Genomic DNA, 72,089 nt, shown 5'->3' on the forward strand with positions numbered 1-72,089 from the left:
AGGCATCACCCCTGACGAAGCCACCAGTGCGTGGCGATACGCGTTGGGTGCCTGGTGCCCGCACCTTTTCCCTCTCAGGGTCCACATGCCTTTTTGCCCTGCCCTGCCTTTTTGCCCTGCATTAGTGGTGGGTATTGGACTACATGCAGATTCCATACTTTGTTTCTTGTGTGTTGAGTCCACCGCCGGCACGGCCGTGTTTATGTGCTGACTTTACCATCATCATTGCTCATGTGGCCATCATGGCATATTAACCTGGTGGGTCACGTGTCTTTATCCCAGGATATCTTCTTATCCCTTTGTTTTCATCAGCAGGGACTTTTCTGGGCACTTTTGTTATGGTATCACGCTGGTATTCAGGTTATTGCTAGCTTTTAGGCATGTGCATTGTACTCTGTCTGGGTAGGTGTGGGTTTTTGGCCTTATTCTGGGCCTGTGCTAACATGGGGTTTAGTTTTTCCCTGTTTTAAATGTTTTTAATGTGTATTCTGTCTTTTGCATACCTGTTTAATAAAGCTGTGTTGTTTATATTTATATTTTCTCTGTGGTGTACTCCCATTTGTTTGGACCTACTTTTTCTTTTGTTTAGTCCCTTTATATACTTATACATGGTTATTAGATCGCCCCTCAGTTGTCTTTTTTCTAAACTATATAATCCTAATTTTGCTAATCTCTATTGTAGTTCCCCAATTCCCTTTATTAATTTTGTTGTCCTCCTTTGTGCTCGCTCTAGTTCCATTATATCCTTCCTGAGCACTGGTGCCCAAAACTGTACACAGTACTCCATGTGTGGTTTAACCAGGGATTTGTACAGAGGCAGTATAATGCTCTCATCATGTGTAGGCAGACCTCTTTTAATGCACCCCATGTTCCTGTTTGCCTTGGCTGCCACTGCCTGGCACTGGCTGCTCCAGGTAAGTTTATCATTAACTAGAAACCCAAGTCCTTCTCCATGTCAGATTTACCCAGTGGTTTCCCGTTCAGTGTGTAATGGTGATATTGATTCCTTTTTCCCATGTGTATAATCTTACATTTATCATTGTTAAATCACATCTGCCACCTCTCGGCCCAAGTTTCCAACTTATCCAGATCCATCTGTAGCAGAATACTATCTTCTCTTGTATTGACTGCTTTACATAGTTTTGCATCATCTGCAGTTATCGGTATTTTACTGCAGGTTCACTTTTAGAGCCCTTTTTGAATATTGGTACCACTTTTGCTATGCGCCAGTCCTGTGGAATAGACCCTGTTGCTATAAAGTCCCTAAATATAAGAAATAATGGCTTGTCTATTACATTACTTAGTTCTCTTAGTACTCATTGGTGTATGCCATCCGGACCCAGAGATTTATCTATTTTAATCTTATTTAGCCGGTTTCGCACCTCTTCTTGTGCTAGATTGGTGACCCTTAATATAGAAACCACCGGAGACTAGACAGAGGTGGACATGACTTGGGGATGGGTGGACCGAGAATTCCTGCAGCCTTTGTTTGTATTGCAGTGTAGATTTTAAACAAGAGTGTTGTTGCTTTAAGAGGAAGGAGTTTAGATGTTTGTGCCTGGTGTATTACTGTGAGGAGGGTGGGGCTTATATAGGGGAGGCAACTCTGGCTCTCCCTCTTTCTCTCACACGATGGACAGGAGGAAACATTACCCGCCCTCCCGTCCTGTTTATAATCTCTGTCCTTAAACTTTTTAATTATAGCTTGTATAATGATAAATGCTTTATTGTATTTTTGAATTTGTCATTGTATATCTTGTACCAGGTTCAATTGTATATTGGCTATAAAGAGTTATTATTTGCGGTAACCTTCTAAGCCCAAGGGAAGGGCAATCCTTCAGCCATGGTTCCCTGGAGGTTTCCTCCACAGGGGGTTTTTCCTCTCCTGAGCGCTGTAGGATGACTCTTTGTGAGTCGGGGGTTTGCCAAGTTTAGTCCCATTAATGCTTTTGCAGGGACTCCTAGTTTTTAAGTTTGCAAAAATTATTGAATTATAAAAAATAAAAAAAAAGTGTCAAATGAGACTTGGAATTTATAACCCGTCACGGCTTTGCGGTTTAGGAGTCAGGTGGAAGTTGCAAACAAGTTAAGGTGGACTCATTTTAACTAATAGAGGATGTAAAACCTCATGGTGGTGAGCAGGCTCGGCTTTGGTGGCCAGCCTCAAGGACGTTGTAATGGTAACATCAATCAGGGGCGGGCACAGTGGTTAAGCACAGGAGTGAGGATAATAGGGTCATTGGTGCCCTGAAAGTTTACTGGCTCTGCTTGAATGGCAAGCCAGTGCGTGCCACCCCTTTATGGCTGTCTGTCCTGGTGCTGTATGTCAGACAGCTGGGGATATCGCAGTACTTGTGAATCCCAATGTACTAGCACTCCACCTGACTCCTACTGTGATTATTTAATCCTGTGATTTGAATAAAAGCTGTGGCCATTTTGACAACCAAAATAATGTGTTTTGTGTATTTATTTTAGTACCTAGGTTTACAGTAGTTATAGTGGTTTTAAGAAGGAGTGGGGTCCATCCCATATCCAAAAGTCAAGGGTTTACTTTGTCTCTGCATTTCACCTAGCATTTCATTTTCCACCGTGAATACCGTGGAGAAGAAGGTGTTTAATATATTATCTTTTTCCTCGTCATCTACAACCATTCTTTCCTCACAATTTTTTAAGGGGCCTACATTTTCACTTATGATTCTTTTACTATTGATATAGTTTAAGAACAGTTTGTGATTAGGTTTACTCTCCTTAGCAATGTGCTTCTCTGTTTCCTTTTTGGCAGCTTTGATTAGTTTTTTTATCTAAAGTATTTTTCTCCCTATTGTTTTTTAGAGTTTCTACAGTGCCATCCTGCTTTAGTAGTTTAAATGCTTTCTTTTTACTGTTAATTGCCCTTCTTACTTCTTTGCTTAGCCACATTGGATTTTTCCTATTTCTTGTCCATTTACTCCCACAAGGTATAAACCGCTTACAGTGTCTATTTAGGATGTTCTTAAACATTTTCCATTTATTATCTGTATTCTTATTTCTGAGGACATTGTTCCAGTCAACAAGATTAAAGGGAATCTGTTACCCCCAAAATCGTATATGAGATAAGGCCACTGGCATCAGGGGCTTATCTACAGCATTCTGTAATGCTTTAAATAAGCCCCCTATGTAACCTGAAAGATAAGAAAAACAGGTTATATTATACTCACCCAGGGGCGTTCCCACTGCGGTCCGGGTCCAATGGGCGTCGCTGTCCGGGTATGGCGCCTCCTATCTTCATACGATGATGTCCTCTTCTTGTCTTCCTGCCGCGGCTCCGGCGCAGGCATACTTTATCTGCCCTGTTGAGGGCTGGGCCTCTCTGACCTTTCCCTATCTTTCAGGTTACATCGGGGGCTTATCTACAACATTACAGAATGCAGTAGATAAGCCCCTGATGCTGGTGGCCATATCTCATATACGATTTTTGGGGTGACAGATTCCCTTTAAGGGCATCTCTTTAAGCTGGTCAAACTTTGCCTTCCGTGTTTTTGTGACTCCCTGACAAGTCCTTTTTGCGAAAGACAAGTGAAGCTGTACAATATTGTGGTTGCTATTTCCTAGATGCCCGATGACCTGCAGATTTGTTATTCTGTCAGGTCTATTAGAAAGTATTAGGTCTAAAAGTGCTGCTCCTCTGGTTGGATTCTGCACCAATTGTGAAAGATAATTTTTGTTGGTTATTAGCAGAAACCTGTTGCCTTTATGGGTTTCGCAGGTCTCTGTTTACCAGGTTAATATCCGGGTAGTTAAAGTCCCCCATAACAAGGATCTCATTATGGGTTTCAGCTTCATCTATCTGAATTAGTAGTAGACTTTCCATGATTTCTGTTATATTTGGGGGTTTGTAACAGACCCCAATAAGAATTTTGTTACTTTTTTTCCCTCCATGTATTTTGACCCATATGGACTCGACATCCTCATTCCCTTCACTAATATCCTCCCTTAAAGTGGACTTTAGATTTTACATAAAGACAAACCCCTCCTCCTCTCCGATTTTTGCAATCCTTTCTAAACAGACTGTAACCCTGTAGTTTAACTGCATATTCATAGCTTTCATCTAACCATGTCTCGGTTATTCCCACTATGTCATAGTTACCTGTAGATATTTCTGCTTCTAGTTCTTCCATCTTGTTTGTCAGGCTTCTGGTGTTTGCGAGCATGCAGTTTAAAGGATTTTGTTTTGTTCCAATCTCCTCCCTGTGGATTGTTTTAGAAATTTTCTTACCTCCCTTCCGAGTATGTTGTCTTGGATCTTCTTTGCCGCACCTCATATCCTTCATCAGTTTATTTTCTGGCTTCATGTTCATGTCTAAAATTTTTCTTCCCATCCCCTCTTCTTCTAGTTTAATGCCCTTCTGATGATCATAAGGACAGATATTCCAGTTTTTGCTTCGGAACTCTGTAGATCCTCCAGGCTTACCTTTGGTCTCTGTGCTGCCTCTTTGATTAATGCAAAAGCCGAACTGAAGAGGTATGACACCCGCACTGCCGTAATTGGTTAGACCCTTGTGACTCAGGGGTATATGTAATGTACCGTATATGCCTTTGGTCAAGAGAAAACATCAATTGCCATGAGCATTCCACCTGGGTGCCGCTTCAGAAAAAATACAGTTCATATAGAAGTATCCAAAAGGAAAAAAGTGAGAGCGCACTCACCAGTGATGAACTTCAGCGATTTATTTACACATAGTTATGTGATGCAGGGAGGGTGGTGAACACACGCAGGACGACAGCTGTTTCGTGCTATACAGCACTTCGACAGGTCCAATGACGAGGGGGGAGGAAGCCCGGCCTTTTGAACTGAAAGAGTTTCTGGCCCCTCCTCACTCCTTCCCCGTCTTGGTGGATAATTAGCCACCGTCCGGAAAAAAGTGAGTATAACAGTGAAATAGCATTTAAAAGATTAAAAACAATAGCAAATAGGAACAATATAACTACAAGAAGTATGAATCACATTTAAACAGGAACTTTTTTACAAAAAGACAGACATATCTATTTTTTCATTGAACCCTATTGGTCCAGATGCGTCTGCACGCAAAATCCACCTAGCTTCATTACGCAGTAGCATACGATGTAAGTCACCGCCGTCTTGCGGCAAGGAGACTTTTTCTATTCCTGCAAACCATAGTGCCTGATCATTACCATCATGGTGTTCTTTTATATGTTTTATTAAACGAGGGACTTCTTTTCCTGTGCGTATTGAATTTAGATGTTCTCTGAAACGCACAAACAGTGGCCGAATTGTCTTGCCAATGTAAAAAAACCCACATGGGCAATACAAAATGTATACCACATGTGTTGTTCTGCACGAGATGAAGTCCCGTACCGTGTGCATTATTGGGCCAATTTTTAGAGAGGTACCTGTTAGGAGATAATGACAAAAGTTACAATGTCCGCATCTGAAATTGCCTTTGGGGGCCGCAGATTGTAACCAGTTATTTCGAGGAGAGACCACCCGATTACGGACTAAGGAGTCTCCTATATTTCTGCTACGGCGACAGGCAAATAACGGACCCCTTTCTGTCATTTCTTTTAGGGCAGGGTCCTGACAAAGAATCTGCCAGTTTTTTCTAATTGCAGTTCTGATTTGTGTGTCCATTGGTCCGTATTTGAAACAGAAGACGAATTTTTTATCTTTTTTTGTCCTTGGCTTTGTTTCATTAACGTTTTCTTCTTTTGCCTGTTCTAATGCTGTATTTAAAATAGAGTGGGGGTAACCTCTATTTCTGAATCTTTTATAGAGTTCTTGGGACTGTTTTTGAAAGCCTGTGGTACTACTGTTTATTCTTTTAACCCTCAGGAATTGGCTATAGGGTAAAGCTTTCTTTATATACGGTGGATGGGCACTGTTGAATTGTAGCAGGGCATTAGAGGAAGATGGTTTACGGTGAACTTCTGTGTGTATACTTCCCATAATCACTTTTAAGTTCACATCAAGAAACGTCAAATCTGATCCTCCAAATTGGTGAGTGAACTTCATGTTCATGGTGTTGGACTGTTCCAGGTACTCCACAAAATGGGTGAAAGAAACCTGGTCCCCATCCCACACCACGAACATGTCATCCACGAATCTGACGTAGAATTTTATATGTTTCACATATGGATTTTTTGAAGAATATATGTACCTTTCCTCAAATACAGACAGGAAGAGATTAGCCAGGGTACATGAAACGGGAGTACCCATGGCTGTACCTTCCACCTGTCTGTACCAGGTGTTATCAAATTTGAATGTGTTATTCCTCAAAACGAATGCAAGGCCCTTGCAGATAAAGGAAATAGTGTTTTCATCCGTGGGGGTACTTTTCAGAACTTCTTGAATAGCCTCTATTCCCAGATCTTGTGGAATCCGGGTGTAGAGGCTTTCTACGTCTATTGAGGCTAGGGAGAAGCTATCCTGCCAATCAAAACCATTTAAGGCTTTTAAGAAATCTTTGGTATCTTTTATATATGACGGTGTATCACATAACAGGGGGCGTAGAAGCCAATCAATATATGCAGATAGGGGTTCAGTTATGGATTTTAGGTAAAAAGTACCAATGCGGCTTTCTAGGATATTCTGGTAAAAGTTTCTCAGCTTGTTTTTTAGACAAAGTGCCGCTCTCAACGTAAAACCTCAAAAAGGACCGCAAAGAATTTTGAATTTTAAAGGTGGGATCCCCTTTTAATATTTCGTATGTTTTTCTGTCTGACAGTTGTTTTAATGCTTCTTTTATGTAAACTTCCCTCTGTAGAAGAACGGTGTTCCCACCTTTATCAGCCCTGCGTACTATAATGTCAGAGTGTTCTTGTATCTCCTTTATGGCTTTCAGTTCTCCTGGTTTTAAATTTTTGGCAGGATTGTTATACATTAAGGCTTCTATATCTTTAATTATCTGAGCCTCAAAGATATCTATTGGATTTCCAGGGGATATTGGGGGAACATATGTGGACTTTACTTCTTTATTAAAAGGTGTTGTATTTTTGTTTTGGCCCAGCCGAGACTCAGGGCTTAAAAGCAACTCTGCGTCCTGTTGTATATTATCAGATGGATCATCTGACAATATGAAGCCTAACGGACCCATTTTACAAGGTTGTTCCGCTTGATTAATGCCCTCCTTGCCCGGGCTCAGAGTTTTAGTGTTCGGCCCTCTCTTGGCAGGTTTGTTGTGCTACCATGTTCTTTCCATTTGATGACAATGGATTTGATGGTGTTCCATGGGATCACCAGAGATTGGGATTTTTTTTATAACCCAACCCTGGCTTGTACTTTCTAACAACATTGTCCCTGACTTGTTTGGATATCTCCATGGTCCTCATGGTGTTGTTTGCTTAGTGGTGCCTCTTGCTTAGCCCCTTAGTGACAGTGCCAATTTTGTACTTAATGACCAAGCCAATTTTTACAATTCTGACCACTGTCATTTTATGAGATTATAACTCTGGAATGCTTCAGCTGATCCCCACTGATTATGAGACTGTTTTTTCGTGACATGTTGTACTTTATGTTAGTGTGAAATTTCTTCAATATGACTTGCGTTTACTTATGAAAAAAGCAGAAATTTGGCCAAAATTTTGAAAATTTAGCAATTTTCAAATTTTTTATTTTTGTGTCCTTAAGTCGGTCATATTGCACAAAATAGTTAATAAATAACATTTCCAACATGTCTACTTTACATCAGCACAATTTTGGAAACATATTTTTTTTTGTTAGGATGTTGTAAGGATTAAAATTTGACAAGTGATTTCTCATTTTTCCAACAAAATTTACAAAACCATTTTTTTAGGGACCACCTCACATTTGAAGTGAGTTTGGGGGGTCAATATAACAGAAAGTACCAAAAAGTGAGACCATTCTAAAAACTGCACCCCTCAAGGTGTGCAAAACCACATTCAAAAAGCTTATTAACCCTTCAGGTGCTTCACCAGAACTAAAGCAATGTGGAAGGAAAAAAAAAACATTTTATTTTTTTCACAAAAAAATTACTTTGGAACTAAACTTTTTTTTTTATATTCACAAGGGTATAAGGAGAAAGTGGACCACAAAATTTGTTGTGCAACTTCTCCTGAGGACACTACTACCCCATATGTAGGGGAAAGCCACTGTTTTGGCACATGACAGGGCTCAGTAGGGAGGGAGCACCGTTTGACTTTTCAAACGCAAAATTGGCTGGAATCAATGGTGGGTGCCATGTCGCGCTTGGAGACCCCCTGATGTACCTAAACAGTGGAAACCCCCCAAATATAACTCCAACCCTAACACAGCCCTAATCCCAACCCTAAACCCAGCACACCCTAACCCTAATCCCAACCCTAACCATAACCCTAGCCACAACCTATCCCCAAAACCACCCTAACCCCAACACCTCAACCCTAACCATAGATCTAACCCCAACCTTAACCCTTGCCCCAACCCTAACCCTAATGGAAAAATGGAAAAATTTACAATTTCTTATTTTATTATTTTTACCTAACTAAGGGGGTGATAAAGGGGGGTTAGATTTAGTATTTTTTTATTTTGATCAATGTCATAGTCCGCTCGTGGCCATCAACATATTTTCGTTATAGTGGACTACACCACGCTATACCCAGAGGCAATACATCTCTACCACACCTCGGCAAAATTAATAGCCCGTGAGCTGTTTGCCATGTTTTGTCGCCTTGGGCTACCAAAGGAGAACCTCACAGATTAGGGGACTACTTTTATAAGACAGCCATGGTCATGACCTTTAAAGAAGGGGATTGGGTGTTGGTACTAGTGCCCACCTCGGAAAGTAGACTCATGGCCAGGTGGCAAGGGCCATATGAGATGCAAGAGAAGGTGAGAGAAATAAATTATAGAGTATACCAGCCGGTAAAGAGGAAACCTGAACAACTGTACCATGTAAACCTGCTAAAAGCCTGGAAGAATCGGGAATGTTTGGTCACGGAGGTGACTCCGGTCGTATCAATGGGGAACCCTCTGGCACAGACCACGGACAGGGCTGGGGGTCAGGTTATAATAAATGACCCTTTCACCAAACAGCAGCGACGGAAGGCTTGGGTTCTGCTGCAACAGAGTACGGATGCATTCTCAAAGCTGCCAGGGCAGACCTCAGTGATCCAGCATGACATTGTCATTGAGCCTCGGGTAAGGGTATGGATAAAACCGTAGCGGATGCTAGAAGGCCGGAGGCAAGCCAACGAGGCCGAAGTGAAGCAAATGCTTCAGTTGGAGTCATCGAAGAGTCCCAGAGTGAGTGGGCTAGACCCATTGTGCTAATACCAAAGCCAGATGGGTCATTACGATTCTGTAATGACTTCAGAAAATTAAATTAAGTATCAAAATTTGACCTCTATCCAATGCACCAGGGTGGACGAGCTAATTGAGAGACTGGGGAGGGCCAATACTTCACCATGCTCAATCTCACCAAAGATTACTGGCATGTCCCGGTAACAGAATTGGCGAAAGAAAAGACCGCTTGTATAACAGCAGAGGGTCTCTGTCACCATTTCATCTTACCTTTTCGGTTACATGGGGCTCCGGCCACATTTCAGAGGCTGATGGATATAGTGTTAGAGCCTCATAAGAAATATTTAGACAGCATAGTCATCTTTAGTGCGGAATGGAATGCCCACCTGTCCCAGGTCCATCAGTGCTAGAGTCTCTCAGAATCACTGGGTTAACAGCGAACCCAAAGAAATGCACGATAGGACTCACGGAAGCCCGGTACTTAGGTTATATGATCGGCTGTGGGGTTATCAAACCCCAAGTAAACAAGGTCGATGCCATTCAAAACTGGCCCAAGCCGTTAGGTACTAAACAGGTAAGGGCATTCCTCGGCATCATTGGGTACTACCGCCAGTTTATACCCAATTTTGCTGGAAGATCGGCACCCTTAAGTGACCTGTTAAAAGGTAAGAAGTTGGTTATGGTACAGTGGAATCCTTAGTTGGAGGAAGCATTCAAGTCCCTGAAGTTGGCATTGTGTGGACAGCCGGTCCTCATCAGCCCCAACTTCAAGGAAACCTTTATCGTTCAAATGGATGCTTCAGAGGTAGGCCTAGGAGCAGTGCTGTCGCAGGAGGTGAACAGTGAAGAGCATCCAGTCACCTACTTTAGCAGCAAACTGACCCCGACAGAAAAATTATAGCATAGTAGAGAAGGAGGGCTTGGTGATTAAGTGGGCCTTGGAGTCCCTACCCTACTATTTGCTCGGGCGTCAGTTTCATTTAGTAACGGACCATTCACCCCTCGACGCAAAGGAAACGACTGCTCGGGTCACCAGATGGTTCCTGCCCCTACAAAACTTCAGTTTTTCAGTGTAACATCGGGTGGGGAAGTCACAGAGAAATGTGGATGCCCTGTCACGGGCCTCCTGTATGGTGACAAATGTTAAACATCGCAAGTTTGAACACAGGGGGGAATTATGTGAGGTAGTGACCAGTGTTATATGCGAGTGTCGCTATGTGTCCCCCAGGATGCGCACAGAAGCATATTGATGCCACGGGAGTGCATTGCAGTCACAGGCATAGCTATAATTGCAATGCAAAATAAAAGTAAGTGTTGGTCTTGGGCAAGCTATTTGCCCTAGGCAGATTTAATAAAACCTGCCATGGGCTTTTATTTTTGCAGCAGACTACAGGATGGTAGTGGGGCAGTCCGCTTCCAAGTGGCGTATGGCCACAGGTTCCTTGTAAAAAAAAAAAAACTGCAGCAAAGGGCTTGGTGTGTCAGTCTTGGTTTGCCACCTTGCAGAGCAGGAGGCTCTGCAAAGCTTCAGCCTGTGTGAAGCAACAAAGAGCCAAGTGGAGCCAAAAGACCGGGCAACCCTCAGAGTACACGGCAGTGCAGTCATCCACGGCGACTAGTCATAGATACGGACTGTCTTGTTTCCCAGCTGTGATCCGCAGGATACCGTGTGCTGTTTATGCTGTGAGTTTGGACATTAAACTATGTTTACTTTGAACTTTCCTTGGTCACTGCTGCACTACAACCTGTATAAAGGAAACTCTTTTGGCCTCCCATCAGGTGATTGTGCCTTTTGGTACTTTTGTTATGTTTAGCAGACCCACAATGCAAAATTTACCTTGACTTCCCCCAATGGCAAATGTGGGGTAAAGAAATCCAACATTCTTAATGTTCTAATGTTCTTGTCCTTATGAGAGATGGGCAGACAATTCAGGTGTCTGGCTTAATCCCCATTTAGAAAAACGAGCATGCATGACCGACATTTATATGGCTACCTGAAGTGATACCATGAACCTTTGAGGGGCACTTTTGTAGTCATTGACAAATGTTCTAGAAACATGTGAATTGCAACCTGAACCCCTTGGTCTGATCACTCCTGGTACAACCACATTTACTGTCCATTTTGTTCATATCCACAGTAAATATGCAAGTAATGTCACTGATTTATAATTATGTTCATGCAAAATAGTGAACATATGATTGACCTGTGAGTTACCTATTTTATCGTATAACATGTGGTTTGAGGAACAGGATGCACCTAATATGACATGGTGCAGGTCACCTTGGGAATGTAGGATGCACATAGCCGAAGGTCTCTCTGGGGATCGCTGTGTCTCTCCAGGATATGCATAGCCCTTATCTATTACCAGAGCTTTTCCTGCATGACCTGGAGTATACACATTACATACAGTTCTTCCTGCTTTTTGTTGTGTGAAAATCTATTGACCATGAGTGGCAGGAACAATATGGATAATTAATAAATTTATTTTATCTTTAATGGATCAATCTAGGCTTATGAGTGCTTATTTTAGGTCAGAAGTTTGTATAGTTTGTATACCAGATTATGCTTCTCTGTCTTACAGCACAAACCTACACCATCTGCTTTGTCTTTACATGGACATACCCTAATGGCCATTCAGGCGTCAGCTTTTTGCATACGACTGCTATCTGTATTTTTCACATCTATGATAGTGTATGGGGATTCTCACATGTCCGTGTTTTTTTGCGGCCCGAGTGGTTCTCGTAATATCAGTAATGTAAGTTAAAAGATTAATGAAAAAATCAGACAGCACTCGAATGGTCCAATTTTCATTCACTTATACTAGAAAGTAGAAAACATTTTTTTCACATATGAAAAAAGCTGATGAAACTCTGACCAAACTTTGATGAGTCTGACGACACTTGGATGACAGTCTGATGAAACTGATGGAACTGATGGAAATCACTGACGAAACTCGGTCCGTTTTTTTATACATGAAAAAAATGACATGTGAAAAAGGTCTAACATAAGACAATGTTAGTATATTGTTTATTTGGTTTTATACTTAATAGAACTCTAGTTTGGCAATGCCTTAACTTCTTTCTGACATTTGCAGTAATAATACGTCCACGTGCCCTCTGCCTTATTGACGCGGGACGTATTATTACTGCATTGCAATCGTGCGCGCACACAGACTGTGCATGCATGATACCCGCCAAGTGTCAGCTGATTCTGACAGCTGACACCTGGCACTAGGTTCCAGGAACAGTCCCGCACTGCTCCCAGCACTTTAAACTCCGAAATGCTGCGATCGAACTCGATTGCAGCATTCCGGGAGCCGGCAGAGGGCTAACAGCTCCTCTGCCCTTGGATTTGAGACCCCATGGTGTGATGCGGGATCCCGATCTTTGCGATGGTGACCCGATGTTGTCATGACGACAACCAGGTCATCAGAGCTAGGAAAGTCGCTTGATCATGCGCAGTGCATGATCAGCACTTACTCTGTCAGTGCAGAGCTGACAGTTTACATAGCACAAGGATATGCTGCTGCATCTTCATGCTGTACAAGCGATCAGCCTGCAAAAAATGATAGTCCCATAGCGGAACAAAGTATGAGGCCGGCGTCACACTAGGCGTAAATAAATACGGTTCGTTTTTTACGGCCGTAATACGCAGTAATTGTCCCAAAACACTGTTCCGTATTCAATGCGAGGATGCGATTTTTACGCACAAATTTATCCGTGTGTCATCCGTATGGCATCCGTATGGCTTCCGTACGGCAATTTTTTTTTCTCAGGCTTGCAAAGTGGACATATCATGGATCCATCGGCTCAAATATTCTTAAAAACATATATACAGTCTATATATATATATATGTCAGTGAGACACATATATATTTATATTTAATTCAGCGCTAGATAGCAGAAAAGCCGGTAATTCAATTGCCGGCTTTTCCTATCTCCTTCACAAACCCGACAGGATATGAGACATGGTTTACATACAGTAAACCATCTCATATCCCTTCTTTTATTACATATTCCTCTTTAGTAATGTAAGAAGTGTCTTTGTGTCAAATTTGTGGTCTCTAGCTATTAAATTAAAGGGTTAAATTCCGGAAAAAAATGGTGTGGGCTCCTGCACAATTTTCTCCGCCAGAGTGGGAAAGCCAGTGACTGAGGGCAGATATTAATAGCCTAGAGAGGGACCATGGTTATTGCCCCCCCCCCCCGGCTAAAAACATCTGCCCCCAGCCACCCCAGAAAAGGCACATCTGTAAGATGCACCAATTCTGGCACTTAGCCTCTCTCTTCCCACTCCCGTGTAGCAGTTGGATATGGGGTAATGAAGGGTTAATGTCATCTTGGTATTGTAAGGTGACATTAAGCCAGATTAATAATGGAGAGGCGTCGATTATGACACCTATCCATTATTAATCCCGGCAATCAGATACACGCTGATATTTAAACCCCGGTCCCGGAGTTAGCTGACACGCCCCCTGACGAAGGAGCTCCAGCTCCGAAACGCGCGTCGGGCGCACGTGTAGGACCGGACCTGGCTATCTCTTACTCCCCCCTGTGACAGGTAACTCTTAGACGCATTTGCGGCGGCTAGCCCTGGTATTTACCGGGCAGTCTTATTGGGGGATTTACGGTCGCATATGACCAAGGGGGAGGGACAGATATATGTGCGAGCCCTTATGTACATTTAGAGTGAGGCTGTTGGCCACATACTGCTGTACTACCATCGATGTTGCTGTATGATTTTACGCTAGTACCCCACTGTGGCATATATATTTTCTTGTGAATATGGACTTTGACATCTTATTATGTATGTAGCGATCTGATATATCAGTGTATGTAAGCATATGTCACATTTTTATTTATGTCCTTTGTGGTAGCCTGAGGTTTTCCGGTCCGCACGTCATTTTTGTGTGGTGGTGACTGGTTGGGGCTATCACCGCCATTGTTTCACCTTGTACCCTTATTGTCCTAAGTCTACTATGGCTTTTTTATGATTGTAATATATATTTTTTGTGAATAAAGTTTTCTATATGTATATTACCCATATTGGTCATTTTTCTGTGGTTTCCACGCTCCCCCTCTATTTAGTTGCATACGACTGGGTTACGAATTTATCCATCATACGGCAACATATATATTTATATTTATTGCAAATGTTGCTATTTAATACCTTTATTTCTCTATTATATCTTTCTGTGTTTTGCACAGGTACGCTTTTGGGTATTATGGATTTTAGAGCCAGGGAACAGTCCTGGCTGGGACAAATCGAACAGGTTTTTGGACAAGAGGGGGCAGGTGTCATGCCGGCCAAAGATCACAGTAGTGAGATATTATTTGAATCCATGAAAAAAATGTTATTAAAACGCACGCGGCTCTGGTGGAACAGGTTGTTCCTGGAGAAGTATCTCTCGAAAAATATGATTCCCAGGGGCCTTCGTGTTCGAGTTGTGCCAACGTTTCCCGTAGAAGATGGTGAATTTGTGGCTAGATGGGAGGAGGCCTGTGGAGTTTGCTCAGGAGTTTTGATGAAACTGTTGATTGGACTTAATATTAAAACTATCGAGGGACTTGACAAAGAGATTGATCCGGTGCTATCGGAGTTACGTGGCAAATGCTCGGATGAGCAATTCAAAAACTATGATGCACAAATTGACAAAGTGGTGGAGTCAACAGTTAAAAGAATTAGTGATACACAGATCTCCAAATTCAATCGAGATCTGAAGGATTATCAGTCACAGAATGTTTATATGTGGAGGAGAACATCGATGCAACAACATCAGATACCGAGGAGTGGATCCAATACATCTCTTTCATCATATGGTTCCCAATCTGACAGTTCAGTGTCATCTGCGGTCACACGTTCAGGAACGAGTTATAATCGTACGAGGAGACAAAATTTCCATCCCTATAGGAGGCAGAAAGCACGTGACTTCGAAACCCCAAGGGTGGACAACAAGGTAATAAACTTGAGTAAATATCCTTTATCTCGGGCCGATTGTTCGCTTTTACAAAAGGGATTGTCCTTTTCACCTACGGCGGGTTTGGACCGATTTACGGTGATTAAGGATTTACATCTATTTGCCCGGTCTTTACTATTCAAACGGCACTTTTTTGATAACAACCTTCATGAATTGTTTCCCACAGAAAGCGAACAATCGGCCCTGAGAATCCTGGAGGAGCTGTCCAGAGAACATCAGACAGAAGAAGGAGGTAGGATTCCACTAGCCATTCAGGTGCGATCTAAGAAATTTCCCCCGCTGGCGAGTTGCAGTGCCATTGAAACATTTGTGAAAGTGGCTAGTGAGGAATTAGTCAAGATTCCTCAAACCATTAAAAATGATAATCTGACGAGACATGAGAGAGGACGGCTAAAACAGCTTTGAGATCTCCCTGATGTTGTGATCAAGCCGGCGGACAAGGGGGGTAATATTGTGCTATGGCCAAAGGCTATGTATGAAAAAGAGGCCATGCGTCAGCTATTAAATTCTACCTGTTACAAAAAGCTGACTTACAACCCCTTGTCCGCCTACTGCTCACAACTCAGGGAGATCCTCCAAAAAGGCATGGAAGGTGGAGTCATTTCTAGGGAACTATACACGGCGCTCGTGGTGGTTGAACCAACAGTGCCAACATTCTACTTACTTCCCAAGACACATAAAAACATGTCTACACCACCGGGACGCCCTATTGTGTCGGGTAATGTGTTATGACCTGGTGGTCAGGACAATTATGGACCTGGTGGTTAAGAGCACACAGAATGACCTGATAGTTACTGAAAATAAGGACGAGCTCTGGGACGTGGGAACTCTGCTGACCGCAATCCCTAATCCTATCAAACACACTAGAAATAGCCGTGGATTGCGCCTAACGCTCCCTATGCAACTCGGCACAGCCTAAGGAACTAGCTAGCCCTGAAGAAGGAAAATAAAGCCTACCTTGCCTCAGAGAAATTCCCCAAAGGAATAGGCAGCCCCCCACATATAATGATTGTGAGTAAAGATGAAAATACAAACACAGAGATGAAATAGATTTAGCAAAGTGAGGCCCGACTTACTGAACAGACCGAGGATAGGAAAGGTAACTTTGCGGTCAGCACAAAAACCTACAAAAAGACCACGCAGAGGGCGCAAAAAGACCCTCCGCACCGACTCACGGTGCGGAGGCGCTCCCTCTGCGTCCCAGAGCTTCCAGCAAGCAAGACAACAATAAAAATAGCAAGCTGGACAGAAAAATAGCAAACCAAAGAAATACAAGCTGAAACTTAGCTTCTGCTGGGAAGACAGGCCACAAGAACGATCCAGGAGTGAACTAGACCAATACTGGAACATTGACAGGAGGCGTGGAGCAAAGATCTAAGTGGAGTTAAATAGAGCGGCAGCTAACAATTAACCTTGTCACCTGTGGAAGGAAACTCAGAAACACCCACCAGAGGAAGTCCATGGACAGAACCAGCCGAAGTACCATTCATGACCACAGGAGGGAGCCCGACAACAGAATTCACAACAGTAATGGTAGCTACCTTGAACAGATAAATAAATGGATCGACTCGATCTTGCAACCGCTTGTGGAAGAGCTCCCTTCTTTTTTGAAGGACACAAACCAGCTGCTACGTAGGGTTGACGATTTGCATCTGGGGGTGGACACAGTCATGGGGTCTATGGATGTAGAGTCACTGTATACGAGTATTCGCCATTGTGATGGTCTGGCTGCCACTCGATTCTTTTTATCTACATCCACTTTGTCCCCTGACTTTGTCGCCTTCCTTTTGGAAGTTTTGAGTTTTGCCCTTACTCACAATTTTTTTACTTTTAGGGGGTCCTTTTTCCTGCAGCTCCAGGGAACAGCCATGGGGGCGGCCTTTGCGTCCTCCTATGCTAACCTGTTCCTGGGGCTGTGGGAAAGGGACCTCCTTCGGTCAGAGGGTCTGTCATCTATGGAGCGCGTCCTTCTTTGGGCGCGCTACATAGATGACATTCTCATTATCTGGCAGGGCAATAGTGAGTCTTTTGCTGAATTTGTGACCACCTTAAATGAGAACTCTTTAAATATTAGATTGACTGCGGTGTGTAACAGATCCAGCATTGAGTTCCTGGATGTGACATTGAAAAGAGATCGTACTGACACAATTCAAACTACGATATACCGAAAACCAACTGCCACAAATATGCTACTCCACGCGGCCTCCTCTCACCCCATCCATATGGTGCATGCTGTCCCTATTGGGCAGTTTTTGAGTCTACGCCGCCTTTGTTCCACAGACTCCGACTTCGAAACCCAGGCAAGGGACCTTTGGTCCCGTTTTAAAGAAAGGGGATACAGCAATCGGGCTATAAAAAGAGCATACCTAGGAGCTAAGCATAGCAGTAGAAATACGTTGCTCTATGATAGCCGGATTGGTGGTAGTGAGTCTGAGGTGGTTAGGTTTGTGACCAACTATAACTCGAGGGCAGGCGCTATAAGAAATGCATTGGAACGAGCCTGGCCAATCCTTAGAACTGACGTAACGCTGGCAAAGATATTGCCTATTCGGCCGTCCATTACATTCAGGAGGTCGAAGAATATGCGCAACCATTTAGTGCGCAGCCACTATACTGAGAACGTACCTAGGACATTTTTGAACGACCCATATAATAAAGCTAGAGGTGGTTGTCGCACGTGTGGCGGCTGTGTGGCGTGTCGCAATATCTCGAGAGATGACACGTTCACTGACTCGTCAGGACTAAAGAGCTTCAAAATTACCAAATCTATCACATGCACATCCAGGAATGTGGTGTACTGTGCGGTCTGCCCTTGTCCCTTAATCTATGTAGGGCTGACGACTCGACAGCTAAAGATCAGGGTACGTGAACATGTGCTTGGGATTGAAGCGGCGGCTAATGAGATCGATCCAAGTACGTTGAAAATGATACCCAGGCATTTTAAGTCGCATCATGGCTGTGATAGTAAGGCCCTACGAGTCAAGGGGATTGATATGATTGAGCCGGGTATTAGGGGGGGAAACACCTCCCAACGTTTGGCACAGCTCAAGACGCGGTGGATGTGGACCTTAAACACGGTCCACCCCCATGGATTAAACGAAACTATTAGTTTCGCACCTTTTCTGTGATCTTTGGCCTAGGTGGGATTGTGGGTTTATTCCATCCAGTTGCTGATTATACTTGGTTTTAACTTTTTATCATTTTATTTATAGATTTGTCTACATCTGGTTATGTCGTATAGCTTTGCTATGGGGTTCGGGATCCTTGTTTCTCGTCGGATACCAGATGACTACATATGAAGACGGCGATTCGATGGATCTTGCTACTTCACATTATGCCACTATAGTGGTTTTTTGTGCCATGTCTGTTATATGTTTTGTTTATTTGTCATTCTGGCACCCATGTTTTGTGGGGTTTTGTTTTGTGTTATTTTTTTCTTTATAGGTGGGCATGCTTTGTGGGGCCTTAATACTACTAGGCCTTAGGGGTTTTAGCATTATTTAGGGGCATATGGCTGACCTTGTATGTATGGGCATGGTAGCTTGTACCCCATTATTTCTCCTGTATTGTATATTATGACATCTTTTCATGATGCCCTTAGCACGCTATCTCTTTTTCTTCTTTCATTTCTTTTCTTTCTTATTTCTTTTTCCCTTCCCCTTTTTCATGCTTGGTTTCATACTTACCTATTGGTTCCATGGGTGCCGTTAGTATCTGTATTTAAGTCCCTGTTTGCGTTTTGCTGATTGCCTTGTCGTTGCCCGCACGCATGCGCGCTCTGCCCTGGCTACCCTGGGAGACCCGCGGCGTCATTATGCAGTGATGGTTGCCATGGTCTTGGCGGCGCTCCTGCATGACGCCGCCGCCGCCCAGCGTCGCCGGTGTCATGGCGACGCCTGCGTCACTTCCGGGTATCGTCCCGGCAATCAGATACACGCTGATATTTAAACCCCGGTCCTGGAGTTAGCCGACACGCCCCCTGACGAAGGAGCTCCAGCTCCGAAACGCGCGTCGGGCGCACGTGTAGGACTGGACCTGGCTATCTCTTACTCCCCCCTGTGCCAGGTAACTCTTAGACGCATTTGCGGCGGCTAGCCCTGGTATTTACCGGGCAGTCTTATTGGGGGATTTACGGTCGCATATGACCAAGAGGGAGGGACAGATATATGTGAGAGCCCTTATGTACATTTAGAGTGAGGCTGTTGGCCACATACTGCTGTACTACCATCGATGTTGCTGTATGATTTTACGCTAGTACCCCACTGTGGCATATATATTTTTTTGTGAATATGGACTTTGACATCTTATTATGTATGTAGCGATCTGATATATCAGTGTATGTAAGCATATGTCACATTTTTATTTATGTCCTTTGTGGTAGCCTGAGGTTTTCCGGTCCGCACGTCATTTTTGTGTGGTGGTGACAGGTTGGGGCTATCACAGCCATTGTTTCACCTTGTCCTAAGTCTACTATGGCTTTTTTATGATTGTAATATATATTTTTTGTGAATAAAGTTTTCTATACGTATATTACCCATATTGGTCGTTTTTCTGTGGTTTCCACACTCCCCCTCCATTATTAATCCAATAGTACGAAAAGGTTAATAAAACATACACACAAGTAAAAAAAAAAACAAACAACAATATTCCATACCTTCCGTCGTTACAGTCTTGTCCCACACTGTAAATCCATCTGAAGGGGTTAAATCATTTTACACCCAGGAGCTCTGCTAATGCAGCTGTGCTCCTGACTGTAAAACTTGGTGAATGAATGGAATGCAGGGGAATGTGCTATAGTTACCTCGAGTCGCGGTGATACACCCTCTGCTCGATGAACTCATATGAACTCGAGCGTGGGAAAATATTCTGAAAAGTTCCCAGGCTCAGGTTCATATGAGTTCATCCAGCAGAGGGCGCCTCCCTTGAGGAAGGTTTATCTGAAATGCGCGTCGGGAGGGCTGGGGACTCCGGGGCTCATCGTTCAGCGCTCATCTCTACACGGTATGTCATCTAGTCTCATGTTCTGGATACCTTGCTGCTGTTATTTTTCCTTTTGGTCTCCCACTGTTGGGTGATATTATTTATTATATATATATATATATATATGTGCTGGGCAGTCTGGACTGAGCATTATAATATGTCCTGTTGTCCTGTTATTAATTGCTGGACCATGGGTGCCGCTCTGCTCCCCTACCATGCAATCATGGTTGTGCAGCCGATTTTAACCTTTTACCGTCACTTTTGATCTGTCTGTATTTATACCCTAATAAAGTTTATATTTGCATTATCTTTTTGGACTGGTACACCATTCTTTCTGTGGTATTGTAGTAGTCTTGATGTGTTCTGCACATCCTCTTTATTTGGCTTCTACCTACTATGGTATTATGTTCCGGTTTCACTTTTTTAGAAGCCATGTATGTTTTTTATGTTACTATCTATATGTTCATATGTGGTAGAAAAATATTCTGTAAACCTCTGGAACACGTATTACAGAATGAATACACTTTTAATATGTTTCATTTAAAGAGATTAGTAGCTGTGCCACATGTAGAGCAATTGCATTTTAAATACATTTGAGATATTTTAAAATGTAAAGTACAATTGAGGTGCTTGGCTGTTAAAGAGAAGGGATAACATATCTACTCCAGGATAAATTACGGTACTCTTTAACCATGGAAATGTACAAGTACTTCTCACAAAACTAGAATATCATCAAAAAGTTAATTTATTTGAGTTCTTCAATACAAAAAGTGAAACTCATATTATATACAGTCATTACAAATCGATAGACCTATTTCAAGTGGTTATTTATGTTAATGTTGATGATTATGGGTTACAGTCAATGAAAAACCCAAAAGTCATATCTCAGTAAATTAGAATACTTTATAACATCAGCTTGAAAAATGATTTTAAAATCCGAAATGTTGACCTACTGAAATGTATGTTCAGTAAATGCACTCAATACAGTACTTGGTCAGGGCTCCATTTGCATCAATTACTGCATCAATGCGGAGTGGCATGGAGGCGATCAGCCTGAGGCACTGCTGAGGTGTCATGGAAGCCCAGGTTGCAGAATTCAGCTCGTCTACATTGATGGGTGTGGTGTCTCTCATCTTCCTCTTGACAATACCCCATAGATTTCCATAGTTTTCTGGCCAATCAAGCACAGTGATACTGTTGATTTTAAACCAGGTATTGGTACTTTTGGCAGTGTAGACAGGTGCCAAGTCCTGCTGGAGAATGAAATTTCCATCTCCAAAATGTATGTTGGCAGAGGGAAGCTTGAAGTGCTCTAAAATTTCCTGGCAGACGGCTGCGCTGACTTTGGTCTTGAGAAAACACAGTGGACCTTCACCAGCAGATGACATGGCTCCCCAAACCATCACTGATTGAGGAAACTTCACATTAGACGTCAAGCAGCTTGGATTGTGTGCCTCTCCACTCCAGACTCTGGGACCTTGATTTCCATATGAAATGCAAAATTTACTTTAATCTGAAAACAACACCTTGGACCACTGAGCAACAGTCCAGTTCTTTTTTTCCTTGGCCCAGGTAAGACGCTTCTGGCATCGTCTATTGGTCATGAGTGACTTGACACAAGGAATGCGACACTTGTCTGTGTGTGTTGGCTCTTGAAGCAATGACTCCAGCAGTAGTCCACTCCTTGTAAATGTCCCCCATATTTTTGAGTGGCATTTTCTTAACAATCCTTTCAAGGCTGCAGTTATCCTGGTTGCTTGTGCACCTTTTTCTACCACACTTTTTCCTTCCACTCAACTTTCCATTAATATGCTTGGATACAGCACTCTGAACAGCCTGCTTCTTTAGCAATGACCTTCTGTGTCTTACCCTCCTTGTGGAGTGTGTCAGTGACTGCCTTCTGTGAAGTCAGCAGTCTTTCCCATGATTGTGGAGCCTACTGAAACAGACTAACAGACCTTTTTAAATACTTAGGAAGCCTTTGCATGTGTTTTTTATTAATTATTCTAATTTACTGCTATAATGCCTTTGGGTTTTCATTGGCTGTAAGCCATAATCATCAACATTAACAGAAATAAACACTTGAAATAGATCACTCTGTTTGCAATCACTCTATATAATACACGAGTTTCACTTTTTGTATTGAAGAATGGAAATAAATTAACTTTTTGATGATATTCTAATTTAGTGAGAAGCACTTGTAGATATTTTATGATTTATTATGCCAATCAGCTCTGTGCTACATTAATTGATAGCAACACCCGGAAATATACAACTTTGTAATATACTGTACTGTGTACTGTATCTAATCAGAGACATCTGCTTCTTTCTCATCCTGTATTTTTCTTTCATTCTCAAAATTATCAGTCCACAAGTAAAATACGTATTTTTATATTACTAAAGGAGATGGTAGTTACTATAGATGAGATTCTATGTCTGGGGGGGTCCAACCTGCGGCCCGTGGGCCACATGTGGCTCAGGTTGGCTATGAATGTGACCCAACACAAAATCATAAATTTACTTATTATCGTAATAAAAAATATTTTGTCGCAATGTCATATAGAATAAACATACGTATCCACTTGCTATTTGTAAGTATGTGGCGGTGTGCACCTTCCAGTGTGCTGTATTCCAAGTGCAGATAGTAAAATTGACGCCATCTGACATTACATGTTATCATCGTGACTTCGCGAGGCATCCAGTAGCAACATTAGGAGTTTTATGAGATTGACGAGTCAGGTAAGCATTCTTATTTTATTAGTTAGGATACTTCCATACCTCAGTATTAGCAACTGAGAGGGGTATGCACTAGTGTCTTACTAATACCACAATTTGAAATAAAGTTTTTTTTTTAAAGCTATGCTACCCAGGGACTCTGTACAAGCATGCATAAGCTGCTTTACTTATAAAGTTGAGCATGATGTGGCAGCCTGTGTAGCCCAGCTTCCTGCATGACTAGTACTCCTCTTAGTTTGCTGGCCAGAATTTAATTTAAAGATGTCGGGAGACTCGTGATGGATCAGCGAGAGCAGGTTTAAAATGATGAGAGTAGTACTCTCATTAACCGACTTCTTCTGCATGACAGCGTGGGAACCGCAGTGCTCTGTTCAGCGGTAATGATCTTACCACACATCAGAGCCGGTGGTTCCCAAACTGTCACACAGATGACAGCATGGGAAACAATGGATATTAGGGCCCCCAATTCGAATTGGGGTGGGTTCAGGTTCGAGTACCGTTCTGGTACCTGAGCTAAACTTTTTAAAATGTTTGGCCATACCCGAACATCGACGGGTTCACCCATCACTAATAAAGACCATATCTGGTTTGAAAATCTTTAAAGAGAACCTGTGACCAAGGGGAAGATAAGCAGATTGATATAAAATTTGGTGAGAAAACATTCAGTATAATCTGTGTCTTCATGGTTTAAATCTCTGCTCTTTCTGGGATTTTGGTCTAGTGGAAGGTATTATTCATGACTGACAACCATCTCTGCATGCACACTTATACAAAGAAAGCTGTCAATCACTGATAGGACCACCCACTGAACCCAAAATATAAAAATGAGCAGAGGTTTAAATGATGAAAGCACAGGTTATACTGAATCTTTTCTCACAAAATTCTGTATCAATCTGCTCATTCTGAGTTCAAAGAGTTGACTGACATTCAGGAATTACTTCAAATAGTCAGATCAGAGAGCAGCAACAAAGAACATCCCTCACTCTGGAGGGGCTAGTCTGTCCATATTTTGATTTCAGCAGGTGCAATGTAATGTTTCTGTTTTGGGGAGGCATTGCAGAGTAATTCTAATTGCCAGCTAGCCAAGCAGTGCAGTACTTCAATGTGTGCGATGGACCATTGTCCTACATAAAAATCATGGTATTCTTGAAAGAGGCACACTATTTCCTGTACCACTGTTTGAAGAAAGTGTCCTCTAAAAACTTTCAGGAAGTTTGATAGTTGATTCAATAGTCCATCGTCAACACGAAAAGGTGCACCTACTGTAGCTCATCTTTAATAATATCAGCCCATAACAGTACCCCTCTTCCATCTTGCTGACGTCTCAATCAAAGTGGAGGTCTGTGCCTATTACTGATCCAGCATATAACTAACTGTCATCAAATCTGAAATCCAAAGGTGGATCAGCACTCAGTAACTAAGGGTGGCTCCCATGGAAAAATGCAAAAAGTTACCATGGTGTCCCTGCACTCATGTCCTGATGAAATAAGGCTTTTAATTCAATCAACCCAATAGGACACATTCAAGCCCATCTCAGAAGTTTGTCTTCTTTTTTCAACACGTTGTTTTGCGACCCTGTTGACCGTTTGCAAAATAATTTTTGATGGTTCTGTGATCATGCCCCAATGTCTTAGCAATTTCAAGAGTGCTGCTTTCCTCTAAGGCTTGTAGCAATTTTTGACTTTTCAGAGTCGGTTAAATCTCTTGGCTCATTTTGCCTGAGGAAAACAAGCTACCTATTAATTCTGTACACTTTCATAAAAAGTGGCAATATCTATTGGCCGCAACCTCCCCCGTTACATACTGTAAGTATACATCACCTGAAATCTCTCATCCAATAAGCATTCATGTTTATACAGTATGGAGTTAGAAAATATGCATAAAATGTTGATATGGTCAAAATACTGTCTTTCGTGATAACATAGTGTATCAAATATGATATTATAGAAATTGTATGTACTTAACTGATTGCAACAATTGTTCTTTTGAAAAAATGGATGGCTCCAGTTGAACCTTCAAAAAAAAAAAACGTGGATAGGTATACAAATTATTTTTTTATTAAAACAAATAGTATATTGATAATATATTGATGTCGTACTGAATATATAAAGTGCCACTGAATTTGGCAGAAATGGATTATAATCTTTAATGTAATATGAGTTGTATTTGTTTCCATTTTATTTATTTTTTTGTCTCCCTGTCTCTCTTCTCTTTCGAGTTTAGAGAGGAGAATGCTACAGTAGGTGGGAGAAAAAAAGAAGAAAATAATAATATTTTTTATTTCCTTAGCACCAACATGTTCCGAAGCACTTTACATTTCAGAGGGGACTTGTACAGACAATATCAGACAAAAGAGTGAGGGCTTTACTCACAAGCTAACACTCTACGAGGACATAGAGGAGACACAAATGGTAAATGGCAAAAATTGTTTAGAATGTATGGTTTGAGCCATCAATATAATGAATATAATAAATAGGGTTTTTAAATAACGTTACATGAAGCGGTCACCAGCTATTATCTCTGCAACTAAAGATAAAGAGTGCTATTGAGAGCATGGAAGGTGTGTAAGCAGAGCATACAATGGATCATATTTTGAGGAAAATTTTGAATGTCAAAACAGGGAAAGTTAAATAAGTGTGTTGAGGTTATTGGCCAGACTAAAGAAATGGGTTTTAGGGCACATTATTGAGGATGTTAGTCTTAGGTCATTAGCAGAACGCAGGGCATGGGTATGGTGATAGACATAGATGAGGTAGGAAATGTAGGGTGGTGCAGAACTATGGAGAGCTTTTTGGGTGAGAGTGATAACTGTAACGGGGTTACCGCGACAGTGTGGAGACCGCAGCGTATGATTGCTCCAACTCCAGCGCTGAGAAGAAGCTCTTCTCCTTCATTTTAATGGTGCTTATTTCCTTCTGGCAGAACAGGGGTTAATCGGTTATGTTGGAAATCTCTGAGCTTAACTCAGTGTGCCAGTCCTTTCCCCTTTATAATCTGGGCTCTGATGCAAATCCTTGTCCTTTAGGAGGGAGAGGTGTTCATATGAGAAGGAGTGTTGAAGGAGTTATCTGTGACTGTTCCTTGGTTAGTAAATGTGGTAATTCCCTTTCCTTCTCTATTTTTGGTTTATTCCCCTGCCTCCACTCCCCGGTGCATTCCTCTGTTATATGTCAGTGAATATTTTGTATGTCTGGAGTTTTCTGTTAACCCTTGTTTGTGCTGCCTTGTTTGTTGGGTTGGTGTACTACAGTGCACAGTAGCGCCCCTTTTCCCTGGATGGGATAAGAGAACAAAGAACTGACTCAGGAGATAAGGCAAGGGTGGAGGCCCCAGCATCTTCACTTTCAGAAGTATCCCAAGGAATAGGACAAGCTAGGGCGCCCCCTAGTGTTAGGTACAGGGAAGAAGCCCCGGGTCCCGGGTCATCTGACAGCTGTGTTGTGACAATAACTTTATATTTTTCTGTAATAGATGGGAAACCATTGCAATAACTGTCACAGGGTGGAGTCATTGGTGCAACGGTTGGACAGGAATATGATCCTGTCTGCTGCATTCAAGATGGATTAGGCTGTTTTCACACATCAGGTTTTTGCCGTCAGGCACAATCCGTCGAATGTTGAAAAAACTGAATCCATCGCAGATTGTGAAAAACTGATGTGACGGATCCGCTTTTTCGATGGATCCAACCAGTTAATTGTATCTTAAAAAAATCTGAGCATGTGCAGTTAACCCCTTAAGCCCTGAGGGTGGTTTGCACGTTAATGACCGGGCCAATTTATACAATTCTGACCACTGTCCGTTTATGAGATTATAACTCTGGAACGCTTCAACGGATCTTGGCGATTCTGACATTGTTTTCTCATGACGTATTGTACTTCATGTTAGTGGTAAAATTTATTCGATATAACTTGCGTTTATTTGAGAAAAAAACGGAAATTTGGCGAAAATTTTGAAAATTTCACAATTTTCCAAATTTGAATTCTTATACCCTTAAATCACAGAGATATGTCATGCAAAATACTTAATAAGTAACATTTCCCACATGTCTACTTTACATAAGCACAATTTTGGAACCAAAAGTTTTTTTTGTTAGGGAGTTATAAGGGTTAAAATTTGACCAGCAATTTCTCATTTTTACAACACCATTTTTTTTTAGGGGCCACATCTCATTTGAAGTCATTTTGAGGGGTCTATATGATAGAAAATACCCAAGTGTGACACCATTCTAAAAACTGCACCCCTCAAGGTGCTCAAAACCACATTCAATAAGTTTATTAACCCTTCAGGTGTTTTACAGGAATTTTTGGAATGTTTAAATAATAATGAACATTTAACTTTTTTTCACACAAAATTTATTTCAGCTCCAATTTGTTTTATTTTACCAAGGGTAACAGGAGAAAATGGACACCGAAAGTTGTTGTACAATTTATCCTGAGTACGCTGATACCCCATATGTGGGTGTAAACCATTGTTTGGGTGTGTGGGAGAGCTCGGAAGGGAAGGAGTGCCATTTGACTTTTCAATGCAAAATTGACTGGAATTGAGATGGGACGCCATGTTGCGTTTGGAGAGCCCCTGATGTGCCTAAACATTGAAACCCCCCACAAGTGACACCATTTTGGAAAGTAGACCACTTGAGGAACTTATCTAGATGTGTGGTGAGCACTTTGACCCAACAAGTGCTTCATAGAAGTTTATAATGCAGAGCCTTAAAAATAAAAAATCATATTTTTTCACAAAAATGATCTTTTTGCCCCCAATTTTTTATTTTTCCAAGGGTAAGAGAAGAAATTAGACCACACAAGTTGTTGTGCAATTTGTCCTGAGTACGCTGATACCCCATATGTTGGTGTAAACCATTGTTTGGGCGCATGGCAGAGCTCGGAAGGGAAGGAGCGCCATTTGACTTTTCAATACAAAATTGACTGGAATTGAGATGGGACGCCATGTTGCGTTTGGAGAGCCCCTGATGTGCCTAAACATTGAAACCACCCACAAGTGACACCATTTTGGAAAGTAGACCCCCTAAGGAACTTATCTAGATGTGTTTTGAGAGCTTTGAGCCCCCAAGTGTTTCACTACAGTTTATAACGCAGAGCCGTGAAAATAAAAATTCTTTTTTTTTTCACAAAAATGATATTTTAGCCCCCAGTTTTGTATTTTCACAAGGGTAACAGGATAAATTGGACCCCAAAAGTTGTTGTCCAATTTGTCCTGAGTACGCTGATACCCCATATGTGGGGGGAAGCACTGTTTGGGCGCATGGCAGAGCTCGGAAGGGAAGGAGCGCCATTTGGAATACAGACTTAGATGGATTGGTCTGCAGGCGTCACGTTGCATTTGCAGAGCCCCTGATGTACCCAAACAGTAGAAACCCCCCACAAGTGACCCCATATTGGAAACTAGACCTCCCAAGGAACTTATCTAGATGTGTTGTGAGAACTTTGAACCCCCAAGTGCTTCACTGCAGTTTACAACGCAGAGCCGCGAAAATAAAAAAATCTTATTTTTCCCACAAAAATGATTTTTAGCCCCCCACATTTTTATTTTCCCAAGGATAACAAGAGAACTTGAACCCGAAAAGTTGTTTTCCAATTTGTCCTGAGTACGCTGATACCCCATATGTTGGGGTAAACCCCTGTTTGGGCGCACCGGAGAGCTCGGAAGGGAAGGAGCACTGTTTTACTTTTTCAACGCAAAATTGGCTGGAATTGAGATCGGACGCCATGTCGCATTTGGAGAGCCCCTGATGTGCCTGAACAGTGGAAACTCCCCAATTCTACCGGAAAACCTAAACCAACAACACCCCTAACCATAATCCCAACGGTAACCCTAACCACACCCCTAACCCTGACACACCCCTAACTCTAATCCCATCTCTAATCCCAACCGTAAATATAATCCAAACCCTAACCCTAACTTTAGCCACAACCCTAACCCTAACTTTAGCCCCAACCCAAACCCTAACTTTAGCCCCAACCCTAACCCTAACTTTAGCCCCGAACCCTAACCCCAACCCTAACCCTAGCCCTAACCCTAGCCCCAACCCTAAACCTAGCCCTAACCCCAGCCCCAACCCTAGCCCCAACCCTAGCCCTAACCCTAGCCCTAACCCTAGCCCTAACCCTAACCATAGCCCTGATGGGAAAATGGAAATAAATACATTTTTTTAAATTTTATTATTTTTCCTCAACTAAGGGGGTGATGAAGGGGGGTTTGATTTACTTTTTTATATCGGATTTTTATTATTGGCAGCTGTCACACACTAAAAGACGCTTTTTTATAGCAAAAAAGTTTTTGCGTCTCCACATTTTGAGACCTATAATTTTTCCATATTTGAGTCCACAGAGTCATCTGAGGTCTTATTTTTTGCGGGACGAGTTGACGTTTTTATTGGTAACATATTTGGACACGTGACAGTTTTTGATCACTTTTTATTCCGATTTTTGTGGGGCGGAATGACCAAAAACCAGCTATTCATGAATTTCTTTTGGGGGAGGCGTTTATACCGTTCCGCGTTTGGTAAAATTGATAAAGCAGTTTTATTTGTCGGGTCAGTACGATTACAGTGATATCTCATTTATATCATTTTTTTAATGTTTTGGCGCTTTTATACGATAAAAGCTATTTTATAGAAAAAATAATTATTTTGGCATCGCTTTATTCTCAGGACTATAACTTTTTTATTTTTTTGCTTATTATGCTTTGTGGTGGCTCGTTTTTTGCAGGAGAAGATGATGTTTTCAGCGATACCATGGTTATTTACATCCGTCTTTTTGATCGCGTGTTATTCCACTTTTTGTTCGGCGGGATGATAATAAAGCGTTGTTTTTTGGCTCGTTTTTTTTTTTTTTTTTCTTACGGTGTTCACTGAAGGGGTTAACTAGTAGGACAGTTTTATAGTATGGGTCGTTACGGACGCGGCGATACTAAATATGTGTACTTTTATTGTTTTTCTGTTTTTTTTAGATAAAGAAATGTATTTATGGGATTAATTTTTTTTTTTTTTATTTAGTAATTATTTTTTTTTTATTTTTTTTTTTACACATGTGGAAATTTTTTTAAAAACTTTTTTACTTTGTCCCAGGGGGGGACATCACAGATCGCCGATCTCACAGTTTGCACAGCACTCTGTGAGATCGGCGATCTCACTCATCGCTGCAGGCTTACAGAGCTGCAGCTGCAGTCTGCTCCTGACCCGGAAGTACTCCCTGCAGGACCCGGATGCAGCCCTGCGGCCATTTTGGATCCGGGGACTGCAGGGAGAAGACCTCGGTACAAGGTGAGCACATCACCTTGTACCGATTGTCTCAGGGAAGCCCGCAGGGAGCCCCCTCCCTGCGGGAACCTTCCCTGTACCGCCGGCACATCGCGATCATGTTCACGGTGTGCCGGGGGTTAATGTGCCGGGAGCGGTCCGTGACCGCTCCTGGCACATAGTGCCGGATGTCAGCTGCGATAGTCAGCTGACACCCGGCCGCGATCGGCCGCACTCCCCCCGTGAGAGTGGCCGATCGCCTATGACGTACTATCCCGTCGGTGGGAATTAAGGCCCACCCCACCTCGACGGGATAGTACGTCATATGGGATTAAGGGGTTAAAGAAAATAATAATAATAATAACAATAATAATTTTTATTTATATAGCGCCAAAATATTCCGCAGCGCTTAACTAAAATCCGGTGCTGGAATCCGTCATTTGACGGATCCGGCGCCTTCCGGCGCCCATAGGCTTCCATTCTAGCAAAAGAACGGAAGTGCAGGATCCGTTATATGACAGATTCCAGCGGCGTATTTTGGCGCTGTCCGGTTTTTCGCCACAGACAAAAAACTTAACTTTGTCCATTTTTTTCCAGGCGCAGGACGAACACTTTTCACCGGATCCAGCGAAAGACGGATGAAACGTGAGGCAATCCGGCGCTAATACAAGTCTATGGGAAAAATCAATCCGATGGCAGCTTTCGCCGGATCCGTTTTTTTCAAAAATCGCCGGATTGAGCCAGACAGCAAAAACCTGATGTGTGAAAGGGGCCTTAGAGAGGAGAGAGTTTAGAAAGTGGGAGACCAATAAGTAGGAAGTTGCAGTAGGTCAGGCAAAAATGAGTAAGAGTTTTTGCAGGGTCTAGATATGTTTTTGAGGTGAAGGTGGCATGAGCAAGCGAGTAATCGGATGTAGGGAGTGAAGGAAAGATCTGAGTCAAATATAATCCCAGGACAGTGGACATGCTGATTGGGAGTGATGGTAGAATCACACAAGGAAATTACAATATTGGGTTTAGGAAGGTTAATGGAGGGAGGAAACACAAGGATTATGGCTTTTGACATATTTACCATATATACTCGAGTATAAGCCGACCCGAATATAAGGCGACCCCCCTAATTTTGCCACAAAAAACTGGGAAAACTTATTGACTCGAGTATAAGCCTAGGGTGGAAAATGCAGCAGCCGTAGCGTAAATGTTAAAAATAAAAATAGATACCAATAAAAGTAAAATTAATTGAGACATCAGTAGGTTAAGTGTTTTTGAATATCCATATTGAATCAGGAGCCCCATATAATGTACCATACAGTTCATGATGGGCCCCATAAGATGCTCTATATAAAAATGTGCCACATATAATGCTCTATACAGTTCATTATTGCCCCATAGATGCTCCATATAAAGCTGTGCCCCATATACAATGCTCTGCACCGTTCATTATTGCCCCATAGCTGTGCCATATAGTGCTCTGCACCGTTCATTATTGCCCCATAGCTGTGCCGTATAGTGCTCTACACCGTTCATTATTGCCCCATAGCCGTGCCATATAGTGCTCTGCACCGTTCATTATTGCCCCATAGCTGTGCCATATAGTGCTCTGCACCGTTCATTCTTGACCCATAGCTGTGCCATATAGTGCTCTGCACCGTTCATTTTTGTCCCATAGCTGTGCCATATAGTGCTCTACACCGTTCATTATTGCCCCATAGCTGTGCTATATAGATATAGTGCTCTGCACCGTTCATTTTTGCCCCATAGATGCTCCGTATAAAGCTGTGCCATTGCTGCTGCGGCAATAAAAAAAAAATGCCATACTCACCTTTCTTGCTTGCAGCTCCCGCCATCTCGTCCCGGCATCTCTCCGCACTGACTGATCAGGCAGAGGGCGGCGCGCACACTATATGCGTCATCGCACCCTCTGACCTGCAGTCAGTGCGGAGAGACGCCGGGAAGATGGAGCGGCGCCGGGAAGATGGAGCGACGCCCGGCGTGTGGAACGGGGATAGGTAAATATGACATACTTACCTGCTCCCGGCATCCTGCTCCTTCCCCCGGACAGCTGGTCTTCGATGCCGCAGCCTCTTCCTCTATCAGCGGTCACCATTACCTCTGATTAGAGAAATGAATATGCGGCTCCACCCCAATGGGAGTGGAGTCCATATTAATTTTTCTAATGAGCGGTCCCACGTGACCGCTGAACTGGGGAAGAACTGCAGCACCCGAAGACCGTGGGACGGCAGGGGGAGCGCCAGGATCGCCGGGACTAGGTAAGTATGCATCAGCGCCCTCTCCCCCTCAGCCGCCGACCCTGCCACCCACCGTGACTCGAGTATAAGCCGAGAGGGGCACTTTCAGCCCAAAAATTTGGGCTGAAAATCTCGGCTTATACTCGAGTATATATGGTAGTTTTAAATAGAGGAAGGACATAATGTTAGAGACTGCAAAAGACAATCACTGGTATTTTGTAGTAATGCAGGGGTGATGTCAGAAGACAATGTGTTTAATTGGGTGTCATTAGCATAGAGATTGTACTGAAAACCAGATCTACTGATGGTTTGTCCAATAGTGGTGGTGTATAAAGAGAAGAGGAAGGGCTGAATCCTGAGGAACCCAAAAATAATAGTTAATAATGTATTTAAAGTCTTTTTTATTTCATGTTTGTAAATTGAAAACTAAGAAAAAAATGACACTGTTTATAAATCACCCATATGGTGCTGATTTAAATTGTTCTTTATGAATATAGTCAAGCCATTTTTGGCAGCATTTGGTCCTGTGCAAATGGAACATGTTCTGCAGGAACAATGATACAGTATTCTATGTGCACACAACGATCATATTAGTGTTTTGTGTCCATGGAAATGCAGTTGGCTTGTCTTACATTTAGCCAATTCGATTGGAAGTTGTTTAATGGCAGAGGTTGGTCTGTATAAATGAAGCTTTTAGGCCACCATACACATTAGACTAATGTCAGCCAAACCTGAGCAGACAGGTTGGGCCAACTGTTTACTATGTATGGGGGTTCCCAACTCTTCCCTGACAGATGATGTTCAGAAAAATGAAAAATAGATATTGGCATGCACACTGAGGTAGTTCACTAACGGAGGTGCCAATTGAGGGGATTGGTGAGATCCCTCATAGACTATGTAGAATAAATATCAATTGCACACTCCTTATGAATGCAAACAAAATTTATTTTATTACAGTTCAAGACATAAGAGCAGTCTTTGAGTATCAACGCATTTCGGCCAAACAGGCCTTTTTCACGACAGTTGCATTCAGTAGGTATTCTCTTCTAGACAGGGATTTTCTCTTTCCTGGTGGTGCAATTTAAGTCTGTATTTCACATGTCCAGGGCCGAATGCACAGTCTGAATGCAACTGTTGTGAAAAAGGCCTGTTTGGCTGAAACGCGTTGACACTCAAAGGTTGCTCTTATGTCTTGAATTGTAATAAAAGAAATCTTGTTTGCATTCAAAACGAGTGTGCAATTGATATTTATTCTATATAGATGATGTTTGGAGACAGAAGGATCCGGCATGTATAATTTAGGATTGTTGATCTGTTTGTTCTCTTAAGAGATACTCTGCTGCCAGAGGTGTCTGATTGCGGCTCTATCATAGGGCACACAGGAACAATCAGCCCATTCAGCGCTCCTATGTAAGGAGAGCTGGGAAAGATCAATGTCAGCCGAACAGTTGACTAAACAATTGGCAACAGCTATCTAAAGGGTTTGGGGAGTTAAGAGTCACCTTCATTAGAATACAGCATGGACTTTCAATCCACACCCCAATATGGACATTAGCAGTTACAGTAGTACAGATTATGATGTACTCATTTTGTAAAAGATATAAATGTATAAGATAGGAAATCCATTCAACAGAAATACTAAAGACATTTTCTGCATGAGGCTTCCAGAATAGGTTTCGTCAGCTCTCTATACCTTATAGTAAATATAATGGTCGACCTGCTATGACTTGACACGTCACTTCAGTGTAACCGTCAGTTATTGTATTATTACCCTGTCTGCTCATTTGTCCTCATTTGCCCTTGACATGTTCTGTCTATTGTCACCATCCTACATCTGTTTTGATTCTTCGAGGAGCAGCTAGAGCATTAAGTCAAGTGTAATTAGCTTCCCTATTAATTAAATGTATTATATGCATTGTACAAGCGAAGCCAAAAAATGCTGAATATTTCCCACAGTATTATTCACAGACAACCTATAGCCAACTACGTCTGACTGAAGACAAAATTTGTGAATTGTCTTGATAATGAACATATTGCAGCCAAGGCAACATAGGAAAAGAATGTACAGTGCCTTGCGAAAGCATTCGGCTCCCTGGAAATTTTCAACCTTTTCCCACATATCATGCTTCAATCATAAAGATACCAAATGCAAATTTTGGTGAAGAATCAAGAACAAGTGGAACACACTTGTGAAGTTGAGCGAAATTTATTGGTTATTTTAAAGTTTTGTGGAAATTCAAAAACTGGAGTTGCAATTGACAAAATTTTCACATATGTCAATGCACTATAGTAAAATATGTAGTAAGTAATGTGTAAAATTTCCTGGTTTTAAATTTATATAATTAATTAAATCTGCTATGTTACAGGTTGGTACAGGGAAGAAAAGAGAGCCATGAAGTTTGCTATCCTGCGAATTTGGTGGCAACCGAACGACCATTCAAGCAACTGCTACTTCTGCATGGTGGATCCTACCAAACGTCGCACAGACAAGAATGCACCTCAAATCATTTATCCAGATATTCCATCTTCCATTGCCCCAGTGCCACACTGCCCCGAGATGCCTGTTTCAGCTCCCCTGAAGAGGGATCAGCCATCTTAAGGAAAAAGCTGCAAGTCAGACAGTGAGGAAGATATTGGACAACAAGATTATGTTTTCACAGATGCGGTTGAGGAGAGAAGGCCATACTTTCCTAACCAGAAAGACGTCAACGATCTGATCAGAGACCTTTGTCTTACCAAGTCCAATGCTGAGCTTCTGACATCAGTGGCTCACGCAGTGGAACTTGTTGGATGAAAGCGTGCAAGTCACAGATCCGAGAAAGCATCACCAAACATTTTCCACCTTTTTCAGTTGGGAAGATCGGTTGTGCTTCTGCAACAATGTGGTCTTTTTGAGGCTATAAGTATCATCTGTAACCTGAGTGAATGGCACCTATTCATAGACAGTTCATGCCGGAGCCTCAAAGTCATTATGCTTTGCAATGGAAACAACTACCCTTCTCTCTCTATGGCTCACTCTGAGTATCTCAAAGAGGACTACACCATTGTCAAGATGTTGCTGAGTGCCTTGAAGTTTGACAACTATGGATGGGAGGTCATTGGAGACTTCAAAATGGTGTCATTCCTGATGGGTCTTCAAGGCGGTTTCACAAAATTTCTGAAGCACAGTGTCTGCAAATTGAGATTCTGGTTTGGCAATTATCCTAAGTCATGTGACAAGGCTCGTTAAAGGGTCAACATTGACTTGTAGGACTGCTACCTTCCAGTAGGTGGCACTAGAGTTCTAGCTCTCTTCCTCTCTGAAGAGACATTTTGCATAATTAGAATATTACCCAGAGGAGCATTGCGGCTTTCAGTCTCCTCATCTATCAGGTACTGATGGAATTTGAGCCTCCCCTTGAAATGAATTAGGGACTCATCCATGCAGATGTCCTTTTGGGACATGTACACTTCAGCAAACTTTTTGTTGAAGTGTTCGATGACCGGCCAAACTTTGAACAGACGGTCAAAGTTGGGGTCATCTTATCGGTACAATGCAGGAATTTGTGGATGGCCTCAAAATGTGTCCGGGCCTTGACCATTCAGAACACTGGAGTGTTGTATAAAACATCAACACTCCAATATTGCCAAAGTTCTAGCTTCTTCAGGATGCCCATGTGAAGGACCAGGCCCCAAAACTGCATCATTTCAACTGCGTCTACAGTAGACCAGTTAGAAAATTATGGGGTTTTGTGCCAAAAGTTGATAAGCGTACAAATTAGTTTTGCCCACCATGACGTTAACAAAATCCTCAGAGAAAAAGACTTTGAAAAGTCTAGTTCTGTGAGGCCAGTGGTGTCAAATTTAATTCCTGATTGTACCACAATCAGGAGGGGTGAGATCCATATGGGGTCAGGAATCCTGGGATGTGTGCATGGCGGTTCAGCAGCACTCGAGGAGGAAGACGAGGAGGAAGAGGAAGAAGATGAGGACGAATCTGAAAAATATAGAAATGTGGGATCCCCTCCCTCGCTATCAGTGTCGGAGGCAAGGAAAGCATATGCCTCCTCCCCTGAATAACCTTGTTGGGATGAACGGGATGACATTTTTTTAATGTATGTGGTGATTGTGTCAGTACGTTATTTAGTTGTTTGTGTGTGTGAGATAGTGCTTGGTGTCAGCTTGTTTGCTTGAAAAGAAAAAGCTAAAAGAAAAAAGCAGAAACCAGGCAGAAAAAATAGTCAGTGAAAAGTAAATTGCAAAACAGCAGACACAAGCTCTGATGAGTGAACTGCGTCACTAATCATAGTTCGTCAGCTGCTGGATGTGCGCTCGGAGGTGGCGAAAAAGAAAAGTGTGTAAAACAGCAGGCACGAGCTCTAATGAGTGGACTGCATCACTAATCAAAGCTCAGCGGTTGCTGGACGTGTGCACGGGGTGGTGCAAAGTGGGGGTGAAAAAGAAAAGTGGTTAACGGCAGGCATGAGCTTGGTAGCTGTTGGATGTGCTCACAGAGGTGATGCAAAAGGGGGTGACAAAAAATGTGGAAAACAGCAGGCAAGAGCTCTGATGTTTGAACTGCATCACTGATCAAAGCTCGGCGGCGGCTGGATGTGTGCACAGAGGTGGAGCAAAGGGGTGTGAATAAGAAAAGTAGGAAACAGCGAGCATGAGTGCTGATCGGTCAACTGCGTCACCAATCAACCTTCGGCGGCTGCTGGATGTTCGCACGGATCTGGCGCAAAGGAGGGTGAATGGGGTAAAACTAGGGAAAAGGGGGGAGGAGGGGGATTAGAGGATGAGGAGATGTTGGGCAGGGATCAGGGATCAAAACACTTACAGTTGTCTCTTTTCTTTCTTTTGTCTTGTCTTCTTTCTTCTTTCTTCTCTGTTCTTTAGCAGTGAGGGATTGTGGTGTCACAGGCTTCTGTAGCACCATAAGGCCTAGCACAGCGCAGATCCTGTAGCGTAACCACTCTGCAGAAATCCTCAGCTACTGTGAGGACTTGCAGCATGGTCACAGACAGGTCACAGAGCGCTCACACCGTTGCTGGTTCCTGTCATTGATGTGATGGATGATAACATTTATCGCACCAATAAAAGCTGGCCTTGATGATGCTGACATTGCCAAGATACAGCCTAGGATCAGTGCTCTCACAGCTCTGATCCTAGGCAGGTCACAGCCAGGTCACAGCGTGGCCACACTGTGGCTGCACACAGTGGGTACAATCAGCGGGTCCAGGCTATGCCTGGCATTGGCAGGCACCAACTTTGGATCCGTGCTCTTATAGCTCCGATTCTAGGCAGGTCAGAGGTAGGTCACACCGTGACAACAGCCTAGGATCGGTGCTCTCACAGCTCCATTCCTAGGCAGGTCACAGCGCCAATCAGAGTGGGGTCAGCCTGGCAACGGTCACAGTGTCGCATAAAAAAAGACGTAATATTCCATCCATGGTCAAATAGGCCCAGGTCACATGGATGGAATATTACGTCCTATGTCAGAAAGGAGTTAACAAGAAGTTAATCACTGGTCTAATTATTAATTCAACAGGTATCCAGCAGACAGTTGACTATAAAAGGATGTTACTTAACAAATATATTCCCTTCTCATTTCATGTAGTCAGCAATGGCACCACATGGAAGAGAAATGTAACAAGACCTGAGATAGAAAATCATTTATTTAAACAAATAAGGTATAGGCTACAAGCTTTACTTATCAGTCACAATACTGTAACAAAAGTGATGGAACAAAATTAATAAAGATGGAACTACAACCATCTCACAACCATGCCGACCATAGAATTTAACACCTAAACAGGAGATGAGAAGGACTGAAGAAATTTTGACATGCAAGTTCATTGCAGTTAGCTAAAGAATGAGAAAGACAAACTGTGCTGTTTCCCGTGATCCAATACTACATACGTTGCTTAGGAATTACATGCTTGGATGTCGTCCAAGAAGGAGGCCTCTCCTAAAGCCCGTGCACAAGAAATCTCACCTACAATTGCCAGGGTCCATACTGAAAAATATTGGACTCTATCCTCTGGAGTGATGAGACCAAGATAAATGTTTTTGTAAGTTACTGATGGGTTTGAAACTGTATGACATTGCAAAGGCAAGGAGCTGAAAGAAAAATGCATGCCTACAGTGAAACTTGGTGTTGACAGTATCCTTATATGAGGCTGAAATAATTGTTGCTGGAATTGTTTTTTTTTTCATAATTTCACGTCACTTATTATTTTTTTTCCATTTTCTAGTGAAGGCAGTTACCAGATAACGAGCTAGATATGTTCTGCAACTTTGCTTGTAACCTGAATACGTATGTTGGAACAGAAAAAAATATGTAATCTTCACCTCATCACTGACAGCTCCGGCCACACTGCTGCTCGCTGCCCAACATTCGGCCCTCTTCTTTCCACCGTCACGCGTCCCATTTCCAGCCTGTTCACTATAGGCCAGGATTCACAGCTGCATTCAGGCCTTGGAGGTTACTTTGCGTGATAAGGTTGCAACGTCAACATCATGACCTTATGAAGTGCATTGACTCTCTTGACCTGGACACAGCCGGAAGCCTTGGAAATGCAGAGCGCAATGGTGGAAAGTAGAGGAGCAGACTGTTTTTTTTCTTCAACCACTACTCACATCGCTGTCCAGCTCTCTTCACTTAGTCCTTGGGCACTACGCATCTTCGGCCTCCTCACTATGGACCAGAATTTCCAGAGGCATCTTGGCAGGAGCTTACTGTGCATCTTAACCCCTTAACGACCAGAGGCATTTTTGGTTTTGAATTTTAATTTTTTGTTCTCCTTCCCAGAGCCAAAACTTTTTTATTTTTTGGTTAAAATGGCCATCTGAGGGCTTATTTTTTGTGGGACGCGTTATACTTTTGAACGACTCCATTGTTTTACCATGTCCCTTACTAGAAGACAAAAAGAAAATTCCAAGTGCAGTGAAATTGCAAAAAAAGTGCAATCCCACACTTGTTTTTTGTTTGGCTGTTTTTACTAGGTTCACTAAATGCTAAAACTGACCTGCCAGAATGATTCTCCAGGTCATTACGAGTTCATAGACACCAAACATGTCTAGATTCTTTTTTATCTAAGTGGTGAATAAAATTCCAAACTTTGTTAACAAAAAAAAAAAATTGTGCCATTTTCTGATACCCATAGCATCTCCATTTTTCGTCATCTAGGGTTGGGTGAGTGTTAGGTCTCGAGTTCCCGCTTCTGCACAGGGGGAATCTCGAGCCATCTCCGCTGCGGTCGCCCATTCTTTTCCAGCCGCAGTGTAGTCTGCTCAGCAGGGACGTCGGTCCCAACGTCTTGCTCAGCCTCACTCTGTACAGAGAGTTACTGCTGCTTCTTCAGCTTCTGCCATTAAAGCCAGTGCTGGTCAGCAGCGAGCGGACTTCTCTGGGACTAAGTCCTTGTCTGCACACACTGAGCATGCCCAGGGCAGGATCTCCCGTTGGAGATCGAGGGTCATGTGCTCAGGCTCTGCAGCACATTCCATTGGTCCTCTTGGCAGGTCTTGGAAGGGCAAAGTTTCGGTGGCCACTTCCTGTGCTGCAACTATATAAACTGCGCATGACCGCACGGCCATGCGCTAGTGTACATTTGCTTACGTGTGTTTGTTGTGAGTGCAAGTCGTCCTTGGATACCCCTTCCCTATTGAATGTCTGTTCGCGGAAGGTGTATGGTTGCTATCTAGCGCCAGACTTATCCTACAGCACTAATCACACGTTACAGCGTCCAGTTGCTGTGACCGCCAGTACGGCGCCGTGCACTTCCTCTGTGCTTTCCTTACCCAAGCCTGGGTGGTTAGTGGCGTTCGTCAGTGCGGCACCGCATGCACTCTTGTGCCCTAATATTGTTATTCAGCTTCCTTACACACCCAGTTGCGGTGTTGTGCCAGCAAGGGTCTAATCGGACTTCAATCCTAGTTAGGGTTGAGTTCGCTGACTACTTGCTCGCCCTCTATGTGCGGTACCGCGATCCTGTGATGCAACAGGATCGCTTCCTTCACGCTGGGTGAAGTTTAACCCACGTGTGTATACTTATGAGTACCGCCATATAGTCCGTCATTACTTGGCAGCAGGTTCCATCTCTGCACGGTGGACCCCGGGCTGCGAACGCACCATACACTATCTGTCTTATTATTTGGTGCGTTCCGCTAGCCCTAACATTACTAGCGCCAGGGTCTGGCTAGTAATGACGGACAAACAGCAATCCTTGCGGTATATCCAGCAGCTTTAGGGTAGGTTGGCGGCTCTTGAGAGCGCAACCTCAGCTGTGGATGTTACCGCAGTTGCTGTACAGGCTGCTAGCGTGGCTGCAGCAACCCTGTCCATTGCCACCCCTGCTCCGACATTTTCTCGCCTCCCGCTGCCAGAAAAATTTTCTGGTGATAGCAAATTTTGTAGGGGATTTGTGAGTTAGTGCTCTATTCACCTCGAGCTCCTGGCTGCACGTTTTCCCACAGAGCGGGCTAAGGTGGGATTTATAGTGTCTCTCTTGTCGGACAGGGCGTTGGAGTGGGCTACGCCGCTGTGGGAGCGTGGCGATCATGTGGTGCAGAGTGCTCCGCTGTTTCTGAGCACTCTGAAACAGGTCTTTTTAGGACCTCAAGTCACCCATGATACTGCGCTCCAACTGCTGGCATTAACTCAGGGTGAGTCCTTGGTCAGTCATTTTGCCGTCCAATTCCGCACTTTAGCTTCTGAGCTGGATTGGTCGGATAAAGCTCTTATCCCCATATTTTGGAGGGGCCTGGCTGACCACGTTAAGGATGCTCTGGCCACTAGGGAGATTCCTGCCACACTGGAGGAGTTAATAACTGTCTCCACTCGAATTGACCTCCGTTTTAACGAGCGGAGGTTAGAGCGAGCCCAGTGTAGGCAGAGGTTTCGGCTGGCTCCTACCTTCGCCAAACCTCTGGAATCTCCGGTCCTGGTTCCTGAGTCACATGAGGCCAGGGAAGTGTCACAAGCGGGATCTAAGTCCCGGACCGCTTGTGCACTCAAGGTCTGTCATGTTTGCCAGCAGTCAGGACATCTAGCCACCAGATGTTCTCAGCGGTCGAGGAAACGTCAGCATCTAGTGGTAGTAGGTGGAGGTACACTAGACACGGCGACGTTTGCCTCTAAATTGTCCTTTAAGGGGACAATGTTGTGATAGGCAATTCAGTATCACAATGGACATAGCGGTCAGAGCACATACAGTGATCTGACAATAACCCAAAATAATAGAACGAGCTCTGAGACGTGGGAACTCTGCAGACCGCAATCCCTAATCCTCTCCAAACAACACTAGAGGCAGCCGTGGATTGCGCCTAACTCTGCCTATGCAACTCGGCACAGCCTGAGAAACTAACTAGCCTGAAGATAGAAAATAAGCCTACCTTGCCTCAGAGAAATACCCCAAAGGAAAAGGCAGCCCCCCACATATAATGACTGTGAGTCAAGATGAAAAGACAAACGTAGGGATGAAATAGATTCAGCAAAGTGAGGCCCGACTTTCTTAACAGAGCGAGGATAGGAAAGATAACTTTGCGGTCTACACAAAACCCTAAAGAAAACCACGCAAAGGGGGCAAAAAGACCCTCCGTACCGAACTAACGGCACGGAGGTACACCCTTTGCGTCCCAGAGCTTCCAGCAAAACAATTAGACAAGCTGGACAGAAAAAATAGCAAACAAATAGCAAAGAAGAACTTAGCTATGCAGAGCAGCAGGCCACAGGAATGATCCAGGGAAAAACAAGTCCAACACTGGAACATTGACAGGAAGCATGGATCAAAGCATTAGGTGGAGTTAAGTAGAGAAGCACCTAACGACCTCACCAGATCACCTGAGGGAGGAAACTCAGAAGCCGCAGTACCACTTTCCTCCACAAACGGAAGCTCCCAGAGAGAATCAGCCGAAGTACCACTTGTGACCACAGGAGGGAGCTCTGCCACAGAATTCACAACAGTACCCCCCCCTTGAGGAGGGGTCACCGAACCCTCACCAGAGCCCCCAGGCCGACCAGGATGAGCCACATGAAAGGCACGAACAAGATCGGGAGCATGGACATCAGAGGCAAAAACCCAGGAATTATCTTCTTGAGCTTAACCCTTCCATTTAACCAGATACTGGAGTTTCCGTCTTGAAACACGAGAATCCAAAATCTTCTCCACAATATACTCCAATTCCCCCTCCACCAAAACCTGGGCAGGAGGCTCAACAGATGGAACCATAGGTGCCACGTATCTCCGCAACAATGACCTATGGAATACGTTATGTATGGAAAAAGAATCTGGGAGGGTCAGACGAAAAGACACAGGATTAAGAACCTCAGAAATCTTATCCGGACCAATGAAACGAGGTTTAAACTTAGGAGAGGAAACCTTCATAGGAATATGACGAGAAGATAACCAAACCAGATCCCCAACACGAAGTCGGGGACCCACACGGCATCTGCGATTAGCGAAACGTTGAGCCTTCTCCTGGGACAAGGTCAAATTGTCCACTACATGAGTCCAAATCTGCTGCAACCTGTCCACCACAGTATCCACACCAGGACAGTCCGAAGACTCAACCTGTCCTGAAGAGAAACGAGGATGGAACCCAGAATTGCAGAAAAATGGCGAAACCAAGGTAGCCGAGCTGGCCCGATTATTAAGGGCGAACTCAGCCAAAGGCAAAAAGGACACCCAGTCATCCTGATCGGCAGAAACAAAGCATCTCAGATAGGTTTCCAAGGTCTGATTGGTTCGTTCGGTCTGGCCATTAGTCTGAGGATGGAAAGCCGAGGAAAAAGACAAGTCAATGCCCATCCTACCACAAAAGGCTCGCCAAAACCTCGAAACAAACTGGGAACCTCTGTCAGAAACGATATTCTCTGGAATACCATGCAAACGAACCACATGCTGGAAGAACAATGGCACCAAATCAGAGGAGGAAGGCAATTTAGACAAGGGTACCAGATGGACCATCTTAGAAAAGCGATCACAGACCACCCAAATGACTGACATCTTTTGAGAAACGGGAAGATCTGAAATAAAATCCATAGAGATATGTGTCCAAGGCCTCTTCGGGACCGGCAAGGGCAAAAGCAACCCACTGGCACGAGAACAGCAGGGCTTAGCCCGAGCACAAATCCCACAGGACTGCACAAAAGTACGCACATCCCGCGACAGAGATGGCCACCAAAAGGATCTAGCCACTAACTCTCTGGTACCAAAGATTCCAGGATGACCAGCCAACACCGAACAATGAACCTCAGAGATAACTTTATTCGTCCACCTATCAGGGACAAACAGTTTCTCCGCTGGACAACGATCAGGTTTATTAGCCTGAAATTTTTGCAGCACCCGCCGCAAATCAGGGGAGATGGCAGACACAATTACTCCTTCCTTGAGGATACCCGCCGGCTCAGATAAACCCGGAGAGTCGGGCACAAAACTCCTAGACAGAGCATCTGCCTTCACATTTTTAGAGCCCGGAAGGTACGAAATCACAAAGTCAAAACGGGCAAAAAACAGCGACCAACGAGCCTGTCTAGGATTCAAACGCTTAGCAGACTCGAGATAAGTCAAGTTCTTATGATCAGTCAATACCACCACGCGATGCTTAGCTCCTTCAAGCCAATGACGCCACTCCTCGAATGCCCACTTCATGGCCAGCAACTCTCGGTTGCCCACATCATAATTTCGCTCAGCAGGCGAAAACTTCCTGGAAAAAAAAGCGCATGGTTTTATCACTGAGCAATCAGAACCTCTCTGCGACAAAACAGCCCCTGCTCCAATCTCAGAAGCATCAACCTCGACCTGGAACGGAAGAGAAACATCTGGTTGACACAACACAGGGGCAGAAGAAAAACGACGCTTCAACTCTTGAAAAGCTTCCACAGCAGCAGAAGACCAATTGACCAAATCAGCACCCTTCTTGGTCAAATCGGTCAATGGTTTGGCAATACTAGAAAAATTGCAGATGAAGCGACGATAAAAATTAGCAAAGCCCAGGAACTTTTGCAGACTTTTCAGAGATGTCGGCTGAGTCCAATCATGGATGGCTTGGACCTTAACAGGATCCATCTCGATAGTTGAAGGGGAAAAGATGAACCCCAAAAATGAAACCTTCTGCACACCAAAGAGACACTTTGATCCCTTCACAAACAAAGTATTAGCACGCAGGACCTGAAAAACCGTTCTGACCTGCTTCACATGAGACTCCCAATCATCTGAGAAGATCAAAATGTCATCCAAGTACACAATCAGGAATTTATCCAGGTACTCTCGGAAGATGTCATGCATAAAGGACTGAAACACTGATGGAGCATTGGCAAGTCCGAATGGCATCACTAGATACTCAAAATGACCCTCGGGCGTATTAAATGCAGTTTTCCATTCATTGCCTCGCCTGATTCGCACCAGATTATACGCACCACGAAGATCTATCTTGGTGAACCAACTAGCCCCCTTAATCCGAGCAAACAAATCAGATAACAATGGCAAGGGGTACTGAAATTTAACAGTGATCTTATTAAGAAGGCGGTAATCTATACAAGGTCTCAGCGAACCATCCTTCTTGGCTACAAAAAAGAACCCTGCTCCTAATGGCGACGATGACAGGCGAATATGCCCCTTCTCCAGGGATTCCTTCGCATAACTGCGCATAGCGGTGTGCTCAGGCACGGATAAATTAAACAGTCGACCTTTTGGGAATTTACTACCAGGAATCAAATTGATAGCACAATCACAATCCCTATGCGGAGGTAGGACATCGGACTTGGGCTCATCAAATACATCCCGGTAATCAGACAAGAAGTCTGGAACCTCAGAAGGGGTGGATGACGAAATTGACAGAAATGGAACATCACCATGTACCCCCTGACAACCCCAGCTGGACACCGACATGGATTTCCAATCCAATACTGGATTATGGGCTTGTAGCCATGGCAACCCCAACACGACCACATCATGCAGATTATGCAACACCAGAAAGCGAATAACCTCCTGATGTACAGGAGCCATGCACATGGTCAGCTGGGTCCAGTATTGAGGCTTACTCTTGGCCAAAGGCGTAGCATCAATTCCTCTCAATGGAATAGGACACTGCAAGGGCTCCAAGAAAAACCCACAACGCTTAGCATATTCCAAGTCCATCAAATTCAGGGCAGCGCCTGAATCCACAAACGCCATGACAGAATACGATGACAAAGAGCAGATCAAGGTAACGGACAGAAGAAATTTTGACTGTACTGTACCAATGGTGGCAGACCTAGTGAACCGCTTAGTGCACTTAGGACAATCAGAGATAGCATGAGTGGAATCACCACAGTAGAAACACAGCCCATTCAGACGTCTGTGTTCTTGCCGTTCAACTCTGGTCATAGTCCTATCGCACTGCATAGGCTCAGGTTTAATCTCAGGTAATACCGCCAAATGGTGCACAGATTTACGCTCACGCAAGCGTCGACCGATCTGAATGGCCAAAGACATAGACTCATTCAAACCAGCAGGCATAGGAAATCCCACCATGACATCCTTAAGGGCTTCAGAGAGACCCTTTCTGAATATAGCTGCCAGCGCAGATTCATTCCATTGAGTGAGCACGGACCACTTTCTAAATTTCTGGCAATATACCTCTATCTCATCCTGAGCCTGACAAAGAGCCAGCAAATTTTTTTCTACCTGATCCACTGAATTAGGCTCATCGTACAGCAATCCAAGCGCCAGGAAAAACGCATCGATATTACTTAATGCAGGATCTCCTGACGCAAGAGAAAATGCCCAGTCCTGAGGGTCGCCATGCAAAAAAGAAATGACGATCCTAACCTGTTGAACTGGGTCACCAGAGGAGCGAGGTTTCAAAGCCAGAAATAGTTTACAATTATTTTTGAAACTCAGAAATTTAGTTCTATCTCCAAAAAACAAATCTGGAATAGGAATTCTCGGTTCTAACAAAGAATTCTGAACCACAAAATCTTGAATATTTTGAACTCTTGCAGTGAGCTGATCCACACATGAAGACAGACCTTTAATGTCCATTGCTACACCTGTGTCCTGAACCACCCAAATGTCTAGGGGAAAAAAAAGGCAAAACACAGTGCAAAGAAAAAAAAATGGTCTCAGAACTTCTTTTTTCCCTCTATTGAGAATCATTAGCACTTTTGGCTTCCTGTACTGTTGTGATAGGCAATTCAGTATCACAATGGACATAGCGGTCAGAGCACATACAGTGATCTGACAATAACCCAAAATAATAGAACGAGCTCTGAGACGTGGGAACTCTGTAGACTGCAATCCCTAATCCTCTCCAAACAACACTAGAGGCAGCCGTGGATTGCGCCTAACTCTGCCTATACAACTCGGCACAGCCTGAGAAACTAACTAGCCTGAAGATAGAAAATAAGCCTACCTTGCCTCAGAGAAATACCCCAAAGGAAAAGGCAGCCCCCCACATATAATGACTGTGAGTCAAGATGAAAAGACAAACGTAGGGATGAAATAGATTCAGCAAAGTGAGGCCCGACTTTCTTAACAGAGCGAGGATAGGAAAGATAACTTTGCGGTCTACACAAAACCCTAAAGAAAACCACGCAAAGGGGGCAAAAAGACCCTCCGTACCGAACTAACGGCACGGAGGTACACCCTTTGCGTCCCAGAGCTTCCAGCAAAACAATTAGACAAGCTGGACAGAAAAAATAGCAAACAAATAGCAAAGAAGAACTTAGCTATGCAGAGCAGCAGGCCACAGGAATGATCCAGGGAAAAACAAGTCCAACACTGGAACATTGACAGGAAGCATGGATCAAAGCATTAGGTGGAGTTAAGTAGAGAAGCACCTAACGACCTCACCAGATCACCTGAGGGAGGAAACTCAGAAGCCGCAGTACCACACTTTCCTCCACAAACGGAAGCTCCCAGAGAGAATCAGCCGAAGTACCACTTGTGACCACAGGAGGGAGCTCTGCCACAGAATTCACAACAGGACAATTACTATAGGCTCATTCTCCCACTCGGTAGAGCTCTGCGTGGATTCTGGGGCGGAGGGCAATTTTATGTCTTCTGCCTTCGCCCAACGTCACGCAATACCCCTGGTTATGCTAGCTCAACCAGTAACGGTAAGAGTGGTGAATGGGTCGACACTGCCCTCACAGATAACACACCAGACCATCCCTTTTACTCTGTCCATGTCGCCATCTCATCAGGAGATTATATCTTTGCTCGTCATTCCTGAGGGAATTGATGAGGTCCTGTTGGGAATACCTTGGCTACGGTACCACTCTCCTCATATCGAGTGGTCCTCTGGCAGAATCCTGGGATGGGGCGAATCTTGTGGGGGTAGGTGTCAGAGGGAGTGCGTTCAGGTTGCTACTACAGAGGTACCCGCAGATCTTTCCTCCTACCCCAAGCAGTATTGGTCTTATGCAGACGTGTTCTCCAAAAAGGCGGCGGAGATCCTTCCGCCCCATCGCCCCTATGACTGTCCTATTGATCTCTTGCCTGGTGCTGAGCCTCCCCGGGGTCGAGTCTATCCGCTATCTCTCCCGGAGACGGAGGCCATGTCACAGTACATCCAGGAAAATCTGGCAAGAGGATTCATTAGGAAGTCAGTGTCACCTGCTGGGGCAGGGTTCTTCTTCGTGCAGAAGAAGAATGGGGAACTACGTCCATGCATAGACTACAGGGGTCTTAACGCCATCACCATTAAAAATAAGTATCCTTTGCCCTTGATATCTGAGCTCTTCGATAGGCTTCGGGGAGCAAGGGTATTTACTAAACTAGATCTGCGGGGTGCTTACAACCTGATTCGCATCCGTGAGGGGGACGAATGGAAGACGGCTTTTAACACCAGGGATGGGCACTATGAATATCTGGTGATGCCCTTCGGGCTCTGTAATGCCCCAGCCGTTTTCCAAGACTTTGTGAACGATATCTTCAGGGATATGCTTTCCACCTCGGTCGTAGTCTATCTGGATGATATTCTCATCTACTCTCCAGATATTGACTCCCACCGGAGAGATGTTTGCAAAGTCTTCGACCTCCTACGGGCAAACTCCCTCTATGCCAAGTTGGAGAAGGGTATGTTTGAGCAGGAGTCCTTACCTTTCCTAGGCTACATCATCTCTGCCCAGGGATTGGCTATGGATCCTGCCAAACTACAGGCTGTGATGGACTGGCAGGAACCCCATTCTCTTAAAGCGGTGCAGCGCTTTATGGAGTTCATTAATTATTATCGCCAGTTCATTCCGCACTTCTCAACTTTGGTAGCTCCCTTGCTTGCCCTCACCAAGAAGGGGGCGAATCCCAAATTGTGGTCTGAGGAGGTCTCCAAGGCCTTTAACTCTATAAAGTCACACTTCACTAGCGCTCCCATCCTACATCGCCCCGATGTTGATAAGCCATTTATCATGGAGGTGGATGCCTCTTCTGTTGGTGCTGGAGCAGTCCTCTTCCAAAAGGATGCTCAAGGTCGGAAGCATCCTTGCTTCTTTTTCTCCAAGACCTTCTCACCAGCAGAGAGGAATTATTCCATCGGGGACAGGGAGTTGCTAGCCATGAAGTTGGATTTCTCGGAGTGGAGACATCTCTTGGAGGGAGCACGTTTTCCCTTCCAAGTCTTCACAGACCATAAAAATTTGGTGTACCTGCAGACAGCCCAGCGGTTGAATTCTCGCCAGGCCAGATGGTCCTTATTCTTCTCCCGGTTTCATTTCACCCTCCATTTTCTATCTGGGGAGAAGAACATTCGGGCCGACGCTCTCTCTCGCTCCGTTGTGTCATCTGCGGAGGAGGAGGAGGAGCCTCAGCTTATTGTCCCCACCGAGAGCTTGAGAACTGTGGCCCCGGTTTCGCTAGAGTCTGTGCCCCCGGGCAAGACTTTTGTTCCATCCAGTTTGCGACCGGAGGTTCTCTCTTGGGCACATTCGTCCAGGGTGGGTGGACATTTTGGTACCAAAAGGACATCTGAGTTACTGGCGAGGACATACTGGTGGCCGCATATGGCTCGTGATGTCGCAGAGTATGTTTGGGCGTGTGTCTCTTGCGCCAAGAACAAGACTCCTCGGCAACGGCCAGCTGGTTTGTTTTATCCTCTGCCGGTGGCGGACAGGCCCTGGGAGATGGTCGGGATGGACTTTGTGGTGGGCTTACCCAAGTCTCGTAACTGCACCATTATCTGGGTGATCACCGACCATTTTTCCAAAATGGTGCACTTGGTGCCTCTTCCACGGCTACCTTCTGCACGGGCGTTGGCTGTCCTGTTCGTCAAGCATATCTTTCGCCTACACGGTATGCCAGACAAAATTGTTAGTGACCGGGGTCCCCAGTTTGCGTCTCGATTCTGGAGAGAGCTTTGTTGTCTGCTCAGTATTGAGTTGAATCTCTCTTCGGCATATCATCCCGAGACGAATGGGTTGGTAGAGAGGGCCAACCAGACCTTGGTCACATATTTATGACATTTTGTTTCTGCCAGGCAGGATGACTGGGCATCCTTGCTACCGTGGGCAGAGTTTGCACTTAACAATGCCGTAGCCGACTCCACCGGTCAGACTCCATTCCTCCTAAATTACGGCCAGCATCCGCGTGTTCCTGTGCCCATGCCTGTGTCTTCTGCTGACTCCAGGGTGGCAGACTGGGCTGTGGAGGCACGGGACATTTGGGACCGCACGCAGGATGCCATTCGGGCCTCCAAGGAGAGAATGAGGTCCTCCGCCGATGTTCATCGGCGCCCCGCTCCGGCCTTTGCTCCTGGCGACTTGGTGTGGCTCTCCGCCCGTAACATCAGGCTGCGAGTTGAGTCCACTAAGTTTGCTCCTCGCTACTTGGGTCCCTTCAAGGTTCTCGAACGGCTTAATCCTGTGGTCTACCGTTTGGCTCTTCCTCCACGCTTGGGTATCACCGACACCTTTCATGTGTCCCTCTTGAAACCCGTATACATGTCCCGGTTTTCCGAGTCATCTGCCGGGACATCGGGTTCGTCTACGGACGATTACGAGGTGAACGCTATTTTGGGGTGCAAGGTGGTACGCGGCAAAAAGTTCTATCTGGTGGATTGGAAGGGTTATGGCCCAGAGGACAGGTCATGGGAGCCTGCTGAAAACATTCGGGCCCCACAGCTTATTGCTGCCTTCGAGCGTAGCGAGGCCCAAGGAGGGGGGGGGGCCTAGGAGGGGGGTAATGTTAGGTCTCGAGTTCCCGCTTCTGCACAGGGGGAATCTCGAGCCATCTCCACTGCGGTCTCCCATTCTTTTCCAGCCGCAGTGGAGTCTGCTCAGCAGGGACGTCGGTCCCAGCGTCTTGCTCAGCCTCACTCTGTACAGAGAGTTACTGCTGCTTCTTCAGCTTCTGCCATTAAAGCCAGTGCTGGTCAGCAGCGAGCGGACTTCTCTGGGACTAAGTCCTTGTCTGCACACACTGAGCATGCCCAGGACAAGATCTCCCGTTGGAGATCGAGGGTCATGTGCTCAGGCTCTGCAGCACATTCCATTGGTCCTCTTGGCAGGTCTTGGAAGGGCAAAGTTTCTGTGGCCACTTCCTGTGCTGCAACTATATAAACTGCGCATGACCGCACGGCCATGCGCTAGTGTACATTTGCTTACGTGTGTTTGTTGTGAGTGCAAGTCGTCCTTGGATACCCCTTCCCTATTGAATGTCTGTTCGCGGAAGGTGTATGGTTGCTATCTAGCGCCCGACTTATCCTACAGCACTAATCACACGTTACAGCGTCCAGTTGCTGTGACCGCCAGTACGGCGCCGTGCACTTCCTCTGTGCTTTCCTTACCCAAGCCTGGGTGGTTAGTGGCGTTCGTCAGTGCGGCACCGCATGCACTCTTGTGCCCTAATATTGTTATTCAGCTTCCTTACACACCCAGTTGCGGTGTTGTGCCAGCAAGGGTCTAATCGGACTTCAATCCTAGTTAGGGTTGAGTTCGCTGACTACTTGCTCGTCCTCTATGTGCGGTACCGCGATCCTGTGATCCTGTGAAGCAACAGGATCGCTTCCTTCACGCTGGGTGAAGTTTAACCCACGTGTGTATACTTATGAGTACCGCCATATAGTCCGTCATTACTTGGCAGCAGGTTCCATCTCTGCACGGTGGACCCCGGGCTGCGAACGCACCATACACTATCTGTCTTATTATTTGGTGCGTTCCGCTAGCCCTAACAGTGAGGGCTTATATTTTGCATGCCAAGCTGTCGATTTTAATGATACCATTTTGATGCAGATACGATCTTTTGATCACCTGTTATTGCATTTTAATTCAATGTAGTGGTGACCAAAAAACGTAATTCTGGCGTTTTAACTTTTTTCTCGCTACACCGTTTAGCGATCCTTTTTTTTATTGATAGATTGGGTGATTCTGAAAGTGGCGATACCAAATATGTGTACGTATGTTTGATTTTTTTTTTTGTTTTTTTTTAGGAACTACATCACATTTGAAGTCACTTTGAGGGGTCTATGTGATAGAAAATACCCAAGTGTGACACCATTCTAAAAACTGCACCCCTCAAGGTGCTCAAAACTACATTCAAGAAGTTTATTAACCCTTCAGGTGTTTCCCAGGAATTTTTGGAATGTTTAAAAAAAAATGAATATCTAACTTTTTTCCCCAAATATTTAATTTAGCTCCAATTTGTTTTATTTTACCAAGGGTAACAGGAGAAATTGGACCCCAAAAGTTGTTGTGCAATTTGTCCTGAGTACGATGTTACCCCATATGTGGGGGTAAACCACTGTTTGTGCGCTTGGCAGAGCTCGGAAGGGAAGGAGCGATGTTTGACTTTCCCAATGCAAAATTGACTGGAATTGAGATGGGACGCCATGCCGCGTTTGGAGAGCCCCTGATGTGCCTAAGCATTGAAACCTCCCACAAGTGACACCATTTTGGAAAGTAGACCCCCTAAGGAACTTATCTAAATGTGTGGTGAGCGCTTTGACCCACCAAGTGCTTCACGGAAGTTTATAATGTAGAGCCGTAAAAATAAAAAAAATTATATTTAAAAAAAAAAAAGATATTTTCACCCCCAATTTATTATTTTCCTAAGGGTAACAGAAAGAATTGGACAACAAAAGTTGTTGTGCAATTTGTCCTGAGTACGCTGTTACTCCATATGTGGGGGTAAACCACTGTTTGGGTGCATGGCAGAGCTCGGAAGGGAAGGAGCGATGTTTGACTTTTCAATGCAAAATTGACTGGAATTGAGATGGGACACCATGTCGCGTTTGGAGAGCCCCTGTTGTGCCTAAACATTGACACTCCCCACAAGTGACACCATTTTGTAAAGTAGACCCCCTAAGGAACTGATCTAGATGTGTGGTGAGTACTTTGAACCCCCAAGTGTTTCACTACAATTTATAATGCAAAGCCGTGAAAATAAAAAGTTATATTTTAGCCCCCAGTTTTGCATTTTCCCAAAGGTAACAGGAGAAATTGGACCCCAAAAGTTGTTGTCCAATTTGTCCTGAGTACGCAGATGCCCCATGTGTGGGAGAAAACTACTGTTTGGGCGCATGGCAGAGCTTGGAAGGCGCGCCATTTGGAATGAAGACTTAGATGGAATGATCTGCATTCATCACATTGCGTTTGCAGACCCCCTGATGTACCTAAACAGTAGAACCCCCCCAAGTGACCCCATATTGGAAACTAGACCCCCCAAGGAACTTATCTAGATGTGTTGTGAGAACTTTGAACCCCAAGTGTTTCACTACAGTTTATAACGCAGAGCCGTGAAAATAAAAAATATTTTTTTTCCACAAAAATGATTTTTTAGCCCCCAAATTTTAATTTTCCCAAGGGTAACCAGAGAAATTGGACACCAAAAGTTGTTGTCCAATTTGTTCTGAGTACGCTGACACCCCATATGTTGTGGTAAACCCCTGTTTTGGAGCATGGGAGAGCTCGGAAGGGAAGGAGCACTGTTTTACTTTTGCAACGCAAAATTGGCTGGAATTGAGATTGGATGCCATGTCGCGTTTGGAGAGCCCCTGATGTACCTAAACAGTGGAAACCCCCCAATTCTAACTGAAACCCTAACCCAAACACACCCCTAAGCCTAATCCCAACCTTAACCATAACCTAACCCAAACATGCCCCTAAAACTAATCCCAACCACATCCCTAACCCCAACACACCCCTAACTCTAATCCCAACCCTAACCACACCCCTAACTCCTACACACCCCTAACCCTAATCCCAACCATAACCCTAACCACACCCCTAACCCTGACACACCTCTAACCCTAATCCCAACCATAAATGTAATCCATACCCTAACCCTAACTTTAGCCCCAACCCTAACTTTAGCCCCAACCCTAACCATAACTTTAGCCCCAACCCTAACTCAAGCCCCAACCCTAACTGTAGCCCTAACCCTAACTTAAGCCCCAGCCCTAAACCTTACTTTAACCCCAACCCTAAACCTAACTTTAGCCCCAACCCTAACCCTAACTGTAGCCTCAACCCTAATCCCAACACTAAACCTAATCCCAACCCTAACCTAAACTTTAGCCCCAACCCTAACCTTAACTTTAGCCCCAACCCTAACCTTAACTTTAGCCCCAACCCTAACCTTAACTTTAGCCCCAACCCTAACCCTAACTGTAGCCCCAACCCTAACTGTTGCCCCAACCCTTACCCTAACTGTTGCCCCAACCCTAACCCTAACTTTAGCCCCAACTCTAACCCTAATTTTAGCCCCAACCCTAACCCTAATGGGAAAATGGAAATAAATACATTTTTTAAATTTTATTCTTTTTCCCAAACTAAAGGGGTGATGAAGGGGGGTTTGATTTACTTTTATAGCGGGTTTTTTTGGTGGATATTTATGATTGGCAGCTGTCACACACTAAAAGACACTTTTTATTGCAAAAAATAGTTTTTGCGTCTCCACATTTTGAGAGCTATAATTTTCCATATTTTGGTCCGCAGAGTCATGTGAGGTCTTGTTTTTTGCGGGACGAGTTAACGTTTTTATTGGTACCATTTTCAGGCACGTGACTTCTTTTGATCGCTATTTATTCCGATTTTTTGTGAGGCAGAATGAACAAAAACCAGCAATTCATAAATTGCTTTTGGGGGGGTGTTTACACCGTTCCACGTTTGATAAAATTGATAAAGCAGTTTTATTCTTCGGGTCAGTATGATTACAGCCATACCTAATTTTTATCATGTTTTTATGTTTTGGCGCTTTTATACGATAAAATAGATTTCATATAAAAAATAATTATTTTTGCATCGCTTTATTCTGAGGACTATAACTTTTTAATTTTTTTGCTGATGATGCTGTATGGTGACTCGTTTTTTGCAGGACAAGATGACATTTTCAGCGGTACTATATTTATTTATATTTGTTTTTTTTGATCGCGTGTTATTCCACTTTTTGTTCGGCGGTATGATAATAAAGCGTTGTTCTTTTGCCTCGTTTTTTTTTTTCTTTACGGTGTTCACTGAAGGGGATAACTAGTGGGACAATTTTATAGGTCGGGTCGTTACAATACTAAATATGTGTACATTTATTTTTTTATTTAGACAAAGAAATGTATTAATTGGAACAATATTTTTTTTTCTTTATTTAGAATTTTTTTTTTTTTTTTTAATACTTTTTAAATATTTTTTTTTTACTTCTTTACATTGCCCCAGGAGGGGACATCACATTATAGTGATAGATCGCTGATCTGACACTTTACAAGGCACTGTGTCAGATCAGCGATCTGACAGGCAGTGCAGGGAGGCTTCCTGTCACCTGCTCTGAGCAGGCTCTTGGAAGCCACCTCCCTGCTGGACCCGGAAGGCCCCCGCGGCCATATTGGATCCAGGCCTGCAGGGAGGAGGAGGTAGGAGACGCTTGGAGCAACGCGATCACATCACATTGCTCCGAGGGTCTCAGGGAAGCACGCAGGGAACCCCCCTCCCTGCGTGATGCTTCCCTATGCCGCCGGAATGCCGCGATCATATTTGATTGCAGTGTTCCAGGGGTTAATGTGCCAGGAGCAGTCCGTGACCGCTCGTGGCACATAGTGCTGGATGTCAGCTGTGATAATCAGCTGACACCCAGTGGCGATCGGCCGCGCTCCCCCCGTGAGCGTGGCTGATTGCATATGACGTACTATCCCGTCGAGTTTTAGATAGGCCCAGATCGCCTCGACGGGATAGTATGTCTAAGTTCTGAGAGGGCTTAATCCAAGTTAAGCGCAAGTCATGACTGCAATCACCACATTTCAAAGTCCTGTGGCGATGGAGGAGCAGTAAAGCAGCAGGTGTGGAATCACTGGAAGCTGTAGTCCGGAACCTGCACACAGTCGGCCCAACTGGACTGGAGCCTCAGTGGAGTTCGTCAGCCCTCTCGGTGTCTGAGAAACCCTGTTTGGGATCACTGTGCTCACCTCCATTGGGGAAGGGGCTAGAAAAGGTGCCTCAAACATAGTCTGCTTCACCTTGACCTTGCCAGCCTATTGCAGCTGGCAGGTACCTGTCATAGCGGTCAACACACAAAGAAGAAAACTATGCTACTCAACCTTGGAACTTGCTAGACAAACTAATAACAATTCTATAAACCAATTAAGGAATAGAATAGGAATTATAACATACACCCTGAAATAACAACCTTTATTAACCTCTTTCAGACATTAGATGTAATAATCCGTCCATGTGCACTGGGCCTATTTGACCAGATTATTATTATATCAAGGGGTATGCGGGCAATTGCCTCAGGGTGTCAGCTGATTCTGACAGCTGACACCCGTCACTAACATAGTTAGCAAGGCCGAAAAAAGACATTTGTCCATCCAGTTCAGCCTATATATTGCGTCAGAATAAATCCCCAGATCTACGTCCTAATAATTGTAAGATACAATATTGTTACGCTCCAGGAAGACATCCAGGCCTCTCTTAAACCCGTCTACTGAGTTTGCCATGACCACCTCCTCAGGCAAGGAATTACAGATTTTCACTGCTCTAACAGTAAAGAATCGTCTTTTATGTTGGTGAAAAAAAACTTCTCTCCTCCAAATGCAGAGAATGCCCCCTTGTGACCGTCACGTTCCTCGGTATAAACAGATCCTCGGAGAGATATTTGTCTTCTCCCCTTATATACTTATACATGGTTATTAGATCGCCCCTCAGTCGTCTTTTTTCTAGACTAAATAATCCTAATTTTGCTAATCTCTTTGGGTATTGTAGTTCCCCCATCCCCTTTATTAATTTTGTTGCCCTCCTTTGTACTCGCTCTAGTTCCATTATATCCTTCCTGAGCACCGGTGACTAAAATTGTACACAGTACTCCATGTGCGGTCTAACTAGGGATTTGTACAGAGGCAGTATAATGCTCTCATCATGTGTACGCAGACCTCTTTTAATGCACCCCATGATCCTGTTTGCCTTGGCAGCTGCTACCTGACACTGGCTGCTCCAGGTAAGTTTATCATTAACTAGGATCCCCAAGTCCTTCTTCATGTCAGATTTAACCAGTGGTTTCCCATTCAGTGTGTAATGGTGATATTAATTCTTCTTCCCATGTGTATAACCAGGGTCAGTCTGGCCTGGCGGGGAGCTGGGGAAATCTCCAGTGGCCCTTGCAGTGAACCAGGGAGATGGCGGTATGAAGGAGAAAAAAAAGTCTGCAGTTTTTAGGGGTGCAGGCCCTTTAAAAGCGCAGGAATAGTTTGTGCAGGTGTGTGCGCACGCAGCGTTCAGTACCTGAACCGCCGCAGCGTGCATCCCCATCAACACTGACTAGTGTGTGCCTGTCGTCACTGGCATCTGTGACAACAGTATCATATGCCACAAGCGACAGGCGCACACAAGTCCGCCGTCAGCCTCCGCTAGGTCAGCGGCCATATTAATAGGAGCGCGCCAGACCTGCAGAGAAAGAGAACGCTGCCTGGCGCTTGGAGCGCAGGCAGGTAAGAGGAATCTTTTTTTTTTCTTTCTTCTGTCCATGCAGCCAGAACAAGGGACCAGGGAGGATATATGGGGGGGGATAGAGCAACACAAGGGACCAGGGTGGATATATGGGAAGGGTAAGAGAGAGCAACACAAGGCACGAGTATGGATATATGGAGGGGATAGAGCAACACAAGGGACCAGTATGGATATATGGGAGGGGGACAGCAACACAAGGGACCAGGATGGATATATGGGGGGAGAGAGCAACACAAGGGACCAGGGTGGATATATGGGGAGGAGAGAACAGCGCAAGGGACCAGGATGGATATATGGGGGGGAGAGAGCAACACAAAGGACCAGGATGGCTATATGGGAGGGAGCAGCAGAAAAGGCCTGGGTGCATATATGGTGGGGGAGCAACACATGTGCCCATGATTGATATATGGGGAAGCAGCACACGTGTAGGGGATGTGATAGTTTGATGCCTTGTTCCCCTCCTCCTCAACCCACTTGTCAAGTGTGATACTGCTACATATTTAATGTATTATCACTGTGTCTTATAATGAGTACTGCTACGCATAAAGCATATTACTCTTGTTATATATCTGTCTGAATGTTATGCCATTACATGTGTTTGCACCCTGTTGTTGATAGGGAAAATCAGCACTCTGTGGGCCAGTTAAGTGTTAGGGGAGTAGTATCCCTAGTTAGCCACTAGATGAGGGCATTATAGCAAATAGTTAGAAAAGGAGGGGCATAGTGGGAATAAGTTAGTAAGAGCTTTTTGCTTTAGTTCAGTTGGGGTCTGGGCGCCCATAAAGCTCACAGGGGGCTGGCTAGCCCAGGGCACTTCGTGCCCCATATCATTCTTGTAGGAAGAAGTGGGCCTAGCAATAGTATCCATGGGTCTAGAATTAAGAACAGAGAGTACAGCAACTATAGGAACAGCAGTGCAGTAATAGTGGGATACAGCTGCTGAACAGAAGAAGGCTGAGCAAAGTGGGAGAAAGTGTGCCAAGATGTGGCAGGTTTTTGCGTGGGCTGCTATTCTCAGGACCGGGGCGAAACGGCGGGGAATGCCCCCATGGAAGGCACAAATATTGGACATTGGGGACACTGAGGGACCACATCGTACGAACCATCCCAAACGCAGGATTAGCAACAGGCAAGGGTCAGAGATACTGATGCCTGATGCTGTAACACTGTGTGCCCTGGATGACAAGTAGCTAAGTAAACATGTTGAAGTTGAAGCAAAACCAGACTGTGACTCTTTATTCTTGGAATCGTCTGCAGATGTAACTGTCCTGTGTCGGGAAGACCCTGAAGGAGCAAAGGACCAGCACCATGATACTCAGAGAGGTACACTTGTGTTAGGACTGGCGGAACGCACCGAGTAAATATTAAGGTGCGTTCGCAGTCCGGGGTCCATCGTGCAGGAGAGAACCCGCTGCTGGCAAATGGCGGCACTATATGGCGGTGGAAACTAACTCTGTTACATCACAGAGCACCAACAGCGCAAGCAAGAAGTCACAGAACCCAATTCCAAGACACGGGATTGGGTTCGTCTAGACCACTTGCGCTCGACACCGCAACTGGGTGTCAGAATAAACTTAAGTAATTAGTAGCACAAGAGTGCGAGCAGTGCCGCATTGGCGGACGCCACTAACCACCCAGGCTTGGGTTGGAAAGCGCTTTAATAACACATGTTGCCGCACTGGCGGTCACAGCAAATAGACGCTGTAACGTATGTTTAGTGCTGAGACGTAAGTTATGCTTAATGCTGATAACTCAGCCGGGCGCTAGATAGCATACATCCACCTTTTGCGACAGTCATACATAAGGGAGGGGATGTTTAAAGAACGACTTGCACTCATCAACACACATACGTTTTCAAATGTACACTAGCGCATGGCCATGCGGCCATGCAAACCTTTTATAGCTGCAGCAAGTACAGGACCTTCCCAGAAGAACCACTGGGAGGCTGCCACAGAAGTTACATAGTAACATAGTAACATAGTTAGTAAGGCCGAAAAAAGACATTTGTCCATCCAGTTCAGCCTATATTCCATCATAATAAATCCCCAGATCTACGTCCTTCTACAGAACCTAATTGTATGATACAATATTGTTCTGCTCCAGGAAGACATCCAGGCCTCTCTTGAACCCCTCGACTGAGTTCGCCATCACCACCTCCTCAGGCAAGCAATTCCAGATTCTCACTGCCCTAACAGTAAAGAATCCTCTTCTATGTTGGTGGAAAAACCTTCTCTCCTCCAGACGCAAAGAATGCCCCCTTGTGCCCGTCACCTTCCTTGGTATAAACAGATCCTCAGCGAGATATTTGTATTGTCCCCTTATATACTTATACATGGTTATTAGATCGCCCCTCAGTCGTCTTTTTTCTAGACTAAATAATCCTAATTTCGTTAATCTATCTGGGTATTGTAGTTCTCCCATCCCCTTTATTAATTTTGTTGCCCTCCTTTGTACTCTCTCTAGTTCCATTATATCCTTCCTGAGCACCGGTGCCCAAAACTGGACACAGTACTCCATGTGCGGTCTAACTAGGGATTTGTACAGAGGCAGTATAATGCTCTCATCATGTGTATCCAGACCTCTTTTAATGCACCCCATGATCCTGTTTGCCTTGGCAGCTGCTGCCTGGCACTGGCTGCTCCAGGTAAGTTTATCATTAACTAGGATCCCCAAGTCCTTCTCCCTGTCAGATTTACCCAGTGGTTTCCCATTCAGTGTGTAATGGTGACATTGATTCCTTCTTCCCATGTGTATAACCTTACATTTATCATTGTTAAACCTCATCTGCCACCTTTCAGCCCAAGTTTCCAACTTATCCAGATCCATCTGTAGCAGAATACTATCTTCTCTTGTATTAACTGCTTTACATAGTTTTGTATCATCTGCAAATATCGATATTTTACTGTGTAAACCTTCTACCAGATCATTAATGAATATGTTGAAGAGAACAGGTCCCAATACTGACCCCTGCGGTACCCCACTGGTCACAGCGACCCAGTTAGAGACTATACCATTTATAACCACCCTCTGCTTTCTATCACTAAGCCAGTTACTAACCCATTTACACACAATTTCCCCCAGACCAAGCATTCTCATTTTGTGTACCAACCTCTTGTGCGGCACGGTATCAAACGCTTTGGAAAAATCGAGATATACCACGTCCAATGACTCACCGTGGTCCAGCCTATAGCTTACCTCTTCATAAAAACTGATTAGATTGGTTTGACAGGAGCGATTTCTCATAAACCCATGCTGATATGGAGTTAAACAGTTATTCTCATTGAGATAATCCAGAATAACATCCCTCAGAAACCCTTCAAATATTTTACCAACAATAGAGGTTAGACTTACTGGCCTATAATTTCCAGGTTCACTTTTAGAGCCCTTTTTGAATATTGGCACCACATTTGCTATGCGCCAGTCCTGCGGAACAGACCCTGTCGCTATAGAGTCCCTAAAAATAAGAAATAATGGTTTATCTATTACATTACTTAGTTCTCTTAGTACTCGTGGGTGTATGCCATCCGGACCCGGAGATTTATCTATTTTAATCTTATTTAGCCGGTTTCGCACCTCTTCTTGGGTTAGATTGGTGACCCTTAATATAGGGTTTTCATTGTTTCTTGGGATTTCACCTAGCATTTCATTTTCCACTGTGAATACCGTGGAGAAGAAGGTGTTTAATATGTTAGCTTTTTCCTCGTCATCTACAACCATTCTTTCCTCACTATTTTTTAAGGGGCCTACATTTTCAGTTTTTATTCTTTTACTATTGATATAGTTGAAGAACAGTTTGGGATTAGTTTTACTCTCCTTAGCAATGTGCTTCTCTGTTTCCTTTTTAAGTTGAGCACCTTCAGGACCTTCCTAGAGGACCAATGGGATTTGCTGCAGTATCTAAGCATCTGACCCTTGATCTCCAACGGGAGATCTTGCCCTGGGCATGCTCAGAAGGGAAAAAGCAGGACTTAGTCCCAAAAACGTCCGCTCGCCGCTGCCCCAATACTGGCTACCATGGTAGAAGCTGGAAAGAAGCTGGAGTCAGACTGAGCAAGACGTAGGGACTGACGTCTCCGCTGAGCAGCCTCCACTGCGGCAGGAGAAGAATGGGAGATCGCAGCGGAGATGGACCGAGATTCCCCCTGTACAGAAGCGGGAACTCAATCCCTAATACACATGATTGTATGGAGGAAGAAGGCCAGAGAGTGATAAAGGGATTGCTGTCGGCCATAACTACAGCCCTGGCTCCCCCATCCTACTCATGGGTCCATAATCGTTACACATGGGGGGAGCACCACAAAGGGCCAGGATGGATATATGGGGGGGGGGGGAGCAGCACAAAAGGCCTGGATGGATATATGGAGGAGAGCAACACAAGGGACCAGGATAGATATATGGGGGGAGCAGCACAAGGGACCAGGATGAATATATCGGGGTGGGGGGAAAAGCACATGGGCCCAGAATTGTTACATGGGGGAGCACCACAAAGGACCAGGATGGATATATAAGGGGAGCAGCACAAGCAAGGCACCAGGATTGATATATGGGTGGAGGAGCACATGTGGCCATGATTGATATATGGGGAAGCAGCACAAGGCACCAGGATGGATATATGGGGGGGGGGGGGGTGAGGGGGGGGAGCAGCACTAGGGACCAGGATGGATATATGGGGGGAGCAGCATAAGGGACCAGGATGAATATATGGGTGGAGCAGCACATGGAGCCATGATTGATATATGGGTGGAGCAGCACATGGAGCCATGATTGATATATGAGGGGAGCAGCACAAGGGACCAGGATGGATATATGGGGGGGAGCAGCACTAGGGACCAGGATGGATATATGGGGGGAGCAGCATAAGGGACCAGGATGGATATATGGGTGGAGCAGCACATGGAGCCATGATTGATATATGGGTGGAGCAGCACATGGAGCCATGATTGATATATGGGGGGAGCAGCACAAGGGACCAGGATGGATATATGGGGGGGAGCAGCACTAGGGACCAGGATGGATATATGGGGGGAGCAGCATAAGGGACCAGGATGGATATATGGGTGGAGCAGCACATGGAGCCATGATTGATATATGAGGGGAGCAGCACAAGGGACCAGGATGCTCCAAATGTAGGTCCTGGAGTAGAGTATGTCTGGGAGATATGCCTGGGAGGACATCCCAACCATTGTTCGTCCAACAGCCATCTTATGTATATGGCAGCTTTAAAATGGTTTAGTAAGGAAAATATATTAGATCTATAGAAGGGTCTATATAGATTGCTAAAAGTATAGTTGATAGTAAAAGAATAGTGACCCAACAGATCCGACTATAATTGGTGAAAGGGACAATCGGAAAACATAAGTAGCAGGTAGGAAAAGGAAAAACCGATCAAAAAGTCCCAGTACAATGTGTAATATATAAACACAAGTCATTTTATTTGAAAATAGCAGCAACAGGGGTGTCAGCACAAAGATATTAATACCAGAATTAAAAACAGGGACGCACACAGAGTATATCACAATGTGTGAAGGAGAGCAATAACCAATGTAGTTTATATATAATCCTATAAAGAATACATCCTTACTCGAGCAGCATAGTGATAAGTCTCATTATGAGAAGAGAGGAAAGTAAAGTGCCGGAGCACACCTCAAAGTGTTAAGCAATAGTAAATTTTGATATAAGATGCTAAAAGCATAAAGAGGTATTCATCTCATCATAAGTCCATATACGGTAAATCACCTCATGGCATGGGACATATTCAATCAAATTGTTGTCAACGGTGTACTTACATAAGTGTAGCTCCTTCAGTCGTGTGGCGTCCACCCTGACGCGCGTTTTCGGCTTCCGCCTTCGTCAGAGGGTCTGAGGTCTGAGAGCAGTGTTTTTTTTTTTATTTTGACCATTTTTCTTTGTCAGAAAAAAAATACAAAATGTATTGCTTGAAAATTCGGAGACCTGTTGTAAGAAGTTTATTGAATAAAAGAACAATTTACATTTTACTCTAAAATATACTTTGAAAGAGACAAATCAAACAAACTGAACATTTTGCTGTGGTCTCTTAATTTTTGCCAGAGCTGTCAATACTATAGTTATGCACTGGTCACTTTTGTATATTATGTACTGTTCGATTTAACCACAATCATGACTTTGCACAGGTCACTTTATATTTCAGTGCTTTATTAATAAACTTTATCCATTGTCATTCATATAAGAACCGCCACTTTATTATCTTTTACCCTTTTTCTACTACCTAATGTAGTCCTTAATCTTTTATTTCACATTATTTTTGACTTCTCTCTCACACTTCTTGGTCACGACATCCTTTTGTCCTAGATAACGTTACTTGCCACAGTATTTGTTTGCTCTTCCAGCTACACCACAAGCGTCTTGACAGTGCACGTGCGCTCTTTGTCACAAATCCATGCACTCCCGGGAGCTTACGACTCTGGGTTCACATGTAGTCCAGCATGTGGCCCAGGGAGCACAGTCCTGTAAATGCTCTTTCACCATGGATTGTGATGATAGCATCACACGCCAATGGATCTGGACAGCTGCTTGGTCTCCCCCTAGGTATGTTCCTTTCTCTTATTTCTAATGGCTCCTGTTAGGTTTAAAGGGACTCTGTCACCTGAATTTGGAGGGAACAATTTTCAGCAAGATTGCCTTGTGCAGGCATGTACTACGGAGGACAGAGAATGAACTTCAATCCAATATTGCAGCCAGCATGCAGCCAGCGGGTAAGGAAAGGGTGAATCAAACACCCGAAAACCCCGCCCCTATGGCTGAAAATTGTTCCCTCCAAATTCAGGTGACAGAGTCCCTTTAAATGGGCCATCCCTTCTCACCCTGACACGCCCCTGGAAGAAGCTCAGGTCGAAACATGCGCTGGGGTGTGGGGGAACGCCCAGACTATCCACCTTCACTATCATTACGGCCTGTGTGTTATAAGGTATTGTGGCTCATTATTTTATCTGGCTTTATGCTGATGCCTTGGATGGGGTTCATTATGTCCTCTTCATCTGCTTATAGGTGCAGACTCGTTAGGGGATGCTTTAGACACCCCTAATTGACTTTTTAGGAAACTGTTTTCCATGGAGGGAACTAAAGGGGTCCTGTTACTGTGCAGGGCGGCACTACGTCACTATTTTTCTTCATCTGAAGTAGTGTAGAAGACAGGGAAAAAGTGGGGAACATGCTCTGGAAGCGATCAGATATTGATGACTGTAGAAGAAGGGAAATGCCCCAAAATGTATATCTCTATATAGAGATGTGTTTAGTGCATGTTTTATGTATATACACATTTATATATACATGTATGCCACATGGAGCAAAGCCCCCCTTCCAGCCTGCTGTAAAACAAAGCTGCCATGAGCTGGAAAACAAGTTTCATTTAAGACTGAGGGGATGTATCTAAGCTACTTTCACACTTGCTTTTTTGCAATCCGTCGCAATCTGTCGTTTTGGGCAAAAAACGGATCCTGCAAATGTGCTTGCAGGATGGGTTTTTTGCCCATAGACTTGTATTAGCGACGGATGGCCACACGTCATGTCCGTCGTGCGATGGATCCGTTGTGTTTTGGCGGACCATTGTCACAAAAAAGTTCAATGTAACGTTTTTTTGTCCATCGCGTCCACCATTTTCTACCGCCCATGCACGGCCAAAACTTTGCCCCCTCCTCCCAGAACTTCAGAATGGGCAGCGGATGCGTTGAAAAACTGCATCCGCTGCCCACGTCGTGCACAAATTTCACAACGTGCGTCGGTACGTCAGCCCGACGCAAAGCGACAGACCCATACTGACACAAGTGTGAAAGTAGCCTATTAGTGGACAATAGACCGTGACCTCATCCCCCACACCTGGGGCTGGACACACCTCTTTTAATTGGTCACATATAAGGGACAAGACCAGGTGGTTCTCGCGCTCTTGCCTTGCTGGATTCCTGGGACAAGGATGGACTTACACACATGGCTGAGTATACTAGGCCTCAGGGATAGCTGAGACATAGGTGGGAGGGCTGATATTGTATGTGTGATTTGGGTGATTTAGACAGGTAATTCAGGGTGGGTTTTTACTTTGTGATATTGTTATATTATTGTATACTGTAGTGAGATTACTGTATTAGAGTTGTACATCCGTATATTGTGTATATATATATGTATATATATATATATATATATATATACAGTGGGGCAAAAAAGTATTTAGTCAGTCAGCAATAGTGCAAGTTCCACCACTTAAAAAGATGAGAGGCGTCTGTAATTTACATCATAGGTAGACCTCAACTATGGGAGACAAACTGAGAAAAAAAAATCCAGAAAATCACATTGTCTGTTTTTTTATCATTTTATTTGCATTTTATGGTGGAAAAAAAGTATTTGGTCAGAAACAAACAATCAAGATTTCTGGCTCTCACAGACCTGTAACTTCTTCTTTAAGAGTCTCCTCTTTCCTCCACTCATTACCTGTAGTAATGGCACCTGTTTAAACTTGTTATCAGTATAAAAAGACACCTGTGCACACCCTCAAACAGTCTGACTCCAAACTCCACTATGGTGAAGACCAAAGAGCTGTCAAAGGACACCAGAAACAAAATTGTAGCCCTGCACCAGGCTGGGAAGACTGAATCTGCAATAGCCAACCAGCTTGGAGTGAAGAAATCAACAGTGGGAGCAATAATTAGAAAATGGAAGACATACAAGACCACTGATAATCTCCCTCGATCTGGGGCTCCACGCAAAATCCCACCCCGTGGGGTCAGAATGATCACAAGAACGGTGAGCAAAAATCCCAGAACCACGCGGGGTGACCTAGTGAATGAACTGCAGAGATCTGGGACCAATGTAACAAGGCCTACCATAAGTAACACACTACGCCACCATGGACTCAGATCCTGCAGCGCCAGACGTGTCCCACTGCTTAAGCCAGTACATGTCCGGGCCCGTCTGAAGTTTGCTAGAGAGCATTTGGATGATCCAGAGGAGTTTTGGGAGAATGTCCTATGGTCTGATGAAGCCAAACTGGAACTGTTTGGTAGAAACACAACTTGTCGTGTTTGGAGGAAAAAGAATACTGAGTTGCATCCATCAAACACCATACCTACTGTAAAGCATGGTGGTGGAAACATCATGCTTTGGGGCTGTTTCTCTGCAAAGGGGCCAGGACGACTGATCCGGGTACATGAAAGAGTGAATGGGGCCATGTATCGTAAGATTTTGAGTGCAAACCTCCTTCCATCAGCAAGGGCATTGAAGATGAAACGTGGCTGGGTCTTTCAACATGACAATGATCCAAAGCACACCGCCAGGGCAACGAAGGAGTGGCTTCGTAAGAAGCATTTCAAGGTCCTGGAGTGGCCTAGCCGGTCTCCAGATCTCAACCCTATAGAAAACCTTTGGAGGGAGTTGAAAGTCCGTGTTGCCAAGCGAAAAGCCAAAAACATCACTGCTCTAGAGGAGATCTGCATGGAGGAATGGGCCAACATACCAACAACAGTGTGTGGCAACCTTGTGAAGACTTACAGAAAACGTTTGACCTCTGTCATTGCCAACAAAGGATATATTACAAAGTATTGAGATGAAATTTTGTTTCTGACCAAATACTTATTTTCCACCATAATATGCAAATAAAATGTTAAAAAAACAGACAATGTGATTTTCTGGATTTTTTTTTCTCAGTTTGTCTCCCATAGTTGAGGTCTACCTATGATGTAAATTACAGACGCCTCTCATCTTTTTAAGTGGTGGAACTTGCACTATTGCTGACTGACTAAATACTTTTTTGCCCCACTGTATGTCGTCAGCTTGGGTATAAATATATATGTATGTTATAGACTGCAGACTTGTGTGTGTTTAATAAATACCCTTTATTGATATAGAGTTTCGTCTCAGTTAGTATATAGTAAAAGGAATAGATAAAAGTTAGTGTATGGTATAAGGTAAAGGTAACATTGTGGTTTTAAGTGGATATTAATTATTATTAGTAGTCAATTTTGGCGTTAATAGTTGATATTGGACCTCAAGAGAGGTGTAGGGAGAGTTCCCCCTTTTCATAACCATAAGGTTTGATATTTTGTGGAGGAAAGCCCCCTCCTTTTACAAAGATGGTGTGTTATTTTTTGCATAAATGAGTCCTGGCTGGAAGAAGTGATGGTGGTCTGTGCTGGATGAAGGAGAAAAGCGAAGATGAAGGACTTCAACTACAGTCGTCACTGGTGAGTCAGTGTATTACATGTACACGCACACTATACATTATATACTGTGTACAAAGTTCCTGTGTATAATGTCACCGGTAAGCACTGTATTACCTGTACAATATTTACTTTATACAGAGCTCCTGTGTATAATGTCACTGGTGATCCCTGTATTTCCTGTACACAGACACTATATACAGAGCTCCTGTGTAAAATGTCTCTGGTGATCACTGTATTACCTGTACACTTTATACAGAGAGGTCCTGTGTATAATGTCACTAGTGATCACTGTATTACCCGTACTCTGACTATATACATAGCTCCTGTGTATAATGTCACTCATGATCACTTTATTACCCATACACTGACTATATACAGAGCTCCTGTGTATAATGTCACTCATGATCACTGTATTACCCGTACACTGACTATATACAGGGCTCCTGTGTATAATGTCACTGATGATCACTGTATTACCCATACACTGACTATATACAGAGCTCCTGTGTATAATGTCACTCATGATCACTGTATTACCCGTACACTGACTATATACAGAGCTCCTGTGTATAACGTCATTGATGATCACTGTATTACCTGTACAATATATACAGAGCTCTTGTGTATAATGTCACTGGTGATCACTGTATTAATTGTACACTATACACTATATACAGAGCTCCTGTGTATTATGTCACTGGTGATCACTGTATTACCTGTACACTGAGACTGTATACAGAGCTCTTGTGTATAATGTCACTGGTGGTAATAACAATGTTGTTAGCATTTTGGTTTGTATTCATGACCAGTATTGTAGTATTCTGTCACTATGTGGTGGTAATTTGTGGTCTAGTCATGGTGTGGCGGTATTTATTACCTGTACGTCATTATTTGGTCACTATATGATCTGGTTATGGTGTGGCGCATTTATTCCTTGTATGTGGTATTATTCGGTCAGTATTTGGTCTGGTCATGGTGTGGTGGTATTTATTTTCTGTGTGGTATTATTCGGTCACCATGTGGTGGAATATATTGTCTAGTTATGTTGGTATTTCTCCTTGTATGTGGTATTATTTGGTCACTATATGCTGGTAATATATGGTATTACTCGGTCACTATGTGGTCTGGTCATGATGTGGTGGTAGTTCTCCCCTTTATGTGGTATTATTGGTCTTGGTATAGTGGATTAGGCTTTGTATGGAGGTCATTTGTTCTCTCTGATATTAATTAGGAGAATATTCTTTATTTCCATTAGATTAAAAACTTGGCACACAGTGGCAGAGATGCATTTACAGGGGTTATCCTGTGAAAAAAAGTAATCACTTCTCCACAGAATAAGTGATAACTTATAGATTGGTGGGGGTCTGACTACTTGGCAGAATCGGGAGAATGTGGAACTTTTATCCCCTTTAGATTGGATTGGCATGTCCGTCTTGACCACTGATCCATTCATTCGCTGTTTTTTTCTGGAAGCCCCAAAGAGAGCGAATGGAGCTCAGGTCTGACATCCCACCTGGTTCATTTTAAAATGGGAATGTGTCCTGGCAGGGATAAAACTTCCTCATTCTTCCGATCGGTACAGTTTTTAATGGTCGGACCTAAGCGATCACTTATCCTGTGGAGCCCATGGATTGGTGATAACTTGTATCGTAATTGTACATCCTAGTTATGGGGTGTACAGTGAATGTGCAGGAACCACCTGTGTTTTACAGTCGATGCTCCATGATAATTGGGATAACGGCTTACAGATATAGCTGTAGGGTGGGCACCTAGAATCCATTCCCCCTGTGGGCCCCAGACACCGCAGTCCGACCCTGCCCATACATATATCTGGCAATGGTTTTCTGGGAGACTGCCATCAGCAGTCTGAAATCGGACATGCTGGATCAATATTTTCCTAGACAATAAATTGTCCCAGGCTCACGTGCACATTAGACTGCTGGACGAAACTGTTGATATTTGTTTGACAGACATTACACTAATGTGTATACAGGGCTTAAGACCTATGAAAATATAACCTGCTCAATCACTGCTTAATTTCATTTGCCTGAAGCCACAAAATTAAATCACTTATTGACGACGGTTGGCCTTTTTTTTTTTCGTTATGGACGAAAGATAGATCTATGCTGATGGAGAAAAAATCCTTATCCCACCTCATTATGGGGCATTCTTTTGCAAAAGCATTTGAATTTCCCCTACTAATCTATACGATTTTAGCTGCATCCATTTGCAATCTACTGTCTAAGGCTGGTTTCACACATCAGTGGCTCCGGTACATGAGGTGACAGTTTCCTCACGTACAGGAGCCACTGACACACGTAGACACATTGAAATCATTGCATCCCTCGCTGGCTGGCGCTGCTTCCTGTCCTGGCCGCACCTTCTACTGTATGAGCGGTCACGTGGGGCCGCCGATTACAGTCATGAATATGCGGCTCCACCTCCCATAGGGGTGACCGCTCATACAGTAGAAGGTGCGGCCAGGACAGGAAGCAGCGCCAGCGAGGGAGCCGGGTGAGTATTTTAAGAACAGCGGGCGGGCGCACAGGGGGTGGGAGGGGGGTGGGGACATGGATATTTATTTTAAACACGAGAAACAAAAAAAAAAGGAATATTCATATCTTCTCTACAGCAAACGCTGCTGCAGAGAAGATATCATTGGCAGCTTCAGCACCAGATGCAGGGGACAGCGCTAAACTTTAGCGATGTCTCCTGCACGGTGCGTGTGGTACCCAGTGGGCACATGGGCGGCGCATGTGTGCCACACTGATGTGCCACAGAAATGCACGGGCACACGGACACGGATAATTCAGTTTTTTTCCCGATTTTTCCCGTACCGGAATTATCTGGATGTGTGGGACTGCCCTTAGGGGCTAAGGACTGCCATTGTGGAGAAGTAAGAATCTGATGACGGTATATTAATTTTTCCTTTTTCTTTTTGTTTTCTCTAGAAATAAGTGGCACCAGATGTCTTGGCGCTACATAACTATTTTAGCCCTAGCGCATATAAAGAACAGTTAATAAATAACTAAATAGAATAGAAAATGTGAATCCCAGTGAATGCTAAAGAATGATCTTGCTATCAGATCCAGTTTCACAATACATTTAAGTCAAACCAGACGTTAGCTTTTTCGGAACGCAGAGTTTTTTTTAACTTTTGACAAATTTCCTCCATCGAAGCCCTGTTCTTTTTGATGTTAAGCTATGATAGAAGAAGAAAGGCATGGTCCGCAGCCAAAACATAGTGAAAAGGAACGGACATACGGTGGTTTTATTGAACATCTGTGTGAAGCCAGGACGCAGGGCAGACAGCTCCATTACCAAAGGTCACAAGGTTTTGATAGAGAACCTTCTCATCTTATTGCTGGGACTAATTATGTGTCCTGATTTCCCATTTCCCTTCACTGTGTGTTTAACAAGGGGTGAAAAGGATTTCCTGCCAGTGATATAGCTTCATCCACTATGCATACATTCCCAACTAATCCTGTTAAAACTGCTACTATACCTCTCTGATCTTCAGCAATCCCACCATGCATCACAAATCTGCAGTGTATAAGAGTATTGGTTTTTGCTCTCTCTAAGCTGGCAAAATTCCATTCATAAAACCAAGACAAAATATGATGATTAAAATTAAATAAGTTCGATATATGTGGTATTTTGTGAAATATGCAAGGCTCAATTAGAAAATACGTGTTTAATAAAAATATCTTAGGTGCAGAAATCTAAAACCCTAAACCCATTGTCATTAACCCTTAGTGAAAGTGCCAATTTTGCACTTAACCCCTTCACTCCAAAGCCTGTTTTCACCTTCCTGACCTGGCCAAATTTTTACAATACTGACCACTGGTCACTTTATTATGTCATAACTCTGGAAAGCTTCAACAGATCCCGGTGATTCTGAGACAGTTTTCTCATGACATATTGTGCGTTATGATAGTGGTAACATTTCTTTGGTATGACTTAACGTTTATTTGTGAAAAAAATGGAAATATGGCACAAAGTTAGCAATTTTCAAACTTTTAATTTTTATGCCCTTAAATCAGAGTCATATCTTACAAAATAGTTAATAAATAACATTTCCTACATGTCTACTTTAGATAAATACAATTTTGGAAACATATTTTTTTTGTTAGGAACTTATAAAGGTTAAAAGTTGACCAGCGATCTCTCATTTTTATAACAAACTTTGCAAAACATTTTTTTAATGGACCACCTCACATTTGAAGTGACTTTGAGGGGCCTATATTGCAGAAAATACCCAAAAATGGCACCATTCTAAAGACTGCACCCCTCAAGGTACTCAGACCAATTTTCAACAAGTTTATAAACCCTTCAGGTGCTTCACAGGAATTTTTGGAATGTGGAAGAAAAAAATAAACATTTAAATTTGTCTTTAGACCTATTTTTTTACTTTTGCAAGGGTAGCAGGAGAAAATGGACCATACATTTTGCTGTGCAATTTCTCCTGAGCATACCGATACCCTATATTGGGGGAAATCTACTGTTTGGAGACACAACAGGGCTTGGAATGGAAGGAGTGCTATTTCACTTTTTGAATGTAAAATATTCTGGAATAATTA

Source organism: Ranitomeya imitator, chromosome 1 (assembly GCF_032444005.1).
Source record: "Ranitomeya imitator isolate aRanImi1 chromosome 1, aRanImi1.pri, whole genome shotgun sequence".
Lineage (NCBI taxonomy): Eukaryota > Metazoa > Chordata > Amphibia > Anura > Dendrobatidae > Ranitomeya > Ranitomeya imitator.